The following is a 72089-nucleotide window of genomic DNA, read 5'->3' on the forward strand; positions in this document are numbered from 1 at the left end:
TGGACCACACCGCACCCCCTCTTCTGTCACGGCGGAAAGAGAGAAAGGAATAACACAATTTTATCGCCGGCCGCGGCCAGGCTCCCTTTAATCCGCGAAACGATCCTTATAATTCGTGCGGTCGGTTACGGCTGTATTTCGGTTAAAGCGGCGTTCCCCCGTAAAATTTATACGAGAAAGGATAAAGATGTTATCACAACGTGACCCCGGCCCCGAGAAACGGCCCCCGGGCCACCGTAAGATTACGCTTTTACGAATTTGCCTCTTATATATATATATGCAACTATATACTACAAACTGGTTTATGGTCTCCTTCCCCCTTCCCACGCGTACATCCGACGTTTTCCTTCTTTTGATTCACCTCTTCCTTCTTCTTCTCCTTCAGCAATCACGCTTCTTTCTCGACCGAATCGTCGTGCGTCGAGGAGACGCAGGGGTGGATAAAGGAAAAAGAGGAGAGAGAAGGGAAAACGTTTGAAAACGCCCGTCCACGTGTAAAATCGCAGTCGATCGTGCTTATGTAGATTCATGCAAATATCGCGCAAAGAAACTGAGCGACGGTGGGACGGAAGGGATGGAGGGAGGGGCGAGGCTGCTAAGGGTCGCGATGGAATTACGCGCGCAAACGAGGCTTTGCCGACAAACTGCTGGCGCATGGTACACAATGGAATATTCATAGCGTGGCTGCACTCGTTTATGACCCGTAGAAATCATCCGGAAGATCGTGAATTACGGCCTCCCTTAATCCCCTCCCCGCGATACAATCCGATATTCCGCTAATGTTCGAAGCCCATGCGACTCGTGCACCGATAGATTTTTTTCTCATCCTCTCGAGGACGGTCAGTCAACGGTTAGTTAACGCTTGGAAAATCTTGGAACAGCCAGTGTTCAAGAACCAGCACAGTTGTTATATACTCTCTCTTCCTCCGTATAACCTTCGCCTTGGTTCGTAAGGCGAGATCGATTTCAACATCTTCGAATTCCAGTTTCCAACGTGAAATTTCAATTAGGAGAAAATTAGCTCGGCTACGGTGCAACCGAATGGTACTTTATCAGAAGAAGAAGAAGAGGAGGAGGAGGAGGAGGAGGAGGAAGAGGGGAGGCTCGTCATTACAGCCGGCACTTTGTTCGACCGTTCGTATTATTCGCTTCGCGGCGTACCATCATTGTTAATGTTTCCCCGGCGCGAAGCAACATTTAAGCCCAGTGTTAATAACTCGGACGCCTCGGGCGAGAAATTACGAAGTTGGAAGCGGAGAGAAGAGAGAGAGAGAGGGAGAGAGGGGGGCGGTGGCAGCGTAGTATTCGTATTTCCCGCTCATTTCGTACGCGTTCCGAAGACGAGATCGCAATCTCGTTTCCCAAGCTGTTGGAGAACACGAGACACACACGGGGAAGGGGGGAAGGGCACGGATTCGGAAGCGCGGAGAGGGCGTTGAAACGGTGCACGCGTTGCGTGCAATCGGTGCTCTAAATGCACGCGTAAGGCCGAGAGCCGAGGCGGCCAACGCGAAAAGGGAAAGAGAGAGAGAGGACAGGCGAGAGAATATCGATCGGCGGCCGTGGAAGAAATAAGGCGAGCGAAAAGAACGAGGTCTCTATCGTGCGGAGGAGAGAGCACGTATATACGGACCCACCGCGCCATCGGCGCCGTGGGGGTCCCTTTTGGCCAGGCAACGGCGTGCCGCCGCCGATGTATCTGGTTACCTGGGCCAAGAGAACGCGAGGGAAAAAAAAAAAAGAAAGAAAGGAAAAGAGAGAAAAAGGAAAGGAGGAAAAAAAATAATAAAGGAGGAGCACGAAGTGACGGCGCAGAGTAAACACATCCATGGAGGCCTGGGATTCGCGCGACGAAATTTCGTCCACCTTTCGCCGTCGTCGTCGTCGCTTAATTTCGAATCCGCTTTCGAAATTAAGCCGTCGAAATTATTATCGACGAGACGAATCGACCACGAGATGATACAGAGAGCTGAACGAGAGAGAGAGAGAGAGAGAGAGAGATAAACGAAAGATACGAAAATTCTTCTGTAAATTAGGTTACTTGGGTTCCCAGCGGAACCCTGCCTCCTCCGTGAGAGTCGAAAAGTTGCGAGTCAGAGTGACGAGGAGGAAAGCGTGGGACTCGTGTTTTCGGCGTTTAAGAGGCGTTGAGCCCGGGACGAGTGAGCAGTTTTCCGCGCCTGGAACCCCGCCCGGTCGAAGCATAACAAAGAGTGTACTTCGCGCTTTTTTGGACGATAGCCACGAATGGATCGCGAGATGCACGAGCTTTTTCGTTCCACTGCAAGAAGGGATAAGGAGGATAAGGGAAGGCGTCGTGCAAGAATCTACGCGAATAGCTCCTTTTTCTCTCGCCTCGACGAGACGAAAGAAAGTGGTTGTGCTTCGAGAAGCGTCTCGTCGCGAGAAATGTCTCTCCTCTCAGACCTTTATCGAGGCACGTACACGCCTACATATATATATTCGCGAAGAAATTTTTCGAGGAAACACGCAATCCTGACGAGCCGTCCATCGGATATCCGAATGGAAGATATTTAACCGAGTCGAAAAAACTATTTCCGACTCGACAAAATCACTCGGCTCGGTCCGCTCGAAAATTTATTTACGGGAGAGAAAAAGGAAAAAACGCCTGGCGAACAATCGGCGAATACCGGCGCGCCGTGATACGTGCGTATTCGGAAACGTGGGAGGGGGGGAGGGAAAAAAAAAATAGTCGGAAGCGGGGCACGGGATCGATGGAAGTTTCCGGCGAGCGTAGCACGCGTAAGCTCTCGGGAATACAAAGTGGCTCTCTTCTCGCCTCCGAGAGACAAAGAGACGCCCGAACGGAGAACAAGGTGGCCGCTGCGATCGGCCTGGCCCCCCTCCTCCACCTCCTCCTCCTCCTCTCCCGACCCCCCCGACTCTCCCTGGACCCCACCCACGGAGGAGGCCTTTTATTTTTAAATCTCCGCCGCTCGCGAAACGCGCGGGTGGCCGCCGTGTTTTCCTAAGCCGGCGCAAAATTACACACTGCCCGGTTTCGGGGGCCCCCTCGTTCTCCCTCTCCCTCTCTCCGCCACTCTCCTGCTCCCTCTCGCGGCCCCCTCTCTCTACCTACCTACCGAAATCGAGGCGGAGGAGGTAGTAGGGAGAAAATAAAAGAGAAAGGGAGAAAACTGAGAGAGGAGATGGGCCGGTGGAAGAGAGAGAGGAAGAGAAAGGGAGAGGGAGGGAGAGAGAGAGAAAGTGAAGGAGAGGGGAACAGGAAGGGGGCTATATAAGAGGAGAGGATAAGAGAGAGAGGAGAGGAGGCTGGGAAGGGGTTGCTCGGTCTTATTTTTCGGCGGCCCTTTATATAGGTCTCCCTTCCCTCTCCCCGCTGCCAATCAAAAACGAGCAAAAGAGAAAAAATCAGCGTGGGCCCGGGACCCGCGGAGGGTCTTCTGGGTTAACCGTAGCAAGTTGGAAAAGTGTTGGCTCGTTAAGGGGACAGAGCGATCCGACGATCTTGGCCTCTTACGCTAATTCCTTCGTAAATTCTGTCCCTAACGTCGAACTATATATATATATATATATATATATATATATATATCCATTTGTATTCCCAGAAAGGGAGTCTCTTCTCGAATGAAACAGAATTTTATCGAAGAAAATTCACCGAGGTATTCCATTTCGATGGTGGAGTGAAACGATACGGTGGCGATAAAGAAGAAGAAGAAGAAGAAGAAGAGGAAGAGGAGGAAAAGGAAGAAGAAGTAGTAGTTCTCACGGTTGTTCTCCCGTGGGAGTAAGCGTAATCGCGACACCGCCGTCTGACAACACTCCCCATCTTGCAACAATCACGCTCGTAAATTTTTCGATCGCTCCGCGTCAACGACTCGCGTTACTCGATGCTCATCCTCCCTCTCCCTCTCTCTCTCTCTTTCTCTTCGTTTTCCACTCGCGCCTATTATTTATGCGCACTTATGACGGCAGACGCGGTGGAAAGAGGCGCGCGGAACGAATTTATTTAGTCGCCCCTCTCTCTCTCTCTCTCTCTCTCGTCCGTCGAGCCCTTTTTCTAGCCACGACGGTTCGATCGTCCCCGCTTTCTTTTGCGGCGCGGCAATCAGCGCGGTTCACGCGCGGCAACAGTCTCTCTGGAATGTCGTAATCAGCTCCGGCGCTTGGCCACCGCGAGATCTCAATTAGGGAAGGAATTTTTGCTACGTCGCGCGGCGATCACGAGCTCGCTTCGTGGAGGAGGGAGAGGGAGAGGGAGAGGGAGAGGGAGAAAGGGGCTTGGCCGACCGTTGCAGCGGCAGCGGCAGCAGCCGCCGCCGCCACTTTCTATGCGCGCCACGAAAAAGAGAGCAAAATTAATTACCCGAACGACGCTGCCCCACCGACAGCGGCCCGCTAAACGACTTACTTCTAGTCACGTTAGTACTAAATTGGGGGTGCGTATTAGGGGCCTGGGGAGGGAGGAAGAATGAGACGTCGAGATATCCCGAAGGGGGAACGTCGTCCTCTACGAGACGTTAACGAGCCGGTAAATATGTTGACTACCACATCGGCACGCTTGGAACCGACTCTCTCGTGTATACGCGCAAGCCTGTATCCCGGGGAAGGCTCCCCCTCCCCCTCCGCCCCGTACCTTGTGCTCTTTCCCTTGGCGTTCCCCTTCCTCCTTGGTTGGCGCAGCGCTCCTTCCTCATCCGACGAAATGATTATTATGGTTCGTAACCGAAGAGCTGCCCATTTTAGAGCCTGTGGAAGCCGCCGTATAATTTTCCACCCACTAAAATAGCCATCACCCTGTCTACCCGGGACCGATCTCCGTTCGTGATTATCGGCAAATAAGGTACAGTACGGGGAGAAAATATAGCCTGTGGATATATAGGGCCCCGACGACGACGACACTCGCAACACCATCTTTCTTATCCTCGTTTTCGCCCTCCTCTCCCTCTCTCTCTCTCTCGTCAATCAACTTCTTCGTCAATCGTTTAAACGAATCCTTTGTAACTCTTTTTTCTTTTTCCTTTTCCTTTCTTTTCTTTTCTTTTCTTTTTTTTTTCTTTCCCCCTCGCATCGCACCACGAAGACACGAAGACACTTTCTCTTCCCCGAAAGACCGGCCGCCTTTAATCGGCCGACGTCAAAGCGTCGTTGTCCTTAATCGAATTCTACAGTGCGGAGATCTACAGCGTGGAAGTTGGAAGTTGGATCGAAGCACGGTGGCGAGGCAAATTCGTTTGCGCCTCGAGGAAACACGATTTCTCCGCTCCGACGGAACACGACGCGTGCGGGACGATTGAACAGGTGCTTCGAGGAGTCGCGTTCGGCCGGAAAACGGAGAGGGAGGAAAAAGGATCTCTCCTCGAGACAAGTCGAAGAGGTCGATCGATATTTCTCGACCGATTGTCTTCTTATCGTCACATTCTAAACAGTTGTGGGAGGGGAGAAGGACGGATTTTCGACGAGAAGCGAGAAACGACGAGGAGGAGACGCGTTGCGTGTAGCCTCCTGTTTCGTTTCGGATTAATCGTGGTCACGTCGATCGTTTCGAAGAAGGCAATTTGGATGGAACGACAAAGGGGCATACGATCGAAGGGCGATCGGTTGGATCGCGTTCCTCCACGCGGGGAGACGCGTGTAAATGAAGCGTAACGATGATTACGGACTCGGGGCCTCGCTCTTAGCAGGGAGCAAGATTTCTCTCCCTCTCTCTCTCTCAGCTGAAACGGAGACAGAGTCGTCCGCGGTTGCGTGGCGAAGGATCGGCAACTTTCCCACCGGGAGGAGGGGGACGCCGAGCCAAGGACGGATGCATATTTTCCAGCCCTCCCCCTCCCGTGGACGCGATCGTTAGGATCGCGGTGGCCGCCTTTGTCCCGAAGGATGTTAGCGCCTCGGTCAACACCGGTGCTAAGTGAGGAGTTGCCTCGAAATAGCGCACTGGTAAATCCCTTATAAGCCTATAGAGGTAACATGATTCAGCGTGGTATAGGTCAGATTTAAGCCGCCTTTGATATTTAAATCGGGCTGTGCGCCGGTGGAGAGTGGCGGCCGATGGAGAGCGAAAGGGAGAGAAAAGGGACAGAGAGGAAGACGGTGGTCGGTGGAGGGGGAGGAGGAGGGGAGAGGAGGTGGCACGGCCAAGGTAGGAAACGACCACACAGGAATTTACACGTTCCGCGACTCCCGCTTCCCTTTTCGTTTCCCTTTCCTCCGGCCGTGCGTGCACGGTGTGTGCGCGCCTCGACACACCGGCCTCCGCCACGAACAACCGCCACTTCGAGGGCTTCGATCCGCTCGTCGCGACGCGCCCTCGATACAAAAGTATTCGAGCGAATTTATGCGCGAAATCCTCCGCTCTCTGAGCGCGCCGCTTTTTTCATGGGGGCCGGCCGCCGCGCCCCATAATTCGTAAATCCCGCGTATTTGTTATCGGAATTGTCACTCCGGCCCCCTCCTCTCTCGAGAACGCGTCCAAGAATGTCCCTCTCCTCCCGAATACTCCTCCCTGGATCCTGGAACCCCCGAAATAGAATCCGCACCCATCTCTTCTTCCTCCTCCTTTTTCCACGAATTTTCTGTATTCTTATTTACGCGCGCGACACAATCGTCTAGACGGGGGAAACATTCGGCCAGGAATGTTCGAATCGTCGCACGGGATTCGCCACCGCCTTCGAGAGAGCAAGAGGGAGGAGGGAGGGGAGAGCGAGAAGGAATCCGAAACGGCAACGGGATTCTCTTTTTCTCTTGTTTTTCTTCCGAGGAGAAACCACGAAAGGAAAATCCTTCGTATCGACGACGATAAGGGATAAAAGACTGGTCGTCGATCATAACGGCGATTATCTTGGAAAAATAAGGTTTTCGATGCGGCGCGATAAATAACGGTGAAACATCGAAACGACGCGGCTGCTGGGCGGCGGGGGAAGCGCCAGAGGGAAGGCGGGAATTCTACGGTAATGAAGTCCTCCGGTACATCGTTAACTCCTGCAGCTTTTTATCCACCCGGCGACCACGACCACGACGACGTATGAATGCCATTTGTCGCCCCGGCTACGCGTAATGCGCCACTCGCTCCCGCCGCGCGCCGCCTCTCGCGCAAAACTTTTTCTTTAATTCCCTTAATTACGCCGGGAGCTCGTGCAACTCCTTCCCTAACCTCTCCTCTGACGACTTTGAAAACTCGAGAACCCCCAACCCCCTCGCCCCCTTTACTTTCCCTCGCTATTCCATTTTCGACGGTTTTCATCGCGAAAGAAAATGGCAACACGCGAACGCGGTGATCGGACGGGGCGTTAAGGCTCCGTTCCCGATTCCGGCACGGGTGCTAGGACAGGCTGCCAACTTAGGAGCGTTGTTGGAGATAAGCTCGACTCGAGGAGAGTGTACGACTACCGTCCCAGACTCGAGTACCTACGTGACTCTACGTCCTCTTCCGAGTGTGATAAACTCGCAGGTGGGACCCATTCTAAAGGTCGACGCGCGAGAGTCCGGTTTTATCCTCGGCACACGCGATCCTCTCCTCCTCCTCCTCCTCCTGGTCGTCCGTTTCACTCGCGAAAATGAAATCCTCCTGGTTCGATTGATCCGAGCGAGTTTGAAGAAAGGTTGTCGCTCCCTCGCTGATGGAGACGTCTCTCTCTGCCCGGACTACGCTTCGGATCGGATAAAGACGGCGGACGGCGAATTGTCAGCCTTCCGAATCTCTTCTGCCTCGTTCTCGGGGCAGAAGAAAGGGAGAAGGAGGAGGAGGAGGAAACGTCGGTTGCTAAAGGGCTATCTGATTTCACGCAGGAGAACTGGAGTTCCGCGGGCCCGCATCCATTTGGCGAGTATCAATTCGGGGGCCGCGATTTATCTCGACAACCCGTGGAAAATAAATGCGGCGCCTCGTGCAATTTCCTCCACGCGATTTAAACGCGTCGAGTCGAAAAGACGTACGAGTTGTGTCTGAAGCGACGAGATATCGGTATCCATGGAGACCAGTTCGTTATATCGCGCTCGTTACTTTTCTTTTTTTTTTTTTCAAGCTCGAAGAAGAAAAGACGAGGTCAGGAATCGGTACCCGGTTCGGGGTATCGCGATTGACCACGCAACGATGACGGCCGAAAAAACGTAATTGTTAAAAAACAAAACGAGCGCGCCGTACGAATCCGTTCCGAAACAGTGGACAAACAAACGGTTGAACGAATGGAGGGGAAACGAATGGAGAGGCGGCCGTTTGTTCCTTCCTATTCGAGCCCGATAATCGCAGCCGATAATTAAAAGCGAATTGGCGTCGAAAAGCATTATATTCCGTCGCGCATTTTGCGCGCTAACCAAAACCGCCCCCTCGGCGTCCGGGTGTCGTTGGCCGACGCCGAAGAGGAGAGAGAGAGAGAGAGGGGGGGGAGGTCTTTGTAAAATCGTAGCGGAAAATAAATCGACCGCGTCGCGGCGAAATTCACTTTGGATTAGAGATGGCGGACCAGTTTTCTCTCACGGCTCGTTACAGCCCGCGAATGCATCGTCGCGTGCACTCGTAATAGGATGGCCGCGCGTGGAGGAGGAGGATGGAAAATGTAGCTCCCCCTCTCTCTCCCTCTCCCTTAGCCACAGGTGGAAAAGGCTGGCTCCTCGTTACGGTGCCGCTTCGTTTCGGCTCTCCACCCTCGACGAAACTTGGTTCTTCGCCCTTTTCGTCCTTCCTCCATTTTTCTTCCACTTTTTCCGTCTCACTTTTATCTCCCCGCTTCCTCCACGTTTCCACGCTTTCCTTTTTTCCTTTCCACGACGAGCGAGAACGAACGCCGGTTTCCCGTCGCGATCGTTAGAGATCCAGCTTAGCTTTTTTCTTGCTCCCGTCGATTTCGAGAAACGAGTCGATCTCTCAGTCGGTAATATTATCGCGAAACATCGAGTTACGTTCGATCGAAAATCGAGATCGTGTGGAGAAACGATTCCACGATTATTTCATCGAGCGGTCGCTTTAAAAATCGAGATTCGACTCGATTTTTGCATAGAGAGATTTTCGAAACGAATCGATTTTCATCGAAATCGTTTTAAATAATGCGTTTTTAATCTCGCGGTAATTGGAGGTTGCGAAAGGGAAACGGTTTGATCCCTGGCTTTAATGATTTTTAGCGCGATTTATTTAATCGATCGATCGAATATACATCGAAATAATAACGATTTTAACGACACGACAACGGCGTTGGAATGGAAAGATTCGTTTCGATCGTGGTTTGCGCACGGTCGATATCGAACGACGTTGCAACCCAGTGAATCGGCAAACGCGAAATCGAATAGACGGTGGAAAGGAAAAGGACGGAAAAGGAAAAGAAGCTCGATGGGAAGGAAAAGTGTCGTTGCGGGGGCGAGGCTTGGACCGCGCTCCAAATCACCCGATTAACACGTCAAGGCGCGAGCAACGCCACCTTTTTGGCCCCGACTGTATCGCTAATAAGACACAGGTAGTTAGTAGAGAGGAGAAGAGGAAGGAAGGAAGGAAGGAAGGAAGGAAGGAAAGGAGAAAAGGTAGCAGAGAACGAGGATAATAAAAGCCAAGGAGCCAAGTGTGTGTACGCGACGAAGATGGAAAAGTAACGTCGAAAAAGATAGCGAAGAAATGGATTAAGGAAGAAAAAAGAGAAAGAGAGAGAGGAAAGTAGTGGTGGTAGGGTCCTCCTTACTCCCGCCGAGGATGCTGCTGCGCGTCGTCCCTCCCTCTGGTAGTACGAGGAGAGAGGACCACCAGAGTTACCGAGGTGAGTGGCGGGTACCCTGTAATCACGCGGCCGAGCCGCGAGCCGACAAACCAAACCGAAAGAGATAAAGATAAACAGAGATTCGAAGCTACGAGCTGACGGGGGAAAGAATGAGGCGAGGAGGAGAGGAGAGGAGATGAGGTGGAGTAGGAGGAGAAGGATCGGTAGGGGGAGGAAAAGGGAGCAAGAAAGGGGGGAGGGAGGAAGGAGGGGCCCTCGTTAAGTATGACGTGCGATCGCATCCTTTTGTGCTGCTCGTTGAAACTCGGTGCGCAACGCGTCGCGCGCTCGTCCCGTTCATTTTCGTTCCTCGTTCACGGTACGCGTGTTGTAGTCTGATGCGTACCGTTATGCAATATATATGTATATATGTATATATATTTATATATATATATATATATATATATATACGCAGTACGCTTTGCATTGTCGTCGATCGATCCGCACGATCGATTCCGCGGCGATGTCGTTCCGAGCTCGAAGAACCGAAGAAAGAAAGAAAGAAAGAAAGGTTATTGGTCGAGTGTGACGCAACGTAGCATTTGTCCTCTTCCGTCCCCTCCGCTTTCCCCCTTTTTTCGTGCGGTGGACGAGTTTTTATCAGATGCGAAACGATAGCCACGCGGGGACGGAAAATCGATAAACGATCGATCTCTCCTCGAGATCGTGGTAACAATCCTTCTTTTTAATTGCGGCCAAGACGCGGTGAGTCAAAGGGAAGGCAGGCGACGACACCGCACCGGTGTCTCTTGTGCCGATCTGTTGGCGCGCGACCACGAGAGATCGTATCACCGTGCAAACCATTTCGATCGAGTTTGTTCCACGGACGCTTTGGCGCAAACGAACCGACTTGGGTAACGATCGTGATCGATCTCGACTTTCGCAAATGCGTCATCGATTCCTTCGCGATGCCGATTCCTTCTTCTCGGGGAGGAGGAAAGAGCGCATTATTTCTCGCGTCCTCCATTAACTTTATTCCTCGTAATGGGCGAGGAGAGAGGAGGAATGAGGTGAAAGGAGACGAGAAAAAGAGAGGAGAAAGAGGGAGAGAAACGGTTGCTTATAATGTCTTCGTTAGCCGTGGTAAAAAGGGGAAGCGGCGCGCGTCTAAATGGTTCGTAATGACTCGAAAAACTGTTAAGCCGAATCGGGCGCCGAAAATTCAGCCGCTCGGTGCAACGACTCCTCGATCCTCATCGAGCAGCTCTCCGGCTTCTCGTTTCGTTGAAAAACTTTGCGACGGGACGGTACTTCGGAGCAAACTTCATTAAACTTCTCTCTCGCGCTCCCGCGCCGATTTCTTCGAGTCGGTCGTTCCGTCGCGGCCGAATTACACGGGGAGGAAGGGGGGCGACGCCGTTCGTTTACCATCGACAAGAGCTTGGCCAGAGCTTTGATCGAGCTTGACGTTACGATTAATCGCGTCACACACGTTGGATCGTAGTCAACTTGGCCAACTTCTCGACAGAGCTGGAAAATATTTCGCTCCACTCCCCGGAAACGAAATAACCGAGAAGAGAAGTTTTTTCCCCTCCCCCCTCCATCTCGTTTAGTCGACGAGGGGACGAATCACGCTCCCTTCCGTAAAAATAAACTTCCTCCTCCTCCTCCTCCTCGTCGAACCTTAGAACCTTAGAACCTTAGAGCGGAGGAAACGGGTCGAGTGCAGGACGTGGTGGACGAGACGACGGGCGAAATTGGAAGGAATTTCGAACAGAACCGAACTCGTTCGGGACCCGTTTGAGCCGTGGGGGCGTCTCTTTCTCGGTTGGACGAGACCACCGTGATCGCGACAGGTGCGACCAGCCACCGTGCTCGATGCAGAGGCCAACACCATTACACCGCCGGCCCTCTTTCTCTCTCCCGTCCTCCTTTTTACTCCCCTCGCTCGCTCCCTTCCTCCTCTCCCCGCCACAGAGAGAGAGAGAGAGAGCCGAGGGACCGCGCGCCACCACCACGACTCCTACCACGACTCCCTCTTTCACCGGCCACGTATCGCGAAATCGTTCCAAATGCTAATCGCGCCGTTTCCACGCCAACGATCCACGCTCCAATCCGATTCCAATTCCTCGAGAGCGATCTTTCACCCTACGAATCACCGATCTCCTTCCCTTCCCTTTCTCCGTTTTCCCCTCGAAGAAATGCCACGCGTTTTGGAGCAGATTAGAGATAACTGGAAGGGGGCGAGGTCCCTCGATGAAGACGGATAAAGAGTTGGTAAAGAGGAGGCGCGACGCGGGATAATAGGGGAAGGGGAAACGGAACGAGGCTGGTTTCGGGGCCTCGCTGCCCTCGGGGATAATTCTTTTCGTCTCGCCATCAAGCATGGGTGGGCCACGAGGCCAGCCAACGTACGTAACGAAGACGTAGGTAGCTCTTAATATCTCGTCGCGAGAGGGAGCACGCAACGTGCTCGGGATCCTTCGAATTTCTCGCCCCGGGCTGCCCGTGATCGCCATGCCGGACAACTTTGTCCCGCGAGAAATCTTGCAAAACACGCTTGTCGCGCCGGAGTTGCCACTGTTTTGCCACTTTCCCGTTTTAAACATCGATATATAGATATATATATGTGTGGTGTATAAAATATCTCGGACGTATATCGCGGAAATCGGATCGGGAAACGCGAGAAATTCCCTCTGTAATGGAAAGGAGGGGTAAGGAAAAAGGGTGGCAAGAAGGGCGGAGGAGGGAATAAAGCGGGAACGACTCGACAGGGCAGGTTCCGTGCAAGAACGGAACGATGATGCGGTCGGCAGCTGAACTGCATCGCGTGTTGCCGCCGTTGCATTCTGGACGAGCACGCGCCATATGCCGTATTGTTACGCTATCTTCCTTCTTCCTCCTCCCTTCCCTCTCTCCCCACCACGCCTCGCCTTTCGAACACGCGAAATAAATGTTCGCCCGATCGTTCGTACGCCGATCTCGCTCGATCGAGCTGGCGCTCGATCATCTCTCAAGCCAACTGCTTGTCCAATTCCAATCCGCCCAACTTATTTCATACACGATTCAACTATGAAACGAGGGAATAATCGATTTAATTCGATCGTCACTGCGCGTCCAGGCTTGCAAATCGAATCAAAAGGTCCTCCTCGGTAAGAAGGATCGATATCGAGGATATTAACCTAATATTTGTTGGATAGAGGGGGGAATTCGATAATGGAGGGCGCGTGACAATGTTGCGCCCAATTCGTGGAAAGATCAAGCGGCTAATAGGCCGAGACGTCTCGATATATATTCGGAATCGGCGACGACGATCGACGGTGGTCGAAGCGCACGTACGCGTTGACGACAGATCGCGTGGCGCATACCTGAGCATATTACTGAGCGTATGTGCGGTGCGTGAGACGGGGAACACCGGCGGCAATTATCGCCCCGTCCCGAAATGCTCGAGAGAGCTGCTCGTCCCTCCGCGGGTCGAGGGTGGAAGGCAGATCGCGCCAATTGCCAGTCGCGGTCGCGTGCATGCACGTGGCCGCTGTGTAAACACGAGAGGAGAGGGAGGAGGAGCGCTGTACAGCCTTCCTCTCCTACGATTATTTTCACTCGCTCGCGAGCTCGCGTGACGATCGCGCGGGAATCTTTAAATAATCCACGATCCACTCCACCTAGGAGAAAACGCGTCCGTTCGTGATAACGATATCGTCCCGAGTTGCACGAAATTTCTCGAGGAGGAGGGAAGGAGGCTGAAGTCGAGGCTCGAAAGACTCTGAAATCTTAATATTCCATTCTTTCCCTTTCGTCCGCGCTTCCTCATTGTCGCGACGTAACGATTTATAAACGGTTAGACGTCGGATGGAAAATCTTGGAACGCGACGGAATCGCGTCTCGGATGGATGTGCCGCTCTCGCGCCCATTTAACGATCTATCGTTCCCTTGTGCAGGTGTCAGCAATTATAACACTCGACTAAACGGTCCGACATCCTCCCTCGGGACGACGCCGCCCTCCCCGGGTTCCGGATGGTCACGCGCGTATCTCACGTACGGTGAGATCGTAATCGAGGCTTCGTCGTCCGTGTAAACGGCTCGTCACCGTCTATATATATATATGTGTGTGTGTGTATATACGTGCACTTGGAAAGGGTCTTCCATCCTCCGCCGCAGGAATGCGGATCGTCTCGTTCGATCGAACCGATTCCCTGCCGCGATTCTCTTCTCGCGTTTTCGCTTTCGATCGTCTCTCCTCGACGATGAGAAAAAAGGAAAACGAGGGGGCTTTATTCGCGAATCGTTTGTCGGAATTTCGAGTGTTGCGAAAAAAAGGAAGGCAGGCGTAAGTAAGAATCGTGGAATCTCTCGAACGAACTCGTTGATAACCATTAGCCGCCTGCTCTCTTTCTTTCGCTTCGCCCGTTGCGCTCGGTATCGAGATGCGCTCAATGCACCTGAAACAGATAACACCGGACCAATAGGTTCCACGATAACATATTTTCCCACGAGGAGGAGAGGAATCCCCCGTTGCACGCGAAACAGATAGAGTGATCCATAGATGGGCGATCGTGTCACGCACGATGGACTTTCGATCGATGAATAAACTTAGACTTTTTTCACGTTTTTATTTTATGTAACTTTTATTGAAACGAAAATAACTCTCGTAGATCGAACGTTGATCCACGCTCGGTCTACGAGGGCGACATTACGCGGGCAAAAACGCAGAAACGAGGGTCGTTCCGTTCTGGACGATGAGCCTCGTTTCATCCGGTCCGTTCCCAGGGCCAGCCGGATTCTGCGGTCCTGACAGATTATCCGGACCGGCGTTCGCCTCCGGATACCCTCGCCAATCGAAACAGAGACGATCGTCTGCGAGTAATTTGGCCACCGCCGTATCCGGGCTCATCGGCTCCTGCTAATTCTCTCCATCACCGCCTCCTCCCTCCTCAAAAGAATACAACGCGGTTTACTTCTTTTTTATTCTTCGTAACGTAAAAGTATCGCGCGAAACGAATTCGAATACTCGTCCGCGCATATCCCGTAAAATGAACTCCCGTACGAGGCAACGAACGAACGTTTAACGGTACTTCTCGATCTCGATACTTGCTCTCTCTCTCTCTCTTCTTCCCTGCCACGACGTAATAATTTTAACCCCGATATATATATATATATATATACACACATATATATATTTGCCGACCGAATTCGTCGGCAAACTCGTCGGTTATTTGGATATTAGCGGATACTATTAGGGACAAGCAATTACGGGGCAACGTCTGTCACAACCTGTTCCCGCGTACTTAACGCTTGCGGTCGAACTTAGAGAGGGAGTTTAATAGAAACGAACGGTTTCTCCAGGTGTTTTTGTCACGCTCTCATTTAACCGGGCATATTCGGGGTGGTGCCGCCGGAGACGTCGGCAGAACGAAGCGGAGACAATCATCTGCGGCCCCGCAGTAATTTGGCCACCGTCTGCCTCCTCCTCCTCCTTTTCTCTCTCTCCCTCCTCGGTTCTCTCCAAAACTTCTCGAATTCCGTGGCGCGTTTTCGGAAACGGAGAAGGGTGAGAAGAGAGGACAGAGAGAGAGAGAGAGAGAGAAGAAGGACAACGAAGCAGGGTATTATCGGTGGGAAAGAGATGGAGGGGAGGGAGGAGGCGAGTGCCGCGTGAAATTGCAAATGCAACGTAATCGTTCGCCACCCACCACGTGACAAATCACCGCCGCGTCGCGGGAAAGAAACGAGGGAACCGTTGCACCGCCGAAACCGAACGACCCGGCGAGGCAAGAACTGGAGCAAAAGACTCGGCCCCTTCCTCCCTCCCTCCCTCCTCCCCGGTCCCGCGAATTTATTTCTTGATTGCGAGAAGAGAGTTTCGGTGTCGTGTATCCCTCCCATGGAAACGCCAGGTTTTTTTCCTACAATGCTCCTTTTTTCGCTACAATGTATAAGGCCATACGAACCGCCACCTGCGCGAAATATTGGGTTGGCAACTAAGTAATTGCGGATTTCAGTTGGAGTTGATGACGACCTAATCAAAGCAATAATCGATTCGGATCGTCACAGTACAACTCGTGAGATTGCAGAGAAGCTTCATGTATCGCGTACATGCATTGAAAACCACTTAAAACAACTTGGCTATGTTCAAAAACTCGATACATGGATTCCTCACGAACTGAAAGAAAAGCATTTAACGCAACGCATTGATAGCTGCGATTTGCTAAAGAAACGTAATGAAAATGATCCATTTTTAAAACGACTGATAACTGGCGATGAAAAATGGGTTGTTTATAACAATATCAAGCGGAAAAGATGGTGGAGCAGGCCACGTGAACCAGCTCAAACAACATTAAAAGCTGGTATTCATCGAAAGAAGGTTTTGTTATCAGTTTGGTGGGATTACAAAGGAATTGTCTATTTTGAACTCTTACCACCCAACCGAACGATCAATTCTGTTGTCTACATTGAACAACTAACGAAATTAAACAATGCAGTTGAAGAAAAGCGGAATTGACAAATCGAAAAGGTGTTGTATTCCATCGTGACGATGCAAGGCCACATACATCTTTGGTCACTCGGCAAAAATTATTGGAGTTTGGTTGGAATGTTTTGCTACATCCACCATATAGTCCTGACCTTGCACCATCTCATTACTTTTTGTTTCGATCTTTACAAAATGGTAAAAATTTCAATAATGATGATATCAAATCGTACCTGATTCAGTTTTTTGCTAATAAAAACCACAAGTTTTATGAACGTGGGATTATAATGCTGCTTGAAAGATGGTAAAAGGTCATTGATCAAAATGGGCAACACATTACAGAATAAAGTTATTTAGTTCCATGAAAAAATTGTCTTTGATTTTTTAAAAAAAATCCGCAATTACTTAGTTGCCAACCCAATACATACACAGCATATGTATATATATATATATATGTATATATATATACATTTGAACAACGCGTTTCTCATTTTTTCTCCTTTTCTCTTTGTATCTTCGAGCGGAAGAACCGTTCGCGGGCGATAAGCGATCGATAAAGCGATTTAAAAATGGTTGAAATGTTGAAAAATGCAGATAAATACGGGGGACGGGGAAATGTATAATCTCCGCGCGCGCGGAGAGCGCGGAGAGAATCCGCGTAACGCGAAATTAATTAAAGGCTAATCTCGCCCCGGTGTATTACTCTCTTTTGACTTTAATTATCGGCGCCGATTATTTCTCCGGCTTTTATCCGTGCAATCGCGCGTTAATGGATTTTCCCGCCGCTCGCCAAGTGGAATCGCCTATCGCCGTATTCGATGTAAGCAATTGCTTCGCCCTTCTGTCCGTCAACCGCCTCCTCCTCCCCTTCCTCCCGCGTGTTAAGTGTTATTATCATTCCGCGAAATTAACTCGTACGAAAGATTCGAGCGTGTCGCGACGTTATCAAGGGAAGGGGAGGGGGTGATCGAGCCACACTGACAGTTGGACAACATCACAGTTGGCTTGCGGAACAATGAGGAGATATTATTCGTTATCGTTAATGACCGATCGCGATATTGCTCGGTGGCACGCGAATGTCTGTTTAAAAAAAGGAGAAAAAAGAAAGGAAGGGAAGGAAAGGGGAGAAAAAAAAATGTTTATTCGAGGGAGGGATCGATAATTCGCGACATTACCTGGAAATCTTCGCGTTCTCATTCGAACGAGAGTTCTTTTTTCTCTCTCTCGTTCCACCGTTCGCCAAAAAGTAGAGGAAGAACAAGAACAAGGTTTTCGAAGGCATGAATGAGAAAGAAAGTTAGTATGCTACGTATCGATGAAACACGCGAGAGGAAGAAGATTAGAGTCCATTTCCCTGTTAACGCGTGAATCTGTGTATATATATATATATATGATTGTCAGGTATTAAAGGGTGAAAGAGCGTTGAAATTGCGGGGTATGAGTAATGATGGAGCGGTGGCGGCCACGGTACAAATTCGATGGGGCTGGTCATTGATTTCGTCGCGAATACACGTGGACTGTACGGATGGCCGAGCATTAGCAAAGATTCGTGCGCCATTATTAATATTGATATCTGGCGGAATTGGCACGCGCATCAATATTAACTCGTCTATTAATTCCAACATATTAGAGCGAATCCCTCCTCCCGATCCTTTCGATCATTACGATCATTTCCGTTTCACGATCGTGTGTCTCTGCAAAAATTCTCGATAAGATCGTTCTCGTCGCGATACCGCGATAACGGATCGATTTCACTGCTCGGTGAAAATCATCTTTCCTGAAAAGTCGTTCATTTTCATCGTAGGATAAAGAAGAAAAAAAAAAGTTTCTACTAGAGGCATGGAACGAAGGAGTAGCGAAGAGGTGTACGATAAATTCCTTTAAATGGCATACGTTTATATGTACGATGTATATATATATATATACGATGCATCCAATCACTTCTCTCTCTCCGTCATTCGACCGAGTGGTTACGATGGTTTTATTCCAAGAAAAAGAAATCACCATCCATTTCTCCTTATCCTTGCGTAGCTCGTGTTCTCGATAATTCTTTTTCCCGGTAAATTCCATTGGCATAGTCACTGACCTATCTTCGCAGGTTTCTGTAGCGGCCGCGATAACACGAGTGCGGCTGTTTATATCGCGGCCGCAATATCGATTATCTGTTTCTTCGCGTAAGATTTATGACGAAAGAAACGAAATCGAACGGGGGAGAGGGGGTATCGTCTTTCGAATGCAAGCTTTTTCGAGTACCGTGGCGCAAAAAAAAGAAAAAAATGTAAGGGGAGGAAGAGGGACGAATGAGAATGACGAATAGACGATGACGAGAATGTTTTTGCCACGTAGAAAAAAAAAAAAGAAAAAATTGCAATTTTTATCGACGATTCCATTAAATTAAATTTCATTTCAGATATCGCGTCGAGTACAATTAATCGAGTTTGATAATACATATTCCAAAACTCGATCAAATATCGAATAATTCTTCTTTCTCTTTCTCTCTCTTTTTTTTTCTTCCTTTTCTTTCCATTATCTATAAACGACGTTTTTCCACCGCACCAAGGTACTATACCGGTGCATCGGCGTCACGTTTTCGAGAATCGATTGAAACGTTATTAATTTCCGGAAAAGTTAAGAGTTTCCGGTGACACGGCATCGCCATAAGGAAGAAAACGACGGCGCGGTGAGTCACGAGCGGCTGGAAACGATTTTTATCGTCCGCGTGACGGTACGCGTTAATTACGATGACGAGCGATAAGAGGCAACGTTTCTCGCCTATCGTTCTTGCCCCTTTTTTAAAAAAAAGCCGATGCTGTCTACGTGAAAAAGAAAACTGAGAGATAAAGAACTACTACTAGGCGCCTAGATAAGATTCCATTTCGCGAACTTATCTTATCTCGTCCCTCTTTGACGGCGTTATTCCACTTCTATGAATGTGTATTCGACCACGTGTCGGCCACGGAGTCGACATTTCCGGAAACGTAACATGTTCGAAACGCGTTATTTATTTATTCGTTCGAATGGACAGATCGTGGGACACGGATCTGGCGAACAAACCTCTGCTCTCGTTTGCTCTACCAGTCGAGTCTTCACGTTCGAAACGTATACATCGTTACGCTCTGATGATGTAAAATTTATCAGTAATCCGCGAAAAAACCGATGTACGACGAGAAAATTGTAAAAAGAAAAAAAGGGAAAAAGAAAAGGAACGATATTCCGGGGGAAAAAAGTTGGTTTCTTTCGGCATGAAAGGCCGATAAGCGTTCCAAGAAAACAACAACTTCCGAGGAACGAGCAAGAAGTGTACATAATCAGATTATCTCGAGAGGGGGCGTAAAAGTTGACGATAAATATTATCGGCGCCAATTTTCTTTTTCATTTCATAGCAAATTAATTAAACGGCTTGCCTCGCGGAAAGAGAAATTGAAATGATGAAATCGAGATTGATAGAGAGGAATCATCGATTTTCTCATCGTCCCTCGTGTCAGAGACGAAAATAGATATAATATATATATATTTTCGAAAGCTGGAACGTGCTCGACCGTGCAAACGAGAACGACTCCCGAAAACGACCCCCGAAACCGAGACCCTTTCCAAAAGGATCCAACAAAGTGAGGATACGTGCCTTCTGCCCTCGAAGGAAGCAAGGGTCAAGGATACTATTCCAACTATTGAGCGCATATTTTGACAGGCGCTACGTAAAACAACGCCTGCCCCTGAACTTATCCTTCTAATTACACGAGGATTTAAACCGATGATCGATTTATCAATCGAGAATTTCGTGCTTAACGAGACGATAATAATTATCGCGGTTGAAACGAAATAGTGGAAAAGAATAGGATCGGTTGGAAAGCGTGCGGCAATTTGTACTCCTGGAAAGGGGAGGATCGGTTATTGGTCGCTCGCATGCCTCGCAATCTTGATGGACGGGGAACGACTTCATCGTGGTACGGCGCGCCATTAGAATAAAGATAACGGGCGTTGATAAACGTCCTATATCGGCTATACGTATATCCGGATGCGTGGCTCCTCCACGAACAGGGAGAAAACGAAATTTCAGTTCGGGTCCCCGGTGATATTTATTAAGATACATTCGTCCGTCCCGTTCACCGTCCCGGGGCTGAATTGCCAAGTTACCGAACAAGTTTTATCGCTAATAGTCCATGCGTGGTTAACCGAGTTGGAGATATCTGAGATGAAAATCTTGTTAGGAACTCGAATGGAGAAGGCAGACGTCCGGAGGATATCCACAGGATAACGACTCGCGTGCACGTGTGTGTGGGTGGTAGGACGGGGTGGGGGGGGAGCACGAGGTACGTGAGCACGAGCGAAACAGCTCGAACGATGGTGGAGGCCAACGAAGGTGGTGCGTGCGGTGGAAAGAGACCGAGTGTGAGAAGTGGCGAGGGAGGAAAGGAGAGAGAGGGAGAGGGAGAGAGAGAGAGAGTGGGCGGCTACATAAAGACAGGAGCTGGCGCGTGCCAGGTGCTTCGTTGCACACAATGCATCTCTGTTAGGCACCGGGGGACTCCGGCCAGCCGGAAGTCGAAATACAAGCGTGTACACAGGCGGCTCTTATTAAAGAGGAAGAAAGGAGCGCGTCTGCAGAATGCGAGATCTCGTCCCTGCCCAACTGGAAAATGTTGGTGCACGTTAATACGATCTAACGACCGATCCGCGTACGTGCCCTACGTACGTTCGACCTATCCGTTCAGCTTGCCCAATCCTGGAATTAATTAAACTCATATGACGCAGATACTAATTGGGCAGATTTCCTTTTCTCTTTTTTCTCTTTTTTCACACCTTGGAGCAAGAATATCGGGAAAAGGGGGAAGAATACGCGGTTCGTTGCTCGAATCGGAGGGAGGGAAGAGGAGAGGGGTGAAAACAATGAGCCAATGGTGGGAGAGTTTTGTAAGAAAGGAAAAGAAAGCTTGAATACGTAATCGTACGAATATGATAAATTAAAGAGGGGATCGCAAAATAACACGGATATTCGTGGAAAATATTAAGCGGTCGAGTCACGGAATCGGTTCCCTCCCTCCTTCAAATGCGGGAAGAAACACGAATACATTGGGGCATTGGATATGGAAGTTTAGATTGGAGGTCGGAATTGAGACGTTTAGACATCCCATTAAAGGGATTCCATCGTTTTCAAAAGCGTTTCATAAATCACCGGCTCGTTTTTCAACCGAGGTTTGCGACCGACGTGCGGAGCGCGGAGAGGACGCGCCAACCCTCGCCCCCCCTCGAAAAGGTGTTCGTGTTGATGTCTGGCGAGAAAGAGGGGTACGGGGGGAATCGCGTTGGCGAGTCGCGTGCCGTCAGATCTTTGAATAGCCTGCAACCCCTCGTACGCGCCCTCCCACGCCACTCGCCTCCACTCTCTTTAGTGGAAGGCCAATCCATAAATATCCTAATGGGCTTAAACTGTCGCTTTTACCCCTCGAATGACGGGGGGTCAAGCAGCATTCGCTCGGCCGAACCACCCATCGCGTCTCTCTATCTTTTCTCTCCGTCTTTTGCCCATCCCGCCTCTGCGCCTTTTCGCCAAATTTCCCGCATCCGAAAAAACGTGAAAAAAAAAAAAAAAAAGAAAAAACCGTATTTACGAGGCTTTCAGCTTTACCGCGCGCACCTTGAAATCGCGCTCCATTCATCCGATATTTTTCGGCAAGAACGAGCTTCCTGGAAAAATACTGCCGCTCGTCGAACATCGGTTGCATTTTTAACGATCACGAGCCCCCACGAGCCATGCGAAAATACCTTCGATCAATATGCTACCGTGTTATTATCGTTCCTCTCTCTCTCTCTCTCTCTCTCTCTTTTTCGGATAGATAGATGTTATTCCCTAAGAAAAAGTAACGATCGAAAGTTTTTAAAGCGCTTCTCCCCGCTTTGAAATTATTAATGGCGGTTGGTTACTCGAAGGTATTCAATGCCCGCTATCTTGTCACCCAATGTTCGCGTCTCTTTCGTGGGAATTCCGTTCTTCTTCCTTCTTTCTTTCTCTCTTTTTTTTTTCGCCGATGATACCGATCACGATACTCTCGCAACAAACCTCGTCCATCCTTCCCTTCCCTCCCTTTCACGTCTCCCGAGTCTCTTATGCAACGGAAGAGGCGATAGTTGGATCGTCGGCCATGTTCCGGTATCTCATTCCGGAACATTTTTTTCCGAGACGGGAGTTTTCCAGAAGAGACACAGCTCCTCCTCCTCCTCCTCCTCGTGCCATTGTTCCGCGCGTGGCTCATTTACAAAGTTACGTTTATGCAGCGTAACTTTATCCGCCGCGCAAACTTGCCCACCAGGTGAATCGACTGCAAGCTCGTTGAATTTTATTAAAAAGAAAAAAAATGGAACGAAGAAAAAGAAGAAGAGAAAAAGAGGAGGAAAGAGAGAAGAGGAGAGGCAAAAATGGAAATAGCTAGAATAATCAAGAATGCTTAAGATAATGCTTTTCAGTAATTTTGAATAAAAAAAAGAAAAACAAATCTTGGATAAATATATATTCGACAAAGAGATTATACTCTCGAACTTGTAAATGATAACTTCACATGAAGTCGTCTCGTCGAACTTTTCCTTTAAATCTAATTAAAAAGTTTGGATCGCGAGTTCGTTAGGAATCATCCCTTCTCTAAAATTCCATCTCTCCGAAAATCGTGTCCCGGTTCCCCGAAATAATCAGTCCGAGTTGATAGATAAGCTCTCCCCTCTCTCTCTCCTCCTGCCCCAACGTTAAAATCCATAGAATCTTCTATCGAAGGGAGAGGTGCACCGAGCCGGGAATAATTTAACGTGGCCCGACGAATGGCCATTGATTTACGAAGCATCAAACTTCGACGAAAGTTAGCCGCGTATCGAGACCGTCCACCCTCTTCTCTCTTCTCGTCCCTTCCGGTTTGTTCTTAGGCTGCAGTTAGCGGATTCGATTTAACTTCTCCTGTGGGCGAACGACATGGCAGCGAGCTCGCCAAGCGAACCTACACAAAGATCGGCCAAAAGGAAGAGAACGAGAGAGAGAACGAGAGAGGAAGAGGATGGCAACGGAGCGAGAGGGTGGCAACGGTAAGAGCAATTTGCCAATATCGAAAGTGTTTGTCGATAATCTGTTGGCGAGAGTTGTTCTGGCTAGTTACTAAAAAAACTTGTTTCGTCTTCTCCTCTCCTATTTGTCCCGATCGTACACATCCCTCCCTCGAAAACTTTATCGTATACGTAAGTCAAAACATTCTTTCTTCGGTACATTGTAGACCGCGATAATTGCACCTCTCCCGGCTATAATTTCTATAATATAGTCGCTGGAGAGAGAAAGAGAGAGAGAGAGAGAGAGAGTAATAAAGGTATCGAGAAACAGGGGAATCACCGTGATTTCGGAAATGTCAGGGATACCGTTCCGCTCCACCGTGCAATTAGCGCTATGCATATACACGCACTGCCCACGGTCACTGTGGAAATGGAAAAAATGTGATCGATGGAAAAGAATGCGGCTCGGAATAGCGACCAACACCAGGGTTGAACACAGCATTTCAATATTAAATTATAGTACACAGTGGCCGTAACTCGTTGTCTTTGATTCGAGAGAGGGGGAGATCTTTGCAGATCTGCTTAGCATCCGATAGTTTCAACCCTTTCGGTGTAATCGCCGCGACTTGGACGTGTTTACGCTCATGAATTTTTCAATTTTTCGTTCGATAATGTTCGCTCGAAATGTTTGATCGTTCTTCACGTTGGCGTTTTACCGGAAGCCTTACTTTTCCCCCCCTCTTCACCTCTTCTCCCCTCTTTATCGATTTCGCAGAGAGGTTATTTGTCGATCTTGACACCAGTTTGTCGAACAAACTAGGGGGTAGCGCGATTCTCGATCACGATCTTGATTTCTCACGGTGACCAATTGATTCTCGTTCGACGGTGGGGTTTTATCTCGCGCGTCGAATCAAAGCACTCCCCTACAGAGGAACCGGTTGTAGTTCACGTTCGGCAAAAATTGTTTCGATATTTAGGAAATATTTATCAACAACGATACTCTCTATTTATTTTCAATCCGATTCCGTACCAATATATCCTTTATTACGTTTCGCTTCGAATTTTTCTATAAACGATATTTTTTTCCTTCTTCTTGCCTATATTTTTTTCTTTTTTTTTTTTTTTTTGATCAAAAAACATTGATGAAACCGATCGAGTCTCGAAAATACGAATATTTATATTACGTCTCTCCTCGAAGATCTCGTCGATAAAGATACATCGTGTTATTTTAATTCTCGTGTAATGATTCGTGTAATCGAAGTCACGGTCAATTTTAAAACAAATCAGAAACGAAAAAACGTGCACGTGTACTCGTTTTTCAAAACACATTCGAGGTGTGTACGATTCCTGAGATCTTCTTCCATCCGGACAATGTATTTCCCTGCGAAAAAATTTATTCTTTTCCTCGAGTCTCTTAAATTACGCGCGTGTCCAACCATTCGTCGAGATCCACAGAAAGATTAGAAACGAATTAGAACGAGAATCAGAAAATTAGGTCGAATTAGAAACAGTGTCGCGAGAAGTAGGTAAGTCGTGCACGAGCCCACGCCTGTGTGTGTGTGACGCTGTATCGAATAGTGCGTCTCATTCTGCATTTTCCTCCCACTTTTTGCCCGTGCGATCGATCGTTGGCCGATCGTTAAACGAATACCGCGCGTTCCAACGATCTAACCCCCGTCCGTAACTGCGTGTCGACATCAAACACATTTTAGACCCCATTCCATCGATGTTCAGGAACACTCTGGTAATCATCGGATAACCGTGTGATAAACGAAAAAAAAAAAAAAAAAAAGGATTTGACATTTGGGACATCCATCCTATTGGAAAATGGTCGCGTAGGAATGGGACTCGAAATTTCGCAGGAAAAAAAGAAAATCTGTGTCGTGGATTATTTTACAAACGGGAGAAAAAGAGAGAGAGAGGGAGAGGATAGAAATTGGTTTAAGGACGGTGGAATTTATTTAGATATCGGTGTCCGAGAGAGGATTTCAAGCGGAAGTAAAACGACGATCGTCCGGAACAATTTCGATTTTGTCGATGGAAAGAGAGATAATGAAGGACCGTCTCTCGTCACTCGTACATTATCCTGGCGAGCGCGCCGTAAATATTCGACTACAGAGCGAAACACGTCGATTAATCAGCCGAATTCGAGCGCATGGTTATTTAATGTTGGAATATTCGAAATACAGTCGATTGCCGACCGCGTCTATATATTATTTAAGCGGTCAAAAACGCGATACGAGCCGTAACGCGTCGGCGATCCGCTCCGCCGGAAACGGGTTTTGAAAATTGCGAAATAACGATGGAGCGGGGGAATAAACGGTGGAAAAGGAGGAGAGCAGAATCCGAGTTCCGGTGTGAATGGGGCGGCGTGCAAAGGGAACCGAAATGAAAACGTTAATTATGACGCGGCACGCTTAAGTGTCGCTATTTAGCTCGGAATTAATCTGTCACGGGAGGAGTGTGAAAAACTACCCGTTTAAGAGGTCGACTCTCTTGGCGGGTCGTTTGATTGGCAGCCTCTCGAGGAGTATTCCTCTCGAGGAGCTCCCTCGTCGCTGCTGCTCCCCTCTCTCTTCTTTTAAAAACCTCTCTCGGGGACTGGTAGCGCGCGGCTTCGTATATTCGAGTCGGAAGCGAGTGGCGCGATGAGGGGGAGGGGAGGGGAGGGGAGGGGGCGCGAGAAGGAGCGGCAGAGAAACGAAGGAAGACTTTATTTTCGGTGGCCCGATGACGCTGAAAGGCGCGAGCGTGGAAGAAGAGGAGGAACGAGCCGTCGAACGCAGCGGGTAAAAGAGCGCCGGGGCAGGGCAGGGTAGGGCAGGGCAGGGCAAGGCAGGGCAGGGCAGGGTGTGGAGGGGACGAGACACGAAGAAAGCGAAATGTCCTCGAGACTCGAATAATGGCTTCGAACGCGGTCTCCGATTCGTAACAGTTTAACGTTTTATAGGAGCAACCTGATTGCAAACCCGCGCCTCCGCTCTGTTGTCCTCGCTGTTGATTTTAATAAGTGCACCGTCATTATGCGCGGGACGTATTCGATTGTTCGGCCCGCCTTCCAAGAGCGAGTAAATATTGAAGTACGATATTAATTTGAATTCTAATTTGAAATTGTTCGGAGCAAATAGCCGTGATGGAATCTGGACCGGGGCGTACATCTCTGGTCCGAAAACGAGAGCGATCTAAGGTAAACGATGTCCGTCCGAAACCGTGAATATCTCCGAAGCGAAAACAAAGTTCTATCTACTTTGAAAACATTGTTACTGCGTATCTACGGTTGGAACCGATTTAACTCGTGTTAGGATAATCAACGTTTGCCAGAAATCACATGAATTACCGATTTAATTATACGACAATGTAATATCGCGATAATATATTTTGTATATTCCACGCAACAAAGTGTGCTTACGAAAGTCGTAATCGTATTTTGTCGATATATATATATATATATATATATATATATATATATATATATATATATATATATATACGTACGTACACATATATAAGAGAAAACAAAAGATCGAGATGAAAAGAAATAAAAATCATATCGGTTAACGAGAGAACCTGATGTGCGTTTCATGGCTGGGAACGAGATTTTCTCGAGACATAAATAAGCATGAAAAAAAAGGAAAAAAAGGAGGGAAGGATAAAAAGTAACAGCTTCGTCCGCTAGATTGTACTTATAAATGTCTGAACGAAGGACAATCTAACGTCGAGGCGGAGAAGCGAGAGAGAGACGGAGAAAGGCGCTTATTGTGCGCTGAACCATGTCGCCTTAGCGCACCGAGCAAAGTGAAACCTCCACAAAAAGCGTAAACAAAAAATAAACGTGACGAGGGTCAGTAGAACCTCCGTGTACGTCAACACCGCGTGAAAATACGACGTAAAACGATGAATGGAATTTGTAACGCGAAGCGTGGTGCAACAAGCGCATAAAGACGCTTCGAATCATTTCACGAGTGTACCGTTAATGACGCGACCGCCATCTTTAATGCGCGAACTTTTGACGCGATGGATTACCGATTAACCTGTCACGCTCACGGATCACAATGTAGCGAAAATGTCGAACGAAAGTAAGGATTTCTTCGTCAACCTTGGCTCGCGGAGCGTTATTAAATCATCGGCGTGCGTCAAGTGTGCGAGTAACTGGTTTAACAGCGACGACGAAACGAGAATTATTGACACGAATGGAAAGTACGCGGGTGTATATAACCTATCCAAAGAAAGAGGGCGGTCTTGTAACAAAGAGAACATTTATGTTTTAGTACTACTTACTCGTGATTGGAGACGGATGGAAGTTGGATGGAAGAAGATCGTAGAGAGAGGGAGAGAGAGATCGGTGTGCAGCGAGGAAGGAGAAGAATCACGCGTGCGGTTCCTCGGTTGTTAGGTCGTCGTTACACAGGTTCTTAAAGGTCCCGTGGTCTGGCGTCTGGCTGTGTGTAGAGTAGTGGAGCGAGCGCGCGGGGTTCTCAGTGTCGCCGCTTCGGACGGTGCGCGCGCAGAGACTCGACCGGCGCCCGCCAGGAGTCGCTGGCGCTGTGGCCGGCCTCGGGCTGCGCGAGCGGGCCGTTCAGTCTAATTTGAACCGTCGCGCGCGCCCGACGCGGGGCCACCGACAATCCCTTCTCCGCCTCGACGTGACACGAGGCTCCTCGTGCATGCCGCGTGCAACACACGCGCCGATCCCCCGCACGATATTAACCGCACGCGTGCCTGCCATCGAGCACAAGCAGAAGCATCGTTGCCATCGTAGAATCGGTGTCCGAGTCGAGGAGCGTGCCATCGTCTCGGTTGCTCCTCCTCGCGAATCCGACGACCACGCTCGTTCCGTTCGCCGTCTGCCGGCAATTTTCTCTCGCAAACCAGCGTCCACGTTCCGTTCCGTTTCGTTCGTTCCGTGTTCCCACGACGACGATTCGTGCGCCCAGTGTTTGTCGCCGTTACTGTCGTCGGCGTTGGTGCCGCGAACATCGTCGACGAGTTTGGACGTCGGTTTGGACGGGGAGGAAAAGGTGCAAAGAATCGTGTGGTAAAACTGAGCAGTGAAGTGCGTCGCAAGGGCTAGACTTCGACGGTCGACACTACCAACCGCGCGAGAGAGCCCCGTGAGTATATTTAAATAGTGTGTCTTTCTGACTGGTCAGAGGAAGCCGACAGTTTCTTGGTCTCCGTCGTCGTCGTCGTCGTCGTCGTCGTCGTCGTCGTCATCGTCCTCTTCTTCTTCTTCTTCTTCTACTTCTACTTGTTGTATTTCTTGTTCTTGTTCTTCTTGTTTTTCTTCTTCTTCTTCTTCCTCTCTTCCTCTCTTCCTTCTCCTTCTTCTTCTTATTCTACCGCTCCTTCCTTCGTCGTGTGTCATCATCCTCGGCTTTTCCTCGTTCGGAGTGCAACGTGATACGACGAGAGACCGGGCCACGACATCGGGGGTGGCGCGAAATTCTTTATCGACTCTCGACGATTTATTTCGAGATACGGAAACAGTGTCGCCGGCGGAGGAGTGGCTGCGAGGAGAAGAGGACTGCGAGCGAACGAAGGAATATAGGAACAGTGTCGCAGATGATTTCCGATGCATCGGTTCGATGACGGGACGGTTAACGGGAACGATTGATCATCCATCGTGGAAAACGTTGGAAAACGGTACGAATTACGGAGAGACGCGAATTCCGAAGTATCGGAGTATCGCGTAGCATACATGTAGGAAGGAGAATATTTACAACGAACGGACGGACGGACAAGAAGGGAGAGGCGAGAAGGCGGCGAGAGGATAAACAATCGCGAATCGACTGGCGTGCTTACGAATAGAGTGGAATCGCGGGCAGAATGTTATTCTCGAACGATAGACAGGATGATCGCGATTTTTGAACTTTGCCACGTTTCGATGCGGTTTAGTAGAGGGAGCGGAATCGGGGGACGTGATCGTTTTTTTCGATAATCGCGGATAGATTTCGGTGTGTTGCCGCCGCCATCCATCGAGACATCAAGGATGAAGAGGACTGCGGTACTGCGTTGGTCGAAGAGCAGACAGCCGAGAATCTGTCAGGTGGAAGTCCCTCCTACGTTGCGCTGCTATCGGTGGTACAACGCTTCGTGAACAGTGCATTATCGCATTCTCTCCGACGAGAAGAAACCCCCGGAACCACGAGGTGGGAGGGGAGCGAGCGAAAAGGGAGGTGTCGCGGGGGAAAAAAAGAGTTCGAAGTTTCGAAGAACGAATGAATCTTGGGTGAGGAAAATCTTGGAAGAGAGAGAGAGAGGAGGGCATCGACAGAGAGACGGATCCTCTCTCGCGTGGGAACTTTGGAGAATTCGAATTCGAGGTCGAAGAGGGAAAGATAGGGGGTGGGGAAGGAGGGAGGTGTGCCAGGAGGAACGGTGTGGTGCGTTCGGGGTGACCGAGGTGTCGACCTCACCCCCGATCAAATCGGCAACCAGGTCGGATGATGTGGGCGTCTCTGTTTTTGGCCGGGATCTTAAGCGGCTGGTGGGGCGCACTGGCGCTCGCTGCGGCACCCCCCGCCAATCGGAACTCCCTCGAGGAGACGTCGACGAGGACCACCAGCGAGGACCATCTACCATCGATGAGCATCGCCGCCGTTGAAAAGCCCCTCGATTACCGTTCGCCAACTTGGAACTTCGTTACGCCGACTATCCATAGACGCGAGCTACGAACAGCCGAGCAGCAGACCCTCGCTCGACCTACCACGGATCACAAATTACCGGCCCACGACGTCCTCCCAACGTCCTGGCCGACGACCAGCCAACAACGATCGAAACGACTCCACCACCACCAGCATCGCCAGCATCGGGAGAGATCCGTGTCGGACGCGCGACTTGCCGAAAACGACGAACAACGATTCGTCGAGGAGGAATCGAATTCGGAGTTGGCATCGCAGGATTCTTCTTCCGCGACGAGGATCGTGGAACGGTCCTCCTCGGTCGGATATCGAACAGTTTCCGCCGTTTCGATCAACCCCGAACATGGCTCCTCGAACGGGTACGGTTCGGGGGAAGAGACGTTGGACGACTCGATACGCGAGGTATTCGTATCCTCGTCGAAACGGGGTTTCAACGATCGTCGTCGACGTGGCCGTCGTCTCGAGGACGAGGCGAACGTTCATCCAAAGATGGAGGAGTCCGGATTGAGCCGGTTACCTCGTCACTCGTCGACGAACACGCCGATTCTTTTCGCGACCTCCGGGACCGAGTCGACGATGGAGAGGCCGCGCGTGATCAGATCGACCAAGCAACGACCAAAGAATCGTACGAAGGCGGATTCCCCGCGGGAGCAACGGCGAAGATGTCGGAACAAGGGTTGCCGGGGTCAGAATTGGTGCCCCGACGTGGACGTTGGGAACAGAGCTTACCTGGCGCCAACGGTGTTCGAGGGGAAGGCGAGGAGCATGTCGTCGGTGAGGAAACCGGGCTCGAACTATGCGGTAACGTTCGAGGTGAAGCAAGTATACAAGAGCCAGCCCGGTTTCCAACCGCTTCAGAAGAACGACAGCGTGAGGTTACACTTTCGGGACAAATCGGCGCCCGGCAAGTCGACCGTATGCGGCTACGACACCGACGGGAAGCAACAGCAGCAGCAGCAACAGCAACAGCAACAGCAGCAGCAGCAACAGCAACAGCAACGCGATAATCAGAGTGGTGTGGTGCGAGCCAATATTAAGAGGGGTAAAGTGTATCTAGTGTTTGTGAACCGCGTGGGACCCAGAAACTTCACAATCCTCGGTGAGCCCGTGATACGAAGCAAGAAGAACGAACAGGCGGTGCAGGCTGTCATTCGACCGGATTACGGTGAGTACGATTATCATCTCTCGCCCATTAATCTAAGAGCTTCGCTCTCCACGCCTCTGGAACGACTATTGAGAACGATCGGGAGTTATTGCAGCTGCGTGCTTTCGATTCGCGACCTCCCCATCCATCGCGTCGGGTCGCATCTCTCGATGCGTGTTCTCTCTCTCCGTTCGCTATTATTTCGATGTTCCGTACCGTGTAACCCGATGTGTTACACCGGTATCGAAAACACGTTACATTTCATTCTGAATTCCGTTAAAAAATCTTTCACCGATACGCTATCTTGTTTTCCATTTTTTTTTTCCCCGTTTTTTTTTTTTTCGTTTTTTTTTTCGCGTTTTTCCCGTTCTCTGTTTTTTAATATCATACGCGTAGATGTGCTTGGACGCGAAGCCACCGTGACATTTCTCCGATACGCGCGGATTATATACGATGGAAAAGGAAAAAAGAGAGAGGGAGGGAGAGAGAGAGGGAAAAGTAAAAAGAAAGAAACGATATTCGCCTCGCGCTAGAAACCTAATCCGGCCGCGAGATGCAAACTCGTAGAACGTCTTTCGGCTTCGGCAAAATCATTCCCGACAGTTAGAACCGTGAACAATAAATTGTAACCACGGTTTGACGCTATTACTTATCGTATCTGAGACTCGTTTCTGGCTGTGCTAGCACGCCCACGTAGAAGAGAAGAGGTGCTTTCCTCGAGGCGCGTAATCGAGACGCGAACACGCGTATATTTAAACCGCCACGTAAGTTGGATCGCCTTCAAGTCGGCGTGCGTGGCTCGCTCGCACACGCGAGCGGCCGAGTGCCTCGGCCACTCTCGTCGTCGCCTTTTCTTCTTCTTTCCTATTCGAACAGCGGCGATCGGCCACCACCACCACCACCACCACCACCATCAACCACCACCACCATCAACCACCACCACCATCGTCACCGATGTATGGACGATCGCGACACAAAAGCGATCGGGGCATTTCCACCGGAACACGAGACCAGTAACGAGCGTCAAGTTTTGAAGGTGGTCCAATTTGCTCGCGGTTCAACGCGCTCCTTTCCTCCCTTTCCTCTCCCTCCGCGGCGATCACCGGCCAAAGACTCGTTCGCGGCGGCGGCGGCGGCGGCGACGATCGCGACGACGACCACGACCACGACCACGACGAGGACGACTTGATTTATCGCGATAAGTCGCGTAGATATCGAAAGTAGCTCGTCACCGAACATCTGCGAGACTTTTTTTGACGAATTGTCGTCGCCGCCGCGCACATGTGGCCTGCCTTTTCACCGGTGACACTCGGTGTTTTCCAACTCCGGCCATACGATACCACGCTTCCATTCCAACCGGTTTGTTTGTTCGATTAGTCACGACAGGAATTACATATTTTGCAAATATATCTCGAGATCGTCGATTATCGACGTGACACAATCGCGTAGATAACAATGCGTCACGCTCGATGAGGCAGCTAGTTTTCAGAGACACGCGTAATAACTGAGCGTGGCAAATACGTGGTATTTCCGACCGGATTGGTTAAAGAGGGAAGATCGTTGCGAATAGTTGGATTTTTCGAGAGTCGAGGATGGATCGAATCCGTCCTTCCCTCCAAAGGCGCGAATGTCTCGGAGCAAAGGTGGCAAAAGTTCTTCTTTGATACTCGTTTCTTCTCCCCCTATCTTGGCTCGAAGCTCTCGTTAGCGTCGCTCTCGAATCGCTCGCTCTCGTTTTACGAGTTGAGAATCGTTGGTCTCCGTTCTCTCTCTCTCTCCACCTGTGCGTATTACGCATCCTCGTTGACGCGTATCGAAAGTTTTCGCGACTTATCCCATTATCAGGCGCCCGAGTATCTCGTCTCGCGGAGAGCCGGTAGCTTCGTCGCCTCGTCTCCGCCTCCTCTTAAACCGATTTATCATGTACGGGTGAACGTCGAGGGGTAAAATTGGATTCCCGGAGCTTCGAATCTTGATAATCTCGTCGAATCTTTGTCACGGATCGTGACAAAAAAAGAAAAAAGTCTCGCGATGGCGCCTCGTAAATCTGCCTCCCCTCATCTGGCCCCCCCTCTCCCTCCCCCTCTCCGTTACGCAAGATATTTCCTTATCGAGAAATTATTCCCGCTCGTGTGTTTATAATAATTCACTCGGATCACTACGTAATATCGGATAACCAAAGTTTACGTCTTTGTTGTGAATACTTTGTTCGAAAGTAAAAACGATCTCTCGATCGAGTTTATTCCTCTCTCTCTCTAGAGTTTTATTTTCCTCTCTCTTTCTTTCCTTTCTTTTTTTTTTTCCTTTTCTCCAACTCGAGAATAAAAATCGTCGTATCTTCAATACGGTAAAGTAAAAACTCCCGGAGGAATAATATTCTTTCGCGTGGACTTTCCTTCGAAATCGTTTCTCTCGAAATGGGAAGGGAGAGTGTACTCGCCTCCCACCTACCCCCTTCTTTTCCCCCCTCTTATTACAATTCGTGAAAACCGTCGAAGCGCGAGGTGGGCCAGGCGAGGGAAAAAAAGGAGTCGGGAGAAAGAGGAGTCGGGCGTGAAAAGAGGCGCAAACGCGGTCTGGTGCGTTCGGCGACGGTTCGTTGATCCGCGCGATCCGCAAAAGCGGGTCCGCCAGCCCTTCTCTCCCGGTTGCCGGTGACTAAGCCAGACGGGGGAGGGGGGGGGCACCCGGGACGTCAATTATAAGGCCTTAATCGGAAACCCGTCCTTACTTCTGTTGGCTTACACTCCCGTCCGATGCCAGCCGAGTGAGACAGTCAGCGTCGAAGAAAAACGGAATATCGAGAGCATAGTCGTGTCGCGCGCGACTATCCTCGTCGTCGTCGTCGTCGTCGTCGTCGTCGTCACTTGTCCCGCCCTCCCCCCTCTCGGATACGGTAGGCCTACGGTTATCGTATCCTCTCGTCTGCTCTCTTCTCGCCTTTGCCCGATCCAAGTGGGCCTCGCGCGTGTCTTTCCCCGCGCTTCTTCCTCGACCAGATTCCAGCCGGCTCGTTCCGGGGGTTATAGGTTGCACCGTACGAGAATCTATCGATGAATCCTTCCGATAAATTTCTCTCGTCATATTTGTGAACGTGAAAAAAATTGCATCTCCTCTGTCCCGGAACGCAGTCGATACGAATACTTTGTTTCGATCGTCGAAAAATCGTGGAAGAATCGTAGAAGAATCGTGGAAGAATCGTGGAAGAATGGTCCGTTTTTTTCGTTTAAATCGACTCTCCTCTTCTCCCCCACGATTAATGAACTTCCGAGCGTAATCTCGAAAGCGAAAGATAAGCGGGGCATTTAAAGCCCCGTATCTGTAGTTTACGGGAAAACGTTTAGTCATGCGTGTCGCACGTTCCGCCCTTATCATCGATGCATCGTGGCAACGTTTATTACCTCGCCACGATCCGCACGGCCGGTTAAATATATGTATATATATATATATATATCGTAATACGGCGGATTAGAGGGAACGAAAACGATTTGATTCTTTTTTTCTTCTTCTTTTCGGAAGCCGGCCGTGCCCCACCGGCCGGATTAAGAGCAGAATTTCTCGCGTTCGCAGAAATTTCTACCTTCTATTCTTAGATCGTAGTGGCACGGCACACACGCACACACAACACGATTGCGCATTATGGTGTAACTAGCGGAGAGTTGGACGCCGCGATATCTGCCTCCGTTCTTTCGTCCGTTCGCCCGTTCCACTGATACACACGCGATATCGCGTTATCGTGCAACAGCCGCTAGAATCTTGGAGCCGCGATACGTCGGCACGATGACAGCTCTCGAAACAGAGACGCTATTCCGAGTTATTTGTTCCGTTTCCCTCTCGATTCCTTCCCCTTTCGAGAATTTCGCGCGCGGCAGGGTGTGCTGGAGAAACTTGGGCCGCCATCGCGTCATTCACGAGGAATCATCGTAGAAATTAATCGATGTCGATTATCGTCCGATATGTAGGCCGCGTATCGTCGCGCAACGGTGCATATGGACACCGATGCTTCGTAAAAGAATAACCTTCGCCTTCGTGACACTTTTCATCCAAACTCGTCCCCCTTTACGAGGTTCTCTCGCGAGGCAAATCGTATCCGTTCGAAATGATGAGAAAACGGTGAACAGTGTTACGCCAACGACCAATTTCCAACGAATTGACTCGGGAAACCGCTATTGGATCGAGGTCCATCTTTCGAAAATCAAATATGGGTCATCGATAAAACGGGGTTGATCGCGTTATCGGATCAGCGGGTGATTAAGGAAGTAGGTGGTCCTCGCGCGCGAGACCCTCGATCGAGGAGAATTTCGGCGATCCATTTCCGTCCGTTGCCCCGGCCGATCCTCCCCGACCGTCGATGAGGCGTAATTGGCGACTTAGCGGGAACACTGCTCGTACACCGGGACCGCGGGATTGATCGTGGAAGGAAGGGGAGTAAGGCACAAGGGCATCGGGAGAGGAGGCATAGCGAGGAGATGGATAGAGTTGGCCACGTTAGAGACAAAGCGAGGTGTATATAGCTGTATATAGGAGGGAGAGGGAGAGAGAGAGAGAGGGGCGGCAGGGGTGAAAGAGGAAGGAACGAAGAAAGGAATAGGGGAGAGAAGTGGGCCCGGGCGGGGAGGAGGAGGGAGGGAGGGAGGGAAATCGGCACGTACGTATCCAGAGCACGTACGGCCCTGTGCCCATACTCAGAGGAACCCGCAGGTACGCTCTATATACCGTGGACGGTGGCTCACGCACAGGCGGACGGTCGCACACGCACGTGCATAAGATGGTGGTAGGGGCATGCGAGTGGATCAGGGTGGGGGACCACACGTGTGGTGTGTGTATACACTGTAGCGGCGAGCAGGTAGACTGCTGGGCGGCCGGCCGATCCAGCCTCGAGCACGAGGTCTCCGAGGTGATCCGCCGCCGCCGCCACCGCCGCCGCTGCTGCTGTTGCTGCTGCTGCTGTTGCCGCTGCCGCCGCCGCCACCGCCGCCGCCGCCGCCGTCGATCTGGAGAACCGGTGCTCTCTCTCTCTCTCTCTCTCTCTCTCTCTCTCTCTCTCTCTCTTCGTACCGCTGCTTCGCTCCACCTGGCTCGCTCGCATCGAAATTAGTTTACCCGGAATGCGATTGCATAGCGATGCGCCGTGGTACGCTCGTTCCGTCGCGACATTCGGACCTTTCCTGTCACCTTGGCGAATCCTTTCCACTTGCCTTTTTCAGGGAAAATTAATTCCTTTTCCTTTCGGAAAATTCGAGGGAGAATCGATCGATCGATCGATCTATGGTGAAAGCCAGCTATAACAGGAGGATAGTGTCCACTGCGCGGGGTGATCGAAACGATCGAAGCGTGACGCGAAGCTGTTACAAAGTCCTTCGTTCGTCCGGTGAAATTCCACGCTTCCACGCTGGAATTTATATCCCGCTATATCTATATATATACATATATATAAAACTACGAGTCTCTCTCTCTCTCTCTCTCTCTTCTCCCATCGATATATTTATAATCTGGGATTAACGATCGGGTAGCGATGTAATAAAACATAATATACATAACTCGGAATAGGACTCGAAATAGCAATCCCACAGCGTTAATACGTGCAGGTTTAACGTAATAATTCGATCGCGATAAATGGGGAACAGGTCCCTGTCGGGGCGGTCGATTTCCGACGGTACGACGAACTGGAACACGGAATAAATTGCGGCATGTCGTTGGCTGTGTTGTCGACGATCGAGTAGACTGCTGGGCGACTGCCGATCTAACGTGGCCGGTCACTCAAGCGTGATTATTTTTAGCGATCCCGAGCGTGGAGCGATCAGTGAACGGTGAACCGCGTCGATGCCTCGTGAAACGGCCGCGCGGAGACCGCTTATCCGCTCGCAGACCAGATTCTCCCTCCCCCTCCCCTTCCCCTCCTCCTCTCCGATAATGAAACCCGACATTATCACGGCTCGAGCCCGATAACGTCTATTTCCCGCGATCCTCTTATCGTCCCAATTTCTCGTCCAAGCCTTTCCCGCGAATCCATTTTTTCCCAAAAATTCTACCACGAATTTTTCTCGGCCGATCAATCGCGCGTATATGAGTCGATGATGAAAGACACGCTCTCATTCTTTCGAGGGAAGAGAGAGAGAGAGAGAGGGAGAGAGTTTTAATATCGTCCGGCTCGTCGAATTTACGATTTTCTTTTCTCTCTTCGAGGGTGAGAGGGGGAAGGGTGTTGGGATTTCGATGGAGGAAATGTTTGTCCCTTGGATGCGACCCGACCACCTCTTGGATTCACGAAATTGCCCGGCTGGCAGCATCAACTATTGCCGGTAGGACAATCAATGTTCCCGGATACAGTGCGATAATTTGCTATCGGTTGTCGTCATCGCCGATTGAATTACGGCCATATTATTATCGTACCGGGGCATTTCTGACGCTCGACTACTTCTGCCAGGGACAGAATGTTCCCCCGTGATTAACGACGCCCCGACGCTTGTCCCTTCCTCTCGTTCACCGAGCGAGCGCATCATCCGTTTGAAAAATCGCGGAACGGTGCTGTATTCTTCTTCTTCTTCTTCGTTCGGAAACGATAGAAGATTTCTTTTTCCCTCGTCGGTCGAAAACGCGAAATGGAACGAGTAAATGGATATTTTTATCGTCGGGAATCACGGTAACGAGGTGAATGTTAAGATATCGTTAATCTTTAATGACTGCTCGCTGGCAGCAATCCGAAGCCTCGCTCGCGTCCCGCTTTCGCGAAATTCAAGGTTCCAAACTTAAAGTCAACGCACGCGTATCGTGTCGCAAGAATCACGTGGTGGCGTGGTTGCTATATGCACGACCGATCGATCCATCCATCCATCCATCCATCCATCCATCGAGCAAGGATGAACTTGTGCTCTTTGTTATCCGCGCGAAAGTGATACAAAAAAAAGAGAGAGAGAGAAAAAAAAAGTCCAAACGACACAACGTTCCAAGAAACACGATTCTCCTCTCGTTCCTCTCCGCTCTTCGATTTTCTCTCTTCGCTACTAGCCCATGGAAAACGCTTTGGTATCTCGTTAAAAACTCGGTAAAAAGTTGGAGCTAGGATCCCTCCTCCCCCTTTCTCTCTCTCTCTCTTTTTCTCTTTCCTTTCCCGTTTTCTTTTTAACCTCGATTTCAACCTCCGCCACGAACGAGCCAGCAAAAAAAAGACAGGCTGTCGATAACATGTGTTTTCCCTCCCGCTTGAGGCTCCCCTCTCCCCCTCCCCTTCTCTCCCTTCGACTCTGGCGTCTCTCTATCAACCGACTGCCCTTCCTACACACTCTTCTTTTCTAGTCTAGTCGGAATAAGGGATGAGCCGGCTTAAAGAGTCGTAGATTGAATATCACGGGGCCACAGCTTGGATACGCCCACCGATTTGTATGCCGAACGCGATTCACCCTCCCCACCTGCGAAGCTCTCTCTATTTTTTCCCTTCTCTATTCACCTCTTCCTCGCTCCACTTTTCCGCAGATTCCTCCGTTCCTCTTCCTCCTCCTACTATTCCCAGATCAGACGTTTTCCTTTAACCAGACCACCCATGGAGCTCACGATCCACGATCAAATTTACGCTCCTTCGTGTTGGTTGGATCCTCCACCAACCGCTTCGTTGTTCTTTCGCCCGGTTGACGTGTTCTTCCCTCTCGCGATCCAGTTATCCCCTTGCTTTATCGCGCGCAATTTTCTCCTTTTCCGCGTTCTTTCCTTCTTTTTTCGACTGCCTCGAAAATGATCCACGGAAGAAGAAGAGGAGGAGGAAGAGGAGGAAGATGAAAAAATATAGAAGACCGGCTGACGTAACGGCGACTAGGAGCTGGTAGATGATCAGACATTCGGCTCGTTGTCGCGGTTATAAATAACCCTACTCACGGAGTATTATTTCCGAACGGTCTAGAACCCATTCGGATCTATGAAAGAGGTCACGTAACGCACGGTGGAGCGAGAAAAGAGCAAGAGGGAAAAGGGGATCCGTCGGTTTTCCACCTATCTATCATCCCTGTACCTGTATCGTTCGAGTTCGAAAAAAGAAAGAAAGTACTCAAAGCGGAAATCTTTCGAGGAGACGATTAAACCGGCCGATAAGAAATATTCTTCCATCGAAGAAGAGTCGGAGGAGAAGGAGAGAAAGAGGGAGAAAGACAGAGAGAAACAGATCTCCTCCCCTTCCAGGAGGTACAATCGCCAGACAATTTGATAATTAACGAGGAGCCGAGCTGCTGCTCTCCGACTTGTTAAATAATTCGTGGATCGGATACCTTTGACGAACACCCGTATTTGCGAAACTACGGAGAGCTTTGTCGTCGTTCCTCCCCCATCCATCCAAGGGGGTGGAATGCGCTTGTTCAAGGTTGTCGCGAGCTTCCTCTCTCTCTTTCCCCCGCGAATCCGAGCTTCTATCGGTAATCCTGCCGGTTAATCTTCGTCGTCCTATAAAACGTATGGAATGCAACGTTTCTGCCGATTTTTTCTTTCCCTCTCTCTCTCTCTCTCTTTTTTAAGAAGGAATATGGTCCATGCTCTATCCTTTCGTTGAATTGCTTGGAAAAACAGTTTACTGTTCGTCGATGAAAGATATGGATTCGGTTTTCGGAATCGTTGGCTCTATTTCGCCCCGATCAAAGAACGATTTTTGAGTTTAAACGGATGATAATCTGTAGGGCGATTATCCATCCATAGGCCTGTGGAATTCGCAATCGTGGATTCGCGCAAACGGGCCGCGGTCTCGTCGACCGACAGATGGAAAAGCGTTTCGTGACGGGAGAGGGGGATCGTATCAGGACTGAAATCTTGCCAGGCCCGAGAACACTTGGCCACGGTTAATGCACGGGGAATGGGTCGCCGCACGGAAACACGGTTTTCCTTGGAACACGAGCTAAGAATTCGTGGGAGCATTACGATACGGGGATGACGTCAAGTGTGTCAGGGGACACAGAAGCTCTCTCTCTCTCGCGCGCGCTTTAATTCTGCGATCTTGTAAATCCGCGCGAGCGAAAAGTGAAACGTGACGCGTAAAATACTCTCTCGGCCCGCTTCTCAAACGTTCTATCTCGATTTTGTTTGCTTTGCTAACGAGCCGGCGATCGCGCGAGCATTTTGGTGAGCGACGGTGGAAGGGAGAGTTCTAAATTCATCTCGATCGTGATCTAAATACACTGCTCCATTACTTTTCTTCCCGATACGCTCGTCTCTGGCGGGGAAAGTGGACGGAGGGCAAAAGTGCAAGCGCGCAAGGTGAATTGGCGGCGTGGGAGGCGATAAAAGAGGCGAGGAAAGGAACGAAGAGGCTTGAGGGGGGAGGAAGGGGGAGCGATAAAGAGAGGGAAAGAAAGACAGCAGCGACCAGCGGTCTGGCCGTCATCGCGTAGTCACAACACGCCGCGAGTTATTGCCCCCGAGTGCTCTGCCGAGACCTCCACCTCCGCCCCTCCTCCTCCTCCTCCTCCTCTCCCTCTTGGGAGAGCAGTTGGCATGCCCACTTTTCCTTCGACTTAATTCATCCAATTCGCGGCCAAAAAAAGCGAGCGTCGTTCCGTAACCGAGCCTCTTCGAGCTCGGGATCGCCGACGAGGACAAGGAGAGCCTCCCTCTCGAAGAAGAGAAAGAGAAAGAGAGAGAGAGACGAAAGAAAGGAATGGAAGAAAGACGAAAACGAACGTTGCTGCGCGAGGAGACGCGAATGATGAGATAGTAGGAGGAGGAGGAGGAGACGGCAGCCGGTGTTGGCAGCGTTGGCAGCTCACGAGGAAGGGGATTGATGGCGCGGCGGAGGTGGAGGCGCGGACGAGGAAGAGAGGAAGGAAACGGCGTCTGGGCGAGGGGGAGAAGAGGGTGTTCGCGAGTGTCTACCTTCTCGAGACGGAGAAAGCGGGACGAGGAAACCGAGGAAGAAGAGGAGGAAGAAGTTGGCCGTTTTTCCATAAGAACCTGAAGTCGCAACAATAATTGAATTACACGGAGGAGGAGAGGATGCTGCGCGGTGTTGTTTCGTGGCCGATGCGGACGAGCCGACCGAGCGTGCCGGCTGCGAGTTCAATTGGACGGAATGTCTGGATGAACCGAGGGAGGGCCTTCGAAAAAAATCCTCTCTTTATTCGACCGTCAGTCTCGTGTCTCTCCTCGCCTCGACCCTCCCCGCTTGTCGAGGCGCGAGGAGAGTTGAATTTCCCCAAGAAAGTGCTTCTTCTTTCCGTTTTTCGCCTCCTCCTCCTCGTTGAGAACGTTCCTCGTAATCGCGTACCCGTTTTCGACCTTTCTCTCTCTTTTTCTACACGAGATAGAGACGAACCGAGTATACCGAGAATTGATGTTTCCAAAACGCGTACAGAGAGAGAGAGAGAAATCGATCTGGCTCGTATCCCTGATAGCTTGGGTTTCCCCGTTTCTTGTTTTTCTTTTTTAACGCGCGACGGATGAACGAAACAGCGTCTGTTTTCCCTTGCGTTTATTCTCGAATTCGTACGGATTTCTCGCGAAATCCTTTCTCCGAGAGAAAGAGAGAGAGAGAGAGAATTACTCCGTTATTGAATCGCCGTTTCTCGAAAAGCTGCGCGAAAAGATTCGCAGACCCGGTTTCGTACAATCCTATCTTTCCATCTGCGAGGAGGGAGAACAAAAGAGCGGCGGGACACGAGAAATAAGAAATCGAATGTGCGACGAATAACGTTTTGGGTGGCGCGGTATTGCGCGGTTCACGATGAATCCACGGATTGGAGGGGGGAGGGAGATGATTAAACAAAACACGCATCGCGTGTCGTAGAACGTAGAAGATTCGTATCGTGAGGCGCGGATTCTTGGGAAAGGCGCGTAAACACGCGGCAATAACATCGGATATATAATATAAACGGCGCAGTAGGTTACGGTAGCTCCTTGCCAAATTTGTTATTGTTTTAGTCGAGAGTTCGATAACGGAGCTGTTGGACGCGTACTACGCAGTCCCGTTTCCGACCAAATAATTGTTCGATTGTTCCACGTGGAAGTTCGGTTAACCAATACGGAATATAATCGGAATAATCGTTTGTCGTTCGGTCGGTTTAATGATCTCGTAAACGTGGCGGGTAAAGCTCGATAATGGCATCGAGGGACGGAAAAAAAAAAGGAGAGAAAGGAGGAAAAGGGGGAGGAATAGAAGGAACGGTTTTCCCAGCAACGCGAACGAACGAAGGATCGTCCAGCGAAGGACGAAGGGAAAGGAAGAAGAGGAGAAGGAAGGTGTTCGAAACGCGGGATAAAAAAGGACGGAGGAGGTGGGTGAATCGCGGGGATCGGGCGAGGGGAGGAGAGAGAGAGAGCAGTTGGCGTTGCGTGTCGAGATCGAACCGCAGAAGAGACATCAAGTCGCCGAGAGTCGGTGGAGACAGACGGACGGTGGCATTTGCTCTTAAATCGGCAGATCCCCGTCTTTACTTTCTTTGCATCAAATGCAGTGGTCAACTGGCAGCGCGCTCATGGCGGACGATCATCGTATAAGGCGAGGCGGCCGCAGCCGGATCCGACCACGACCGGGATTCTGCCTTTAGTCGCATCGCTGGCTCGCGGAACTGTACTGCGGTGTTTATATGGTGTCCTCTGCTATTCCGTGTACGTACCTATCTTTCTATACGTGGACAGTGCCTATCGCGTATCGCCATGTTCGTTGTGGGAAAATCGTAGAAAACAAACTCGTTTGTCCTCCCACCATTCCCTGCCCATCCGATCTTTCGCGTCCCCCTCTCCCTCTTTCGCAACAACACGTACGTACGTACGTTCGATTGCCTCGGATCGTCGCGAGATTTTCAGGAATTTTTTTTCCTTCTCCCGATCTGGCGATGCCTTCGCCGTTTCGCGCTTCGAAAACGCGCTCTCGCTCGCTATTCTCTCTCTCTCCTTCTCCGCCATTCTTTCTTTCTCTCCTTCTCGCCACAGTGGCCACTCGTGGGAACCGACAGGGCGGTCGAGCGATTTCTTTCCAAACTTTTCCTCGGTTCGAATACGCGTATCGATACGCGTACAGGGAACGTTGTTTATAAACAATCGACGAGATCTCGACGAGGTGAAATTATTCGACAATTGTTTTGGAAAAAGACAGGGATTTTTCTTCTTTTCTCCTCTCTTCCCTTTTTCCTTTTCTTTCTTTCTACCCTTAAGTAATCCGAAAATTCAGTTACCTCCCTGGAGTAGAGGAGGAGAGTCTCCGGGTTGTGTTTTCTATAACGCGAGGCGAGGCGAGGCGAGGCCCAACCGCAAACTGACTTTGTTTCATGATTTACGGCCAATTACGTTATCGGCGTAACGACGGTTCCTAATATTTCTCGCCCGCTAATGGGACACCGCGTGGGAACGCCGTAAAAGGAGCAACGAGGAGAAAACCCACTTCATTTATTACCCTCTTTTTCGAACGTTTCTTCTCTCTCTCTCTCTCTCTCTCCCTCCCCCTCTCGTCTCGGCTAATAAACGTTTCAACTCCAAAAACGTATCCGTGCGATCGTTCACGGTTACGTCGCTCGCCATCCTAGTCTGTACCAGGGTAAAAAGGAAAATCTCTCTGGAGAAGGAAGGGAGCGAAGAAAATTCTTCTAAAACGGGCAGTAACGAGCGGACTCGGTTAAAAAGTTAGCCTTTACCTGCCACGTCTCTTTTCTCATTGTTCGGGATCAGAAACCCCTCTCTCTCTCTCTTTCTCCTCCCCCTCCCCCAGAATAGAACACGGCCTATAATTCGTTTCACGTCCGGAAATTGGAGTAAATTTCCGAAACGTTCGTTCCTCGATATGAATGGCGAGAGAATCCTCTTTTGACGAAGCAAGGAATCGAAAGAAGAGAAGAGAAGAGAAGAGGTTAGTCTTTCCCTCCCTCCTTCTCCCCTTCCCTTTGCGTTCTTCTTCCCTCTTTTCTCGCGCGTTCTCAGGACCGACGACGTCGGCGAACGACGAACGAAGACGACGAGCACGACTACCACGACTACACCGAGAGAAGACGCTGGCAGGCGAGCAGAGAGGTGGTGCAAATGCGAGACGACGAAAATATTGGGTCTATTTCGAAATTCTATTTCGGTGCGTCGGCCGAGCGACGCTCCTACACGCAGTTCACCGCGTCACGCACACGCTTCTGTCCACGAGCACGCAACTTCACGCGCTTCTCTCCTCTCTCCCTCCCTCTCTTCCTCTCTCTTTTTCTTCGATGTTATTGAAGAATGAATTTTTACATCAGAATGGATATCGATCTCGCGATTTCCTCGTTACGTAGCGTTCCAAAATGGCCGAGATTGTATTAAAATATAATTTGGAAAAGGAAAAAACCGCGGTATCTTTTAAAATTTCGCGTTTATTGTACAGGCGAGTCGCGTAATCGAGGTCGCACGAACGCGAGCGGGATTTCGGCGATTTTTCCCAAACTTGGCTTCCTTTAATTTAACAGCCAACCAACCTCCCAAAGGGAGGTTGAACAAGAGAGAGAGAGAGAGAAACGAACGCTCGAGTTAAATTTCTCTTATCTGGGGGCCGTTCCACCGCCACGTGGTCAAGAGACATCGCGAAAATGCGTGGCGAAAAGGTCGGCAAAAGTTCCCTTAATTGCTGGTAATACGATATAATTATACCGGCGCTTCTCGAAGAGAGGAGGCAAGAGAGAGAAAGAAAATACGCTCCAGCGTCGCGAAATATCGAAAAGGAAAGAGAGAGAGAGAGAGAGAATACGCTCGGCTCTCCAATTTTTAACTCGGTGTAACTCTAAATTTAACTCTAGCCGCGGAGACGAGTTATCGTGGCGGATATATTAGAAGAAAAAAGGAAAAAAAAGTAGGCGTTGTTACCGCTGTCCGCCGCGATTAAACTCCCCTTTTGTTTTGTAATCGTCGTATGTAGCAACTCGACCTCCCCTCCCCTCCTCCTGACCAGCGCCAACGCGCTTGGCACGCGTTGCGGACATGGCCGGGCACGTGTTAATAAAACACCGGTCGCCGGCCGGTGGTTTACTAAATATTAACTTTTAAACAGAATGGGCCGCATTCTCTCGCCACCGGTCTCCCAAGAGAGGAAGGCCGGCGACTAAGGTGACGGTCGGCTCGGTTAATTATCGCGCGAAGCCGCAACAGACGGGGGAGGAGGGGAGGGATTCACCGTGACTCGAACCACCTCCGCCCCATGTTTCTCACGTTCGTTCCTTGCCGCGATTTTAATTACGCCCGCCGTCCTTCCGTTCCGTTCCCACTCGACCGAGGTGCGCGGTGGTAGCACGGTAGCACGCGAAAATATTTCATCCGGAATACGCGCGAGGCGTAACGTTTCGTTCCAGGGGACGATTTCGCGGGGACCGTTTCTTTCGAAGGAAGTCGAGGAGGAGGAAGTAAATCACACGCGGTAAGGGTGTTCGACGGTATAAAGTACGACGCCTGGATCGTGACGGGAGGAGTCCACCGCTCGTAGATCACTGACCTCCTCCTCCTCCTCCTCCTCCTCCTCCTCCTCATCTTCCTCCTCCCCGCCCGCGTTTACCGTATTTTCCAGTAACGAGTAGTAAATTTGTATCGCCGAGTGATATACAATCCGACCACCAGTCCCCTGTTACCTGCTGTCGCTGCCGTATCGTGCTATCAAATGCAACGGTGAAATATCATTTTCGAGAACGGCGACCGAAATTCCACCCTTTCTTCTCCACTCTCTCTTCTAATCTCATTAATCGGCTCGATTTCGAGTTATATCCGATCATATCTGGCCGCGAAGCGTTAAGTGGTTAACGCGGAAATCGAAATTAAATTTTCTCCTCTTCCCCTTAGAGGATCGAATCCCTTTCCTTTTAGCTGTGGGATCCCTCCCTCCTATATGGTCGAATTGTTATGTACAACGAGTTCTTCTCTTCCCTTTTTCTCAAAAGAAAGAATAATCGGACGAATCGTTCTTTCTTTCGCCCCTTGAAAAAAAAAACGTTTGAAAAGCTTGGCGGTCGGATGGGAAAACTATTACGAGGCGAAGCTTGAACACATTCTCGAGCGAGCACATTGGTGAGCCGTGCGTGACTACGATCGACGCCGGGGCCTGGCGTATAATGGCATGGCCAGATTAAGCGACGCCCCGGTCCCCGGTCTGCCTCTGCCTTCGGGGAACATTTACCAGGAATCCGCGAGATAACCCCGCGGTTCCCGGCGAAAAACTTTTTATCTCTCTGCCGTCGTGATATACGAGCCGAACTCCCAGTTTTCTATGTTCCCGGGCCCCGACGTGGTGAAACGCTCAAACGTTTACCCACACTGATAGCGATCTAGAGTGCAACGCCTATTTGCAACGGCTTGCCTCCGCGGGAACGATCTCGTGCAAGACGCGAGCCAACGACACGCTCCCTCGCGACCCGACCGATTCGCGCTTTCTCACTCTTCCCTTTCTCTCGTTTCTCCTGCTTGCAATCTCCGCCGAGGTTCGTCTTGCTAGAGCTGGAGGAGAAGACACAAGGTAGATTCCGAATCAGGTGTCCATCGATGCGATGGAAGTGAGACGGCTAGGTCGAGCGCTTTTCCCAACGGGCTCAAGGACGCAGGAGGAGTCGCGCCGATTAATCGTTAGCTCGCGCTCTTTCGAGTTTGTCGGCGCGTTCAAGGTTTTTTGAAATTCCGCTTTCCGTTCGATGATGCTTCGGTTGAAAAGGGGAGGGATAGACGAGACGTAGGAAAAGATAGGAGAAAGCTGAAAGATAGAGAGAGAGAGAAAAATACGAGGCTGAAAAAGGTTTGAAAATTTTTATAGCGCGAGTAATCGCATAGTATTTACTGGCCGATCGTTCCTTTGGCCGGGTAACAGATAAAGCGACTGTAACTGCGAATTACAGTGTATCGCCGGTGTCGATAATCGTAAATCACGAGCGATTTATCGAGGGGCCGGGAATGCGTGCACGTCTCTGTTCGTAATTTTTGACGCGACGCTCGACACCGATCATTTGAACCATTGACATCGTTGGGCCGATGTAGTTGACCCCGGCGGGTGATCCCTCGATCGCGCGACCACGCGTCCACCGCCGCCGCCGCCGCCGATTCGCCTGAGAGTCGAAAAATCCGAGATTGGAACGGCATCGATCCTCCCCGTTTTTTCGATCGACGCGCCCACCACCGCCCGAAACCGTGGCGCGCCCGATTTCCCGGACAGTTTTTCCAATCGTAAAAACGTTGTTGCGACCTCGCGTCGAAACAATATTCATGCGATAGAACGGTCAATAATATTTTATTTAGCCAGGGTATAAAGGCCATCGGCGGTGCTCCCGTGCTCGCGACACCGCAACGCTTTCGCACAAACGAACAGAGAAAATAATTAACCTCGCTTGACGCGGCTAATTAATTAAAATACAAAATGCGCGTTATAATTCATCCGACTTATTTTTCGAATCTTTTTCCCCCTTTTTCTCTCTTTCCTTTTTTTTCTTTTTTTTTGTACAAATAATTATCCTCGCTCGCTCTCCTCCCCCTTTCTCCCTCTTTCCATAGTTTCTCTTCTCTTTCGCACGAACAAAAATTTCAAACGGATCGCGTTCAATCCAAAATGCTTGCAATTTGACGAAACCCGCGTGTCTCTTTCGAAAACCGTCGTGAATTCGAGACCCGTTAAACAAAGGGTAACCGTGATTTCTATCAACGTTATACGTGTAAATCCGATACACATCGCAAAACGATTTATACATCTAGATCCTTCGGTATCACACTTTTCCACGCGTGGCGATCACTCGATCCTCCACAGAACGACGGAGATCCCGTTCATTGTATCAGTCGACTATCCATCGGCAGTGAATAAGACGTAACGACGTCGAGGGAAAAGGGAAGGAGGAAGACCGTCTCCGTCGAGGAAAAAAATTGGAAGAAAAATTCTTCGAAACGAAATAATCGCAGCGCGAGATTTTTTTTTTTTCTCTGGCTGGTCTCGCGCCGATCGAGCGCCGATACCCGAGGACCCGATATCGAAGCTCGCGAACGTTTTTATATCGTATAAAACGTGCCCTGTTCGACCATCGTTGCACCCTTTTCCGCTCGCGGGGATCCGTCTGCCCTCCACCGGATCAGATACCGATCCGATACGCGCTGCATTTCCGCGGCAACTACGTTTTTATTACCGCTATTGGCTCGGTGGAAACGGATGGCAGTTTGTTGGTCGCCGGGGTCCGGTTGGAAACGATATCGCGTCCAGATAGTGGGATCAGAGAAAATGATTAGAAACGGGGGTGTGATATTGTGCTAGATGGGATACATCCGTTTCTATACAATCAGAGATTTCGAAACGGACGGCGCGTGTGCGGATCGTTAATAAAGGTTTAATGAAAAGATAAGACGAGGGGGGAATTATCGATCGGGAAATGCGATCGCGAGTCACCAAGTTGATTCCATCTTGCAGCTTCTCGCGTGCGCTCCGCTTTAAAAGCTCTCTTCTCTGGAAGGTTAAGGGGTCGTAAAGCAGGGGAAAGGTCAGAGAAAGAGAGAGAGAAACTTGGACGAAACTCGGCAGACGTTTCGTGCATCCTGCCTTTCCACCCCCTTCTTCCTTCCTCTTCCTCTCTCTCTTTCTCTCGTCTCGTTTTCAACGTTCGAACTCTTTTAGAGCGGCTCATAAAAGATTGAAGTCACAATGAGGCGGGGCCGGTAAAAAGATGGAAGAAGCGGAAGATTTTGCCTGGCAGCCGACACGCGACCCCTTTGCCTTTGTCCGCTCGTTTTCGGATCAGCCCCCGGAGGCGTGCCGCGGCCTGGAAAACGCGGCCTGCACGCCCTTCCCTTCGAAAAACCTTATATCACGAACGAACGAGCGAGCGAGCTTCCCTTTAACGAATTATCGCCCGAAACGGATGCAAACGAATTGAAAAACTCGGACGTTTTCTCTCCGTTCGTGACCGGGTCATTGCCGCGTCGTCGAAAGTAAAAATAGACGGAATCGAATATACGTGTCACGGCTTTGACGGGTACGTCGAGGTCGGAAGGAATAGGGGGATAGAATCGATTGCCACGCACGATCGATGTGTGCGTTCGTGTGGACACTCCGCTACAACTCCCATCGGGTTAATTAATGAACTTTTAATAAGCGTATTAAACCGTACCGACACTCGCGTAAACGGTGCCTAATGCCAATTGTTGAAAGGCAACGAGCAATCGGATTACGAGATTAAACGGAGGTATCGATCGAATAGTTGGAATGTTTCGAGAATGTTTCTTCTTTCTTCTTCCTCTTTTTCGAGAGATGTAAGAGGGAGGGGGAAAAACAAGGAGAAACAAATTTTTCGACTAATAGAAATTAATCTACTCTTCCTTCCTCGCCTCCGTGATTATACAGTAACTAACGGATCACCGACACCGTACAAAGATTCTTTCATCGTGCTCTTATTTCGTTTCAATCGAGCATCGTCCGTGTTTAATTGAAATCTTTTAATTTTATCAATCGACCGCCTTTCCATTTCGACCTTTCCACGGTTTTTCTCCTCCTCTTCTCTCGAAGATCCACGCATACGCGCGATAAAAGGAGAATGAAGAATCTTGAAAAGGTTCTCCCCCGCATCGAGGAAGTGGTGAAAAATAAACAGAGGTGGCGGGTTAAAGGGAGCTCGTTCCGGGAATCCAGGGCGAGTTTTTCACGAGCGGGATGCTTCCCCCTCCCCGCGAGGCGTTCTTAATTCGCCATCGATTCGGCCGGTAATTGCGACAAATGGGAGAAACAGGGCCATTATCGGCTCGTTTCGATTGCACGGGTGTGCAAATTTCCAGCCAGGTGGTAACGAGCCGGTGGTGGAAACGCGGCGATGGAAAAGCGCGTTTGACAGCGGCGTTCGCAAACTCGGACTCGAATTGTTTTGAATATCTATTTAGATGTGAATCCGGCCCGTAAACGGAAATATAGACAACAGTTGGGGCGCGCGACGCGCGTAAACAGCCACGCTTACGGCCCGTTACGGTTAAACATTATTCATCGGGGCTCGAGCCTTTCTGCCAAAATTAGCGCGCCGGTGACCAACGACCGACACGCCAACGCCAGACCGATTTCAAACGCGCGGATCTCGCGTCGCGTCGGTGGTGGCTCGCCCGAAAAAACCTCTCCTTCCAAAAACCAGGACTCGTAAAGAGCATCCGTGCAATACAATACAATAATCCATCTGCACGTAACAAAAGTGTTAGTCCCCCGAGATCGATAATTAAACATCTTTTTTGAATTTTTGTCTGATCGTGATTTCTCCCCCTCCTCGAGTATTCTCGAAACGGAACGGAACTTTGGACGAATCGGCCGTGACAGGAATCACGGGAATAGGAAGTTGTGCGCTGGGAATGGTGGAATCCGAGTTGTGCAGATTTGTCAGCACAGGAAACTATTGATTTGCCCGTAATGAGGCGTGCCGGTGTGCGCTCTCGGCGCGATGAATAGAGGCGGGTGGTGTCCAGCGATGGGATGGATGGGACGTACGCGCAGGGATCCGCGACCGAATCGCGTTTCGTTACCACGTTGTTACGGGAAGCCGATTAAATCGCCCCGTAACCCGGCTGACTCCGTTCAAGGTGATTCGCGCTGTCTCCTGTTCCCCGAGGATCGAGGACGGAATAGGTTTCACGCGGTGACGATCGAAGGGACGTGATGAAGGGGAGGAGATGACGAATGGAGTTTGCGAGGAGGGAAACGGTCGCAGACGGTTCCTTGTAAACGGCGTGGCGTGGCTCGTTCTCTCCCGGCGAAAAGCTGATTAACTCACCGCCCCTGGCGGTACTCACGATACTCAATACGAGCTCCGGTTACTTACCTTGAATGGCTATAAGGCGGCGGGCTCTGCAAATACTTGGGCTTTGATGAAGTGCGCGCTTTCATGCTACGAGCCTCCACCGATGAATCGTTTTAACTCCTTCCGCTAAATATAACTCCCAGGTAGAATTAGCTTTACTCCGCGTCGCCGGTAATTACGCGGACACTCTCCGACGCGCATAAGCTGTCCAGCCGTGATGAAAATTTCAAGCACCGTTATCGTCCGGCGACCGAGCCAATCGGCGCCGTCGATCGCCACGTATAAATCCTAGGTAAATTTCACGGATCGACCGTGGTCGCCCGGTGGTCGCCGGGTGTTACGCGCGGTTCGAATAGAAAAGAACCGCGATGGAAAAACCGCTCCCTCTCTCTCCCCACGGAGGGAGAAACACTTTCCTTTTACGCGCGATCGTGCGAAGCCGCCACGCGGTTGATACGCGCGTATGCGAGGTTGGTAAAAAGAGGACGGGGACGGAGGCCACGTAACGTTTCGTCGAAACGATAATATACCCGTAACTCCCGTTAAATAGGAAAATAGTTGGCAATTTGTCTCGATTCGTAATCGACGACGTAATAGACCGCGGCGGAACGCAGGTGTGGTTCGCTTTAACATACCCGGTAACCCATAAATATCGATCTCCGACCTTGTCTCGTAGTAGCTCGGAGGAGGAGAGCCCGTTCCACCGGCCATTGCTTATTTCTCGCTCGCTCTCCACGCCGGACGAACGTGAAAGTTCCTTCTCTCTCTCTATTTCTCCCTCTTTCTCTCTCTCGTTGGTCGTACGAGCGAGGAATTCGATCGATTATTTTCTTGTTGGAAGATCGGCGGTTCCCGGAATGGAAGCGCGAAACGAGTGGCGCACGGGTCAACGGATTCGCTCCGAGTGAATCATCTGCGTCCATTCGGCGCCGATTCAACCGGGTCGTCATTAAAGGCGACCGTGCCCGTGTTTCGCCGCCGCGCTTCCACGAATTCGGCCCGCGTTGGAAGTCGTGCCGAGATACGTGGGTGGACTGGAGGAAAGGCCCGTTTCGCACAGGAGGGATTCAATTGTAAACTTGTAATCCGACATAATCCGCGTTTGATGGCCGCGGATCAACAGGTCACGGGTGTCGGTGGGCGGCATTGTTTTCCTGTAATCCTGATGAATATTAATGCCGGTTTCGTGAACTGACCAAAAAGAGACTACGACGAAAAAAAAAAAGTAGAATGAAAAAATAAAAGGAAAAATAAGAAATGGGGGAGGGGGGGAGGGAAAGTGGGAGAGAAGGAGAAAGAGGTGGAGCGAAGGAGAAGGGAATAAAAGACGGACCCCGTGTCTTGGACGATTCGCCCGCGTCCCCGCCTTGACGGCGCGCTTCTTCTCCCGGTTCAGTCGTGTCGCGCTCTCCTCTCCGTCGGTATTCTTTTCGCGTGTGGCTTAGTCACCGAGAAAGAGAGGCACCGGGGCTCGCGGTGAATCCGCTTTACGTGGCTATTCAAATTTCGACTGCGTGTGACCGGAATGAAAAATCTTGGCCGAGCTTCCCGCGCCGCATCTCGTCTGCATCTCTTCGCGTCTCTCTCTCTATCTCTACGTCTCTCTCTCTATCTTTCTCTCTCTTCGTATCATCACGTTTTGAGGATTGAACGTTGGAGGATACGGATTGATTTTCGCTTTGATTTTCACCTTCGATTCTCTCTCAGTTTTTCCGTGGTATAGATAGAAAGGTAGGTGAATCGAGGCACGGTAGATGCGAGCCACCCATCGTGGTTCGTTACCGGCGCGGAATTATGCGGTTTTATTTAATTTTCCGATAGCTTTTCCGCGCCAACGTCACAACGTCGGGACTGATTATTTTCCAGGAAATTTGAGTTTCCGTTCGTTATCGATGGTATCGGCTCGCAAATTATTATTGTTTCCCCCTGTACCAATCCCCCGAAAATACCACTTGTTTACGCCGAATAATAATACTGTTTATCGGTCGGTTAATTATGAAACATATATGTATATATGTATTGTTTCTAATATAACGCACACGTATATTAGAAGCGAAATGTGTTGTTCGTTTCCCACTTACGTCGGATGACCGCGTCGTATCGGGATATTCTCTCACGCCGCTATCCGCATATATTTTATTCAAATTATTTCACTTCGATAAAACTAAACCGTAAATACGTAAATATCCACGTACGTATCCACATTTGCATAAGTTAACCGTTGGCAACAGAAATATCCGTGATGCAACTCTTGTCGCGATGACACTTGTTTCTTCCCTTCCTTTTTTCAATCGCGAGAATGCCGCGCGACTTCTCCGTCCCGACCAGCTTTGTGACGACGACCCTTCGACGTTCGTTTCGAGGGATACAGAGGGAGAGGGAGGGAGGTGTGCCGATCGATGAGACGGCGCGATTTTAATGTATCGGCCGCTCCCGTCAAAACTCGGCCGACGCAAAACGCGCAAAATCATCCCCGTCCGTTCCGGAATACCGTTTTCGAAAATCGCGATTTTCCGCGATCGAGATTTGGACGGACGACGAGATGAATATATCGGATGGCGGACGAGCCGAGGGAACGGAAGCATCGTCGAACACAACGAGACAATTACGAAGTATATATCGGCGCTGTATTCCATATTCGCGTGGAAGCGAAATTTCCCACGGTCGCCCGCGACCCAATATCAGGAGCACCGTGAAAAGAGTGGTGGCGCGGACTTGGGAGAAGCGGGGGTGGGGGAGGAAGACAGAACGATTTACGAAAGGGAATTTCATTAAACGATAAATAACGAACACACGTAGACGCACGCGTGTGTGGATAAGTGGATAGGTGGGTAGAGAGAGAGAGAGAGAGAGGGAGGGAGAGAGGGACGTGTGGTAGGTAAGGAAGGATAGTGGTGCGCGCACGACACGCGTAGACAGGGACACGACGAGGGAGGGACGAGGACAAGGAGACACAAGGAGAGAAAGGGAGAGACTTTCGTGAAACCGCGGCATTCAGTATTATTAGCTGGCGCTAGGCGCTGCCGGGCTCCGTGGTATAGGCGCCTTATTGGGTTACACGAAAGCGAGTAAGATAATATACACGTAGAATGCGAGATATCCGAAGTAAAAGGTGCAGGGCAACGCGAGAGAGCGCAAAGAGAGCGAGCCGCCCGGCCCAGACCCGTCGAGTCCCCACGGCTGATAAAAGGTTATGCCAGGAATGCAGTTTCACGAGAGAGAGAGAGAGAGAGAGTCACTGTATTAATTATTGTCTCGGAAAATGAACTTTTCGCGTGCCGAATCTTCGAACAACGACGAAGCGGATATCGATCCGTGCTTCTGAGGATCGATTTCTTCGATCCACTCTTTTCCTTTTTTTTTCTTTTCTTTTTCTCTTCCTTTCTTTTCTCTTCTCTTTCTTTTTCTTGCTTTTCAAATCCGTCCGTTTCCTCCTCGTCGTGGAAAACGTTTCGCCTCGATTGGTCTCGATCTGTCGGCTAGTAGTGACGTAACGCGCGGAGTGGCGCGATAAAGTCGAGGACGCGAAATCGTTCCGATTCGTTTTCCCACTCCATCGAGATTCCAGCGACACGGCGTGCTACTGCACTTGTCGCTTTCGATCGCGCTCGCCGCGCGTTTACCGAGTAACCTGACCGTTGAAAGGAGCATTCTAGGCCGCTACACCCGATATGCATTTTGACTCGGATGTGTAACGCGTTTGTCCGCCACGATCTCTCACGAAGGGAAGGGAGAGGAGAAAAACACTATCGGATCGCGCGCGCCGATAAATCGCGGCCCAGCCGCGAACTCGACTCGCGTGGGAGTCGAAAATTTCACGACTCCTCGGGATATACGCTCTCGTCCGCGGAAACGAAAACGTTTTCGCCTCGTCTTTTTTCGATAGGGTGGGTCTTTTTTCGATAAAGAGGGGGAGGAGAAAAAAAAGAAAAAAAAAAAAAGAAGAAGAAGAAAAGAAAAGAAAAAAAAGAAAGTGTTTCTGGTAGCTTGTATAACGGAGACCTGGCAGCTTGTTTATTTGTTCATTTATTTATTGCTAGGCGGAGTTCTCCCTTTGGCGTACACGGATATGCCGAGATAAGATAAGTTGCAGCCGCTTTGAAACATTGTTCAAGTAGCACGGTTTAGATACCGGGGCCTGGTAAAGCATTGGTTCTCGAATGTTAAACCGAATTAAAATAGCATCTCTCCGAGATTCTATTAAGAGGCGTCGATTATTTTCTTCTTCTTCTTCTTCTTCTTCTTCTTTTCTTTTTCTTAGTTTTATTTATTTATTTATTGTGTAAAAATTCGCCACACGATTCCTAGCCGAAACGAGTTCGTTTCTCCACGAGTTCGAAACGAGTTTCATCGCATGAAAACACGGATCGAAACAACGTGGTCGATGACAACGCCGTAAGTAATCGCGTAATCGAACGGATACGTCTCGTTTCGTCGAGATTGAGATTCCAGCGGCGCTGCTCGCTGCTGGCTAACCTGACCATCGAAACGAGTATTCTAGGGCACTGTACCCGAGTCTTAGAATAAACTCGGTTTACTTAAGCATGACGGGCATGCATATGAGTACGGGGCAAAGGAGAGCCGCCAAGCGCCATCTACCCAGTGACCAGAAATAATTGTCATTCTACTTGAGGCGGGGTCCAAGGCCTCGTCGATCTCGCTTTTCCCTCCCTCCCTTCCCCCTTTCCTCCTTCTTCTCTTAAAACGTCTCCTCCACGCCTCCCCTTTCGAAGGTGTCGTCGCGATCGAATTCTTTTTTTCTTTCCCTTCAACGACGAACTGGATATTTCTCTCGACGCCCCGTTGAATACTTCGCGGACTTCCTCCTCCTCTCTCCTCCCTCCTTCCTCAAGTCGTCGGCTGAATAATTTTCCGAATCGCTTCACTTTGTTTTTCCGAATCGCGAGTTTATCGACTCTCGGCCGGCAGAGTAGCCTCGTCGTGGCGCGCGTGTGCGCGCGTTCGGCAATTCGGTCGCGATGATGGCGTATCCGCGCGGCATACGCATGGCAATAAAACGTCCATCCGAACGTTTGCCCCGACGATCGTTTACATTTCGTTCACGTTCCTTTCCTTCTCTTTGGAAGGGAAGCGCCGAAAAGAGAGAGCGAAAGAGAGAAAACAAAGAAAAGAAATCCGCGCCCGCCGATTTTTCGGTCGCCGGTTTACAACCGCGATCACCCGATTTCGGTTATTGCCGTTTACGGCGAGGAGCCGCCATTAATTCCTTTTTACCCGCGGTGGCCAGGAGATGAGAAGCCGAGAGGAAGATGGACGGGGTTGGCCGTTTCCTCTGGATTTCATTCGATTAAAGGCGAACGAGTCACGTTTTCTCTCTCTTCTCGCTCGAGAGTTTCCTCGAGGAGGGAAGAAAGGAGGTGGAGGAGGAGGAAGGGAGGGTACGCGGCCGCGGAAACACGGCCGAGCGTTCGAGCTCGTTTCCCGGCCGCGCGGGAGTCTTAAACGGGCTCTTCATTGAATTACAAGTTCGGACTTTCGAGTCGGGAAACGAGTTCAGAGCCGCGAGAGCCGATCTAATAAGCCGAACGTTCCAATTTCTTTCTCCCTCTCTCTCTCTCTTTCTTTCGCCGAGAGCCAATTCTTCCGAGAGCCACCTGCTTTCCTCCCACTCGCACGATTCACTCTTCTCTCTTATCGCTCGACCCGGAAAGATAATCCTTACGTACGAGAACTTTGAAAAAAAAAGAAAGAGAAAGAATACGGAAACATAAACAATCCTTTCAATCGATCCATCGATTCGATTCTCAATCTTTTGGAATTTCGTCCCGAAATGTATAATTTCTCGCGTTGGAGGACTGCTACGAGTTGCACGGTTCCATGAAGAAACGCAGCTAGATATACGGTCCCGTATCGTATCGCAGTGCGAGTAACCATAGATTACGCGATCTCGGTTTCGCGCGGCGAGCGCAAATTGCCGGCTATATAACATTGCGATTCGAAACTCGCGGAGTATGCGGACGAACGGGGACTAATCTGACCCGGTCTGGACAAGAGCGATCCGTTTCGCCTAATCGCTCCGTGGCCATTAGACGGGCGGACGGTTATATCGATTAAAATAATCTCTCGTCGACGAGTAATCCTTGGAGCGGGCGTCGAGTGACAAACGTTTTTCTTTCCTTCTCTCTCTCTCTTTTCTTCTTTTTATCCTTTATTAAATTTTTATTTATTTAACTCTCTCGCGTAATTCCTTCCTTTCTTTCTTTTGTTTTGTTTTTTTTTTTTTTTTGTTTTAATCAGTTTATCAAATCTGCTTGGCGCGTCCGCCAATAATTATACCGTAACGATAACGATATTTGCGGTAAATAAACGCTAGCCAAGCTTCGCGTTTCTTGTGTGGTCGTGCGTTTCGCGACTCTGCATTGTTTCACGGTTAGTTGCATCCGGCAGATAAGCGAACGATAAAAATACACGCATATGACGAATAATAGCCCCGATGCGAGAGATAAGCCATCTTCTCTGCCCAACGAACGTCCATTTTTTTTTTGACAAATTTTTAGATCCACCGCGATAACAACCGCGTATAATCGACGACGAGCAAAAAAAAAAAAAGGCATCTCGCTTCAATTTCTAAACTTTTCCCTCTCTCTATTATCTCTCCTCCTATATATATATGTATACATAAAATGAATACAAATACTCTTTCTCCCCTCCCAATCTTCTCTCCTCTTCTCCTCGTTTCCGAGCCAAATAAAATCCTCCCCCGCGTTTTCGGAATCCTGTAACTCTTTCCCTTTTTTTTTTCTTTTCCCCTCCCTCCCCCGTCGACCGTGACATTGAGGGAAACGCGTGGGCGCGCGGCGAAGTGCAAATCGTCCGATAAGATCGGGGACAAGCGTGAACTCCACCTTCCGGTTACCTGTCCCGGCATCGGCGATAAGATATCGGGCTTAGATAATTCTCTCATCGCGTTCAACAATCGGCCGGCATTCCAAAGCGGTTTCTCGTCGCGTAGCGGTTCTCCTTCTCAGGGCCGTGTCGACGCGTGGGCGGACTGGACGTCGAGCAGCCGAGGCGCCACCGTGGCTCTCGCTTTTCTTCTCACCTTTCCTTCCCCTGGACTCTTGCCCCTAGAATCTCCGTGCACGAAGGAAAGTCTCGGGATCAAGGGTGGGATGACGATACGGTGGCGGTACGTCATCCGTTTCCTACGAGAAAAGTTCTGCTCCTTTTTTACCAAATTAGAGGAAACAGGAATTTCACGATCACAACGCGTGACGCGCACCGCATCGATATCGATGACGATGTATGCCAGGATAGGAGATATTCGAAGGAGAGCCTCGACTGGATGGAAGGACGCGGCGGTTATTTATCGCGCAACATTGTCAGCGTTTGGTTCGATCGATGAATCGATATCGCGCGGAGACGTCCGATCCTTTCCCATCACCCACGTCGAGTTTCTTTCTTTCTTTCTTTCTTTCTTTCTTTCTTTCTCCTCCCTTTCGCTTCTTTTTTTATTTCCTCCATCCGTGTTGTGGCTTCGATACGTTCCTCATCCGGTGTTCGATTACCGCCACCGTTATCAATTTCCATTGTTTATATAACAATCTCCATTGTCTATTAGGTGGATGAGGCGGCGTGGCTGATTCAGAAGCGCGCACAGACACGCAACGCGTATTCACACGCTCGGCTGCCGATAAAGATTAAAACCTTTTTTTCTTTTTCTTTTTCCTTTTCTTCTTTTTCCCTCCCAAGCGGCGCCCGGTAAATACACCGCATTCTTTTCCCGTCTCGTCACACCAAGTGCGTGCACTTGACTCCCATTTCGCTCCCTTTCCTTTCGCGGATACGATCTTATTCCTCTCGTCTAATTTCGGTCATATCCGATCGATACTCCCGATACGGCCAGGCTTCGTGCTTCTACCATCATCGTGGTTCGAGAGGATAGAGAGAGAGAGAGAATCGATCAAGGCCGTTGGAACAAGCGCGTTTCTTCCTCTTCCTCCCGCTTAAGGAAAACGATCTCTCTGTACCGCGTTTCTCGATATTTTCCACTCGATACTCGGATTCGAGCTTGCCCCCTTTGTTCCTCCTCTTTCGGCTCGAGCACGGCGCAAGGTGGTGCCGTACGATTAAGGAGAGGAGGACAGGAGTATATCCCGGGGGAATCCGGGAGAATGGATTAATAATAATAATGGCCGGCGTGCTTTCGACTGGGAGGCCGCGTATGCAGCCGGTGGATCGACCAACAACCCCTAAGTATACACACGCGCCACGCTACCTCATCCCTGTTGGAATGATCTTCTCGTCCTCCAACCCTCTCTCCAGTTGACATAACGAGGATCCTCGAACAAACGGAACAAACGATCCCGTGATTTTCTCTCGTTTTCCCGCTCGCTCCGTGTCTCCTTTCGCGCCACGGAGAATATCAATCCCTCTCTTCCTCTCTCCTCCCTCGTTTTCTCCGCGGCTTGGAACTTGATTTCCGCGACTTCGTTCGCCATCGGTTGGATAAAATGGGATACGATTTCTCGAGGCTCTCTTTATTTGTGTACACCTTTATCCGTTTTAGGGGGTGAAACAGGGCGAGGATGGAACAATGGCCATCACCGTCGGTTACGGTTATGATCGATACGGAATAGTTGGGAAAGGGGGAAGGGGAGGGGGAGAAGAGAAGAAAGAAGAATCGGCGAAAAGCGAGAGATTTTTCGTAGAGACGGGCGTTAATTCGGCCGAGAGGGAGAAATGTCGGGGAATGAACGTTGAATGGAAGGTAGCGGGCAAATCGTTGCGCGTTTCAATCAACAAACCTTGCATGGTAATGTATTCGCGGCCGAGCCGATAAAACGCGCCGAGTCCACGCGCCTCCCTCCCCCCTCCCACCTCGATCCGTTCCCATTCCATTCGTTCCCGGCCGGAACAGTGAATGCTCCTGATGACCTCGCATCAACTGTATAATTTAATCACGAAATCGCAATATGACGAACCTTTTTTCTCTCTCTCTTCCTCCCTCTCCTTCCCTCCCTCGCCGAACACCCATCGATTCATCCCGATATATACCCTAGAGCTGTTTTTTTCCGTAATGAGTGTTTTTAATTGGCCACGCTCGCCCGCCGTGACCCGTCGATGGAAAAAAAAAAAAAAAAGAACCGATCGATTATTTTCCAGTTTGCAGTTTCGGGTCAAACCTTGCACCCCCGTTCTCGCCGTTTCCACGCGGGAAAATCGTTTCGATTTCGATCTGGGAACGATTACGATCCGGGGATAAAACGAACGACGGTTGAAAATCGTCGAGTGGAAGGCTCGGCTAGCCTGGAAGCCGGAATCGAAGAGAGCGAGCAAGAGAGAGAGAGAGAGCGAGAGAGAGAGAGAGGGGATCGTGTCCGGCGTGGCACGACGATCACAATAACGCCAGGACACGCTCGATCGAGCCTCTCTCGCATCGGGTGGGGTCCTCCATCGCGCTTTACGGAGGCCAGCATCGATGGACGTGTGTGCGTGCGCGTGTGTGCGCGCGCGATACAGAAGCCTCGTAGGAGGCGAGCGGGTATTTACTAAATTACGTCCGGTGGGGAAGCGTACGGGCTACCGACGACGACGACGACGACGACGAAATACGCGGCTGTTCCGCTCGAACGGAACGCTCCTCCTCTTCGAGATCTCGCGCGCGTCCGCCTCGTCGCGCTCTGAATGTTGATCGGCCGCCGTCACGGGGCGGTAATCTCGTTCCGTGCGATCCCGTCCCGTGAACGAAAGTGTTTTTTCCCTCCCCCTCCCGCCGCCTCCCCCTCTTTCCTTCGTCCCCCCCTCCGCCTCGCTTAAAGTTAAATTACTACTTGGGTATAAAAGATATTGTATGTAATGGACCCGGCGAGTCGTCGATGGCAATAACGGAAATAGAGTCGTCTCGGAGAACCAATTGGTTTCCCTCGTCGCGTGGCCTCCGCGAATCGGATAGCACATCGCCTCGACCAATATCTCGCCGAGTTTATGACACCTTTACGACAAGCGGTAAACTCATAAAGCCCCGTAGGTAGGTAGATCCCTCTCCCCGGGAGAGGGGGGGGGGCGCGAGGAGGAGATTTCTAACGCGTCGCGTGCGGTGAATACTATCGGGGAATAGCCTCGTAATGTGCCGCCGGTAAGCGGATTTAAATCTATGAAACACCTGCCGCTTGTTACAAAGTCCCGTGCAAAACCGCCTCCATCGCGTCCCCCCCCCCCAACTTTGCTCTTTATGCTCTCTTTGCGGCCCGTCTTGATAAGCCAACGGATAAACCGGGCCCGCGCGACAGAAAAGAAAAAGTTTTATCGAGTTGCAACTCGAATAGGAATTTTCCCTCCCCCTCCCGCGTCTCTTCTCCCTCTTCGAGGAAACGTGGATCGAGACGCGGATCCACTCGGACGATGGCGTCCACGATTCCGTTGCTCGATTCGTCGCCGATCATCTCAAAGTGTCGCTCATCCTTCTCTCCGATATTCTCCGCGCCGAATCGAGATCCTTTCCTTCTCTCGCGGGAGAAGATTTTTCGTGGCGTGGAAAAGGAAGGCGGAGGATGCATCGATCGGGCGACGATAAAAGCGACGATGCAAGCCCGATAACCGGGTTGCCTTTTGCGAGGCGCGCAACTTTCCGATACAACGCGAAAACGGGCTCGATCTCGGTCGATTCAACGACGTCGTAATCCTTCCGTCACGTCTCTCGTAACGGAAAGCGTTCGGCCAGGAATCCACGCGAACTCTGACCCTCCGTTTCCTCGAATCGGAGCGCGAAAGCAATTTGGCGGAAGTTGGCGGCAGTCTGTTGCGCGGCGGGACAAATTAAATCGTTACGCGGCGGGATCGTAATTGCGATCCGAGCGGCCGCCACGCACCCTCTACACACCGCGAGCGAGCGTTCAAACGTGGATCGAACCGCACCCTTGTATCATTTATCCGGACGGTTTCTCGCGATCATCGTCCGGCGAAATTAACGCCGATCGACCTCGTTAATTAGTCATCGCTCCACCGAAATTATCGATTTGCCCCCGTTTATTGCGCCGCAACGATCGCATCCTCGCCCGATCCACGCGCGTCTCTGAATAATGGATAAAACCGTCCCTCCCTCATCGCTATCGTAAAATCCTTGCGGTTTTATTTACTCCTCCGAGGGTAACTCGGCTCGATCGACGGCGACCGTTGGAAAGGCGAGGCCGATTATTGTTCGCGAAAACGGGGCAGGTGTGCTAAATTCCCCGTTTAATCGAGCCTCGCGATTCCGTGGCGTGGAATCACTTAGTTTTCAACGGTTGCCTTTAATTAAAATATCCTTAAAGTAGCCGCACACCTGCCGAGAAAGTCACGCGATCGTCGGCGCTGTGAAAGTGGCCCGAAAGAGGAAAAGAGCCTCGCTCGATCCTCCCTCGATCTCTGTTCCTACGCTCTCTCGGTCTCTCAGAAAGAGAGAGAGAGGGAAAGAGAAAGAGATGGATGGATGGATGATGGCGCGTACTCTCACCGTAAATATTCGTGCCGACCGCACGAACACCGCCGATGCTTATTTATCGCCGATATATTATAAAGCGCGCGCCTAGAATAGGATTATCGAGGTAAAGTGGGTCGGCCTCCGTCATTCCTATTATCGCTTGGTGCCGTGGATTTTCCACGTTGCGCGAGATTCATTCTTGGCTGGATTTGCCTCGCGATTTCTGGAACGCGCGACGCAACGCCGAAGAGGGGAAGGCGGTTGTGGGGAGGGAGAGGGGAAGGGGAACGTAATTTACAAGCTTCTCGATCCGCGGGAAGAAGGAGCGTTAAAGGAGGAGCGTGTAGGATCCGTTACCGATAAATCTCCTTGTTGTCCTCGCGGCGAGTTTTCGAATGACAGGGTCGACGTCGAAAGGATGGACGCCGTTGGCTCCCCTTGGAACGGTCGTTTCCCTCTTTCCATTCATTTCTTTTGCCTCTTTCCGAATTCTTTCCCTCCTTTTCGCATCGCGTATATACACGGAATATGGAATACGATGTCCTTCTTCGGTCAGCCAGGAAATTGATGGATTCCCCTCTCTCGAACGTATCGAACGTATCCCTTCCTTTTTTCCTTTTTTCCATCCTCGATATTAGCCGAATAATTTATATTGTTAAATTAATGTACAACGCTGCGCGTTGCACCACACACACGCGAATATTCTAGAGATTTGTTGTAATCCGGTTGATGAATTTCATCTCTGGTTAATGTATATCAATATTACACGTTGTGTATAGCATATAGAACGGACAACGATGGTGGGCAATCCGTTAATTACTAAATGATAGGTTATTGCGTATTATTATTATCGCCAGGGTTATATTATTGGCGCGAATTTCGTCGAAAATTTTTCCTCCCTCCACGTATCCGCGCAAAGGGATCCACCACCCGCGCTCCCCAGCTCCTCCCGATACGCACTTAATTTTGAATTCTATCGGAATCCGTCCATGTTGGGAGAGGATATAATCCTTCGTAATATCTTAGGAAGCATTACGTACCGCGAGGCATCTCTTGGCCGATCACCGAGTATCGGAACCAATTTTATTACCGGGAAAAAATCACGTTGGACATTCTCCTCGAGAGATCGATGGAATCGTATATATCCCTCCGATGCAATAAAGTTGGCGTAATAATTTTCAAAGCCTTTAGGAGAGGAAGAAGCACGGCTTAAATGCAGAAATATCCATTCTCCGCGTGGCCGAGAGGGGCCCGCCTTTCTTATTAACGTGGATCTGAAATTCATATTAGCGTGAGGCCGATTTACATCTTTTACACAGACGATGCAAAGTTTCGCCTAAATAGCGCAAGAACGAACCTCTCTCCTTTCCTTCTCTCCCCCCCTTCGTCCTCGTTCCTTTTAGAAAAAAGGAAGGACGAGAAAATTTCGCTCTCTCTTCGCGGATCTCTCCTGCCTTCTGAGAGAAAGAGATTTCGATTATTCGTATCCGCGAAATACGGAGAGAGGACTACTTCGCGCGACGGCCGGGATTCCCCTTAACGAAAGAAGGACGAGGAAAGAAACGTTGGTTGGCTCCAGGATTCCGTTGGTCCGTTCGGGCTGGCGCCGTTCCAAGAAACTAAATCGCGCCGGGATTGATTTATGACCGACTGGAACTTTTTACCCTGGACGAGAAGGGGGAGGGAGTGGGCCTAGCGGCGGAGGAGGGAAGTTGCGGCCGCGCCGCTTATCGCGATCGGCTTGATTTATTCCGTTTCAAACGTTCCGCCCGCCCGAAAATAATATAATCGATCGCGGAAACAAAACATAACGTAAAGACCGATCCGGCGCAATTAATACGCGACGCCCGGCAATGCGTCATCGTAATCGGATCGCCCGTTATTCTCCACCCTTTTGTCATCCTCCAATACCCTATATATATATTATATATATATATATATATATATATATATATATATATATATATACGTTTGAAAATCTGCGATGATCCTCTTGATTGTTTGACAAGGTGTTCAACAGCGTGTATCGTACTTGGAATCAATCAAGTTTTCATCGAATGGAGATACTCTACTACACAAAATGTAGATAGATTCGTTGCAACGAAGCGTCTGAGGAGAAGTGAGAGGAGAGGAAGGACGAAATCTTGTCGCGATATCTCGCGCGGAAACTCGGGGAGGGAGCGTTAATTAAAATTCGGGGGGAGGGGGAAGGTTGGCATTGGAGAGAGGCGGGGATAAAAGGGGGAACGGTTGGAAATTGTATTCGAATAAATGTCCCATCACCCTTGCCCCCCTCTCCCGGGGAAGAGGAGATAGGATGCCACGTGCATTCCTCGCCATTCCTCGTCCGATCGATCTTCCGCGGCGCACACCAGCCAACTCGTAGCTCGTGCACACGCTCTTCTTCAACGAGATCATTTGTAACCCATCGCCGAGGAACCGTCCCAATAGTTTCTCTGACTGGCACCCACCGCCAGTTTCGCTTCATTTGGATGAGATGAGACCGGCATCTGGGACGAGAGGCGAAGCCGCCTCTCTCTGTCTCTCTCTTTCTCTCTCTCGGTCTGCCAGATTTGGGTCAGATTGCGGAATAAAACGAGCGCGCGTGTTGCACAGCGTGATATGAGAACGTGCGCGCAACCGACGACTCAACCGATGCGTCACTCGGAAATATCGTGAAAAATAATCGGTCGTTAATTCGTCCCGAGGCATCCTCCTCCTTCTTCTCTTCGAACAAATGCGCGAAACGCATTCGTATTTCGTATTTCCGTCCCTGTTCCCTCCCCTCCCCGTTTCCCTTTTTGTTCGAAATCGGAGAATTTCGCCTATAAATAACGCCTTTCGTATTTATCGGGGAACTTTCATAGCCTCGCAAATCGTTCAGACCCTTTGACCCAGCCTGCACACAGACGCACCAATTTTCCCGTTTCGATTAAACGCGGCGGGGATTATTTTTAGCGCGCGTGGAAGATACGATCGAGATGCCTCGCGTGGCCGAACGGAACGCGTACGAATCTTGGAGGGAACTTTGGCGAAAAATTATCATCCCGTCGGATAATTCCATTCCCTTCGGATAATTAAATTCTCCGAGAATTCCTTTTTTTTTCTTTTTCCCGAATTCGAATTGGATAGAAAGAAATTTCCCGCTCACAGACCAGGACCAATCTTTAATCGGGAAAGGAAACAAAAATCTCTGTGTGATTGTCACCGCGCTTTTTCCGTCCAAATGGAAATCTTTTCAACTCGGCGTATTTTCATCCTCCTCCTCCTCCTCCCCTCAAACTCGACTCAAAATTCGATTTCGCGTCACCGGCGTTGGACGTTAATGGCGAAGCGGGATGAGAGAAGCATCGTCCCCGACGTGTGTTCCCGTTTCGCGTTCCTCCCCGCGAGAGGAGGATGCTTCGAGAGGATCGAAGCGAAATTTGTCCGGGAGAGGGGGAACGTTTACGCGAGAAGATTTAGAGTTTACGCGGGGGGAGGGAGGGGGCGTTATTTCTACGGGCCGATATTTCCACGGCGAAAGAGAGAGGGAGAGGGAGAGAGAGAGAGAGAGAGAGAGAGAGAAGCGCGGCGTGACTTATGGCGCGCGGCGAGCAGCCCGAGCGAAAATAGCTTTTGACAGCGGCGTGTAACAATCACAATAAATCTCGCTTCATCGCTGGCACAACGCGGCGTGCTTCCATAATCTCGGCCGCCGCGCGGTGATTGTCGCGCGGGAATCGGCCCTCCGACAACCTCCCCCTCGTTTTCACCCTCCTTTTCCTTCCGCAAGGCAAGTCGAGGGAATCGGTCATGGCGTTCGCCTTGAACGGTCATGGATTAGTTTCTGCATCCCGCTCGAATCCTATTTCGAGCTCGTTCGGTATCACCCTCCCTCCCTCTCGCCTCTCGCGAGCCAACGTTTGCCAAGGGACGTCCAATCTAGACCACGGTTAGATTTAACCGTGCGCGACATTTCATCGCGCGTTCTTTTTTTCTTTTTTTGAAATACGCTTGGATCGATCGATCGATCGAGGAATAAACGTAAAATGAATCTCTCTCTCTCCTTTCTTTGTTCGTTTCTATAGTTCCTAATTGTACGCGAAAATTTTTACAATTTTTGTTCTCTTTCCCTTATCTTTTCTCTTTTTAAGCACAAGTCTTCGCTTATTCGACGGAAAGATAGATATTTACATCAACCAGATACGGGAGAAATCTTCATGAGGAGAGGGAGGGGGGAGATTGAACAAGAGGAGAAACCGCGTTTCTCGATAAAGTTGAATGCACATCTCCGTCATTGTTGGCGCGCATACTTCTCTCCCCCCGCCGTTCTCCCGTATTTAAACATCGCAGTTATTTCCCCGTAATTATTTTTCCCCGGCACAATACGGAAGCGGAACGAAGGTCTAACGAAATCGCGAGATTTCTCTTCTTTTCCTGTCCCATTCTCCTTTTCCCCCTCTTTTCTCTTTTTATCAATCCTTGCTCGCGCACACCGAGCCGCGCTCTTTTACAATTTTTCGACTCTCTCGCCGCCCTCGCGTTTTCCGCATTGTACGCCCCCTCGTGTTTGTTTTTAAACGGTTCTCGCAGCGAACCACGGGCAAGGATTATTTGATCCTATTATATTCGTTAACAAAGTTGCGGGGAACAACGAGTGCCAGCCCACGGTTTTAAACTTCGCTTCGCGACAACACGGCTCGCGTGGAAGAGAAAAAAAAAGAGTGAGAGAGGAGAGGAGAGGAGGGTAGGCAAATATCGAACGAGGGACGTCGATTCGCGCCTCGAATTCCGCGCTCTACGTGACCGGGAAAAATTAGAACGGGCGCGAAGACGAAACCCGACGCTTTTTCCACGATTTCTTCTCCCCGGCCTCCTATCCCTCCTACCCCTCCTAGGACGTTTAATTTACTCGAAAGCCGACCCACCATCGCCACCTACGCGCTCGTCAGCGTCGTATAAGGGTCGCGAACGAGAACCGGTGGCCGGACGAGAAAGCAAATATTTATCCATCTTGTTAATTTCGATATTCCTGTAGTAGTATATGCGTGTATGCGTGTGTGTGTGTGTGTATATATTGATGGAAAAGCGTCTCGAGACGAGCACAACTTACCGTGGAATAATCGAAAGAATAGAGGGCGAATAATATCGGGATACGTTCGTCCCCGTTTTCGTCCCCTTTTCTCTTTTATCCATTGGACGGGGTTTCCTCTGAAAACACTCAACGCTCAAAATGGAAACTTACGGGGGCGGAGAGTAACGTATTACCGCATTAAATACACGGTAGTAGCAGACCTCTCCCTCCCGGTTTGTGGCGCGGGAACGACCTACCCTCCCCCTCCCCCCCCTCTCTTCTCGACCGTTTCGTGCCACGAAACACCACGACCCCATTGTACAGGGTCCCTTTGGGGGAAGGTTTCGGACATGGTTCGTGATTGAATTTCAACCCCTGGCGGAGGACGAAGTGCAAAAAGCGAGTGCGGAAACCGCGCGCGTCCACGTCCACGGTTACTCTCTGAATTACTGATGGATTAACGAGCGGCCGTTTAATCGCGTCGAAGGAATCGATCCTATCGCCTGTAATCGCGAATCGCCCTCGTAAATTTCCAATTTACGGGAAATAGAGAAAAAGGAGGAGAGAGAAGAAGGAAAAAAGCTGGTCGAACGGTGATTCAACGGGGAGAGGATGATAAAACGAAATGCGAAGTGAGGAATTACGCGTACGTCACTTATTACTCGAAAAGTTGGAGAGAGAGAGAGAGAGAGAGACAGACGACTTTCGTCGGCCAACGAAAAAGTCGTTACAACTCCTTTCGATAAACTCTGTTTAACTCCGTTCCGATTAATTACGACCCACTTTGAGAATCGTTTTCGAACCCGTGATCTCGCGTGACCTCTTCCTTCCCGCGAGAAGATTTTATCGAAGCCGAAAGGGAGAGAAAGAGAGGGAGAATAGAAGGGATAATTTTTTGGAACGGACGAGGGTCTTGAGGATAATCGGCCCGATTTTATACATATTTAAATAATCGGGCAAGGGGGTGCCGTTACGTTTCAATTTACGGCCGCGGTTCGCGGTGAATTTTCGAACCGCATCGCGACTTCGCCCTCCTCCTCCCTCTATCCGTATCGATCGACCATCTCGCGATTTCACTCACTTGAACCTGCCATTTTTTTCCAATCCTCGATTCGATCCTTATCGAGAAATATCATAATCATTTTCCAAATGTATCTCTCTCCTGTATTTCGAGACGAGGGAGAAACGATTATACAACGATAACCAGTTCGTAACCAGTTTGAGAATCTGAGGAGAGGAGAGGGCGTCTGTTGCTCCAACGATCGAAACGTGTAAATGAACCGGTTGAAACCGCATCACCTTCCTGTGGAGGAAGATGGTTCCGCCGGTTATTAAGCGATCCTAAATAGCGGAGGGAGAAGCGATTGTTAATCGCGGCCTCCTTGTCTTGCCCCAACTTCCGCCTATATTTCCTCGCCCCCGAAACGCGATTCACTCGGACTAACCGTCGTAATTAGGACGATCCTCCTCCTCCTCTTTCCTCTTCCCTCTTCTCGTCGTGGCTGAATTATTTCGAACGATGCACGACTGTGACTGTGACCCAGCGATCGAATCCGGCGCGAACATTGGATGAAAATAGATTACCGAAACGATACCGCTCGTTCACTGAAAACGACAGTTCGCTCGCAAATATACGAAGGTTCGGCGTCGGGGCGAGTATAACGGATCGTAAATAGTAATTAGCAACTGGTGTCGGCCCGCGCGAAACGGGTGCTCGATCAATTTATCGGAATCAATTATCGGTCGGTTACGATGTGCACGCGAGAGGAAGGGACGTACGTGGGTGTATCGTGGATCGTGGAAAATAATAATAAAAAAAAAAAGAGGAAAAAAAATACGCGACAGAGAGAGAGGGAGAGAAAGGGAGAGGGATGAGAGATTGGATGTCGTGTACGGTGTCAAAGCCGAAGATGATCTGGCCTGAATTCCTGGTGTCGTTCCATCGATATCCGCGCCGCTTGGGCGTCGATTAATCGGTCACAGGGAATTACACAAAGGGATGATTTATCGCGCCAGCACCCTCTCTCTGTCTCTCTCTCTCTCTCTCTGGGAAGCGGGAAATGGGCCGAATGAAGGAAGGGAGGAAGCTACGCCTCGATGAAATACGGCGAGGGCAAACGTTTCCTCGCGCGGACCGAATTATTTATGCAACGTCGAGCCTTTCCCCTCTCTTCTCCCTTTTTTCGCGCAATAATTGCCGCGATAACGTCGCGTCAGTCTGGATCCCCCCTCTGCTCTTCGTGTTAGGGAAAAAAGCGATGGTGAGATCGTATAATAGCCAGGTTGCAAAAGTTGAAGCGAAATAAATACGTCGAAAAGTTGGATCTTTCCTATCTCTCTCTCTCTCTTCCCTCCGACGTTACAACCGGTTGTGTAACGAAGTGGAGGTTCGTCGGATGGGCGACCGTTGGTTGGTAACCCGATTAATTAGATTGAATCCGAAACTGACGAACACCATCGCGTGTCGCTACGAGATAGCACGCTCGCACGATCCTAATTCGAGTTTTCCACCCTCGACCCTCGGCCCCCTCCCCACGTTTCGCCCTTCGAAAAGCCGCCTTGTCCTCGTCCTCGTCCCGTACCAACCTCCCCTTGTTAACCTCCACGGGCTTAATAAGCGTAATGGAATCACCGGCATACAAATCGATCCCCGACACGCGGATAGGCGCGAAAAAATGGAAAGCGGAAGCGGAGGACTGCTGCTAGCCTCGCCTCGATTCCGATCGAATCGACTGCAATCCCTCAACGCGGGATTCAGTACGTTGAACCTGAACGTTGCGTGCTCGGTCGAGGCTTCTCTCGAGGAATCGAAAGGAAACGATCCAGGTGAAGAGATCAGATTATCGAAAATATCTTCGTTGGATCGAATCGTTTCTTTCGTCGTTCATCGTTGGAACGAGTGAGAAATGAGAAGAAAGGAGTTTGATCCCTACTTTGTTTCGCAAAGAAGTATAGGTGGGAGGGATATAGACGAGGGTAAACAACGGTGGAGCGCGTAATAGAGCACGGTTGTAAACTAGGAGAATAGGGGACGATGGCTCTCTTAAATCATCTTCACCGGATTCCTCGAATCCGGTAACAAGCTGGAACGAAGACGCCGCTCTGTTTATTTGTTATTCGAGAGGGAGGAGGAGATAGAGAGGGAGAGAGAAACTAGGCGGCGTCATCATCCACCTTATCCGCCTTTAATTTCTTCGTCTTTGAGAGGCCACTATCGAGAGATTTATGGCACGGTCAAGTGATACTTGGCAGAGCCTCACCGTTTCTGTTTCTGCGCCTCTCGCTTTCCATCTCCTCTCTAACTAAGAGACCTTAATTCGGATCTCAGCGGGTTTCAATCATTCCGACCGAGTTGGATAACGCACGAGCCACTAGGAATCCAGGAACGCGAACGCCAGAGAGGGTGTGTAAAACTAGGTTTATAATTTTATTCAGAAATAATCGTCGCTTCAAGGTTCGAATTAATCGTACTCTCTCTTTTTTTTTCCTTTTTCTTTTTCTTCTCTCTCCTCAAAGAAGATAAGCGAGTCGTTCGTATTCACTCGAGTATAATGGAAAAAGTTTCGATCGCGCCTGGATTATTACACAAAGAGTAAGAGAGAGAGAGAGGGACGGTTCACGGTCGTCGCGTTAATCGGTATGCCAAAGGGAAGGAGGAAATCATTCCCCATTGTCGGGGTCGTGGCAAACAATCCTTGGAAACGAAACTTGAACTTGTTCGATTCGAGGAAATGGTCGAAGATAATTCAAGAGGGTCGTTTACAAGGCGCAATCCAGCCCCATCCGGCGTTTCCTCCCTCCTGCGAGCGGAACGGAGGCCGAGGGGGGAGCAATTTTAATCTATCGTTCAGGCGCCGAGCCAATTGCACGGCTGAAAGAAGACGCCCGATATAGGCTCGAACGTCTCTGTCGGCGTGGATTCGATGAAAAATCGATGGAAATAGTATTCCTCTTCCCTCCCCCACGAGATATCGGTTGATTTGCTCAGACAATGCTATCGTTTGTTTCGTTCCAACGCGGAATGTCATCAGGATCGAGAATATCGTTGCTCAACCTGCGCAAATTGAAGCGACAAAGTATACACCGTCCTCTTCTCTCCACTCGTCTCTTCCATGAAGATGAAGACACGTTACAAAAAACAAATATTTCGTTTATTATAATGCTTCTAACTCTTCCCAAGAATTCGCTCGATTTCTTTTATTTTCTTTTTAGTTTCAAATCACGAGACAGAATAGACACGAAGAGAAAGAGATGTTGAATTCTGGTCTCGTGCAAAGAATATTAGATAATAACGAGGATGGAAGAGGAGGAACGGGAGGGGAGCGGAAAAGTTTTGCACGCGACTCGTCCGCTCGAGCGCGTCGAAAGGGAGGGGGGAGGGGGTTGGCCGGTAAACCGGAAAGCAGTGGTAAAGAGTTAATCGAGTGACCGCCGCGCCGCCCGCTGCACAATTCCGCGAGCCGATCGTGCGAGCCCCGCTTTCCATTTTTGATCCTTTGTTATATCCGGCCGTATTTTTCCGGGATGAAAAACCGGCCTCCCGTTTAAAAGCCGAAAGAACCCGGTTGAAAAAGTAAACGCGTTGGCACGGCAACGCCATCGTTGCCTCTATCCCCGTCGCAAGTAAGAGAGAGATTTCAAGCGACGGAAAAAACGGGGCTTGAAATTGAAATTAAATAAAAGTTGGAGGAAAAAAAGAAATCGATCGATCCCTAATTCCTGAGCCTCCGTTGGAAAATTAGCGATTTCACACAATTGATGGGGTTTACGATTAAAGCTTGGACCGCGGTAATTAAATCGAACTTGCTAATGAAATCCAGCATTTGGACGAGTTGCCGATTGATGGGCGACTGTCGTGTGTACAAGCCACGCTCGTTCGAGGGAAGGAGTGGACGATGATGGTGGTGGATTTTGTACACACGCGTGTCGGGCGAGCCAGTTCCAACTTGGAATTCTTTCGCGGCGAAATTATCCG

General features: G+C 50.1%; 1 protein-coding gene across 1 annotated transcript; it reads left to right on the plus strand.

The window, feature by feature from the left end:
- The first annotated feature begins 27071 nt into the window (after positions 1–27071).
- Positions 27072–31362, plus strand: LOC113218545 (ras-interacting protein RIP3-like). The gene is made up of 3 exons (XM_026443371.1): positions 27072–27351; positions 27423–31058; positions 31336–31362. The coding sequence occupies exons 2-3, from the start codon at positions 29598–29600 to the stop codon at positions 31360–31362; spliced, it is 1488 nt and encodes a 495-aa protein (XP_026299156.1). The 5' UTR covers positions 27072–27351; positions 27423–29597.
- Positions 31363–72089: the final 40727 nt, after the last annotated feature.

The sequence above is a fragment of the Apis mellifera genome, linkage group LG10 (assembly GCF_003254395.2).
Source record: "Apis mellifera strain DH4 linkage group LG10, Amel_HAv3.1, whole genome shotgun sequence".
Taxonomy (NCBI): domain Eukaryota; kingdom Metazoa; phylum Arthropoda; class Insecta; order Hymenoptera; family Apidae; genus Apis; species Apis mellifera.

Bases quoted from the DNA above. Each gene is read 5' to 3' on its own strand.
- LOC113218545 (XM_026443371.1), top strand. From the start codon at position 29,598: ATGATGTGGGCGTCTCTGTTTTTGGCCGGGATCTTAAGCGGCTGGTGG. The intron at 31,059-31,335 runs GTGCTTTCGATT...TCATACGCGTAG, and splicing joins TCGGGAGTTATTGCAGCTGC to ATGTGCTTGGACGCGAAGCC.